Source organism: Abramis brama, assembly GCF_963993115.1.
Source record: "Abramis brama genome assembly, chromosome: 4".
NCBI lineage: Eukaryota > Metazoa > Chordata > Actinopteri > Cypriniformes > Leuciscidae > Abramis > Abramis brama.
The window spans coordinates 33,757,626-33,829,714 of record NC_139966.1 but is presented as its reverse complement, the minus strand read 5'-3'; the positions used below and the strand labels follow the sequence as shown (position 1 = coordinate 33,829,714).

The 72,089-nt window shown below is 39.1% G+C and overlaps 2 protein-coding genes and 1 long non-coding RNA gene across 3 annotated transcripts; 2 read left to right on the top strand and 1 right to left on the bottom strand.

Annotated features, from left to right (window-relative positions):
- Window positions 1-31,222: 31,222 nt before the first annotated feature.
- Window positions 31,223-42,462, bottom strand: LOC311081285 (uncharacterized protein). Its single transcript, XM_084111754.1, has 3 exons — window positions 42,398-42,462; window positions 40,819-40,955; window positions 31,223-34,651 (listed from the first exon to the last, which is right to left on the bottom strand). The coding sequence occupies exons 2-3, from the start codon at window positions 40,901-40,903 to the stop codon at window positions 32,979-32,981; spliced, it is 1,758 nt and encodes a 585-aa protein (XP_083967880.1). The 5' UTR covers window positions 40,904-40,955; window positions 42,398-42,462; the 3' UTR covers window positions 31,223-32,978.
- A 949-nt stretch (window positions 42,463-43,411) lies between these two features.
- LOC311081265 (uncharacterized protein) lies at window positions 43,412-52,352 on the top strand. Its single transcript, XM_084111723.1, has 3 exons — window positions 43,412-43,482; window positions 43,891-44,037; window positions 49,517-52,352. The coding sequence occupies exons 2-3, from the start codon at window positions 43,953-43,955 to the stop codon at window positions 51,202-51,204; spliced, it is 1,773 nt and encodes a 590-aa protein (XP_083967849.1). The 5' UTR covers window positions 43,412-43,482; window positions 43,891-43,952; the 3' UTR covers window positions 51,205-52,352.
- A 7,440-nt stretch (window positions 52,353-59,792) lies between these two features.
- LOC311080688 lies at window positions 59,793-61,312 on the top strand. Its single transcript, XR_014605677.1, has 3 exons — window positions 59,793-59,974; window positions 60,046-60,108; window positions 60,208-61,312. It is a non-coding gene; the product is annotated as an uncharacterized lncRNA (long non-coding RNA).
- The last annotated feature ends 10,777 nt before the right edge of the window (window positions 61,313-72,089 follow it).

The window sequence follows — 72,089 nt, the reverse complement described above, 5'->3', positions numbered from 1 at the left end:
TTGGCGCACCTGTCACTTATATCATTTTGTTATTGCAGAAATTATAATTACATACAAGATCAGGGAAAGATACCATGGTTGTATCTGTAACAATAAACAATCATAATGACAACAGAAAAAAACAGAAAACAGAAATATCAGGGGTTTGCATACATCATAATATGAGATTATATACACAGGAAAAAAGCACAATGAAGGGGTTAAATATCTTTGAATAATTCATCATAATACATCAAGAAATGCTTTTCTTGTTATTTATTAATGAGGGATGAAACGATAAAGAAAAATAAATAAGATTTAAACCACTTTTACTTGTGGGTGAAACATTTTGCATATAAAATAAAGAAATTAACAACATATTCAAGAGATGACGATTTTGGGTTTTTGTAATAAAAAATAATATTTTTAAGGATAAAACTGTGGGTCACATTAGTAGGGTTAAAAATATTAAATCAACCCTATATTTATTGGTTATACTACACTTACAAAATAATTGGGCACTTAATGGACACTCTTCAACAAGACCGCAAAATGAGCAGGTTTCAATTTTAAGATATTTACAGATACAGTACCAGTCAAAAGTTTGGAAACAGTACTATTTTTAATGTTTTTGAAAGAAGTCTCTTATGCTCATCAAGCCTGCAGTTAAAAAAAAACAAAAATAAAAAAAACAGTAATATTATGAAATATTATTACAATTTAAAATAATGGTTCTCTTTTTTAATATACTTTAAAATGCAATTTATTTTTGTGATGCAAAGCTGAATTTTCATCAGCAAGTACTCCAGTCTTTGGTGTCTTATGATCCTTCAGAAATCATTCTAATATGCTGATTTATGATCAGTGTTGGAAACAGTTGTGCTGCTTAATATTTTTTTTATAACCTGAAATACTTTTTTCAGGATTATTTGATGAATAAAAAGTTAAAAAGAACTGTATTTATTTAGAATAGAAATCTTTTGTAACAATATACACTACCGTTCAAAAGTTTGGGAACAATAACTATTTTTTTTTTAAGAAATTAGTACTTTAATTCAACAAGGATGCGTTAAATTGATAAAAGGTGATGGTAACGATTTATATTGTTAGAAATGTTTTTATTTTGAATAAATGCTGTTTTTATGAATAAATGCTGTTAACGTTTTACTCATCAATGAATCCTGAAAAAAGTATTCCAAAAAAATATATTAAACAGCACAACTGTTTCCATCATTGATAATAACTGAGTATCAAATCATCATATTAGAATGAGATATATTAGAGTACTTGCTGATGAAAATTCAGCTTTGCATCACAAAAATGAATTACATTTTAAAGTATATTAAAAAAGAGAACCATTATTTTAAATTGTAATAATATTTCATAATATTACTGTTTTTTTTAGTTTTTTGTTTTTTTAACTGCAGGCTTGATGAGCATAAGAGACTTCTTTCAAAAACATTAAAAATAGTACTGTTTCCAAACTTTTGACTGGTACTGTATATTAATTAAACCTGCTGCTGTCACGGGTGGTTGCTGGCAGACAGATGAGGAAGACAGATACGATTAAGTACAAAGGTTTATTTACAATAGTTCCAACAGAATGGCACACACACTTAACATAGACGATACCGGACACTGAACTGAAAGAGAACTGAACATATATACAGTTGTTAATGAAGGTGACTGATAAGTGCACATTAGTGTCCATGATAACAGATGAGTGACGAAGGCAGGTGAATACAAAACATAACGAGTCCAAACTAACGTGAATGTGACAGTTGCTCATATCTTTTAAGTTGTTGCGCTTGTGATAATTTTGTAGGTCACATGATAACGGCAACATGGCGGTTCTCTTACGAGAGTCCTCTCGTACTGCGTTTTTTGTAAAAACGCTACGGGAAAAACTATTTTTTCACGAAATACTGAAGCAAAAAATTATCCTTAATTTTCCATATATGTAAAGCGCGTTGCAGCAGTACACAGCTATGGCGAGACAGCTTGCTCGCTCATTGGCTGTTCTGCGGCAACTGCATAAGCCTATCAAGCGAGGCCTGAAGTGACGTCAGGCCAATGAGGGCGCTTCGCGCCCTCCTTGCCACTTCCCGCCGAGACGGGTGTGGCTAACCTCTATAAAAGGAGCTCGAAAAGGCTGATTCACTTGATTTTCATCTCTTCAGCGAAGCTCACGCATCGCTGGATCACGAGGAAGCACGCGTCGTCTGATGCAAGCACTTCAGCGGGACGAGCCCTCGAAGCCGCTGGCCAACGCCGCCTTCTACCGCCGTACCTGCTGCGCTTTCCGACGCCATATCCTTTCCATTCTATTGTTCTTGTGTGTGTGTGTGTGTGTGTGTGTTCGCTTTGCAACACTCACCCCTAAAAGAGCTGCGTCTTTTTCAAGATGCCTTCTCATGCAGCGCTCGCGCTCGCTGACGGCGAAACGCCTTCACTCCGAGCCAATTGCCTACGGTGACTCTGAGGACTCGCCGGGCATCCTTTCCGAGGCTGCCCTTCCTGGAAGCGGATGGCGGGATTAGTTTTTCTTTACGTTACAAGAAAAGCTACCCTGCCTCTGCACGCGTCATTCACCGGCGAAGGAGAAAAGAGTGTTCTTAGTCCCGCCGTTGGTCGGTCTGACCTCTTTTCTCTCACATTTCTCAGTTCCCTGTTCGGCGACTGGAAATATTATTGCAGCAAGTGAGTCTGTTATACACGCTTGCCTGCCAGCAAACGGCGAAGAATACATGTTGACGCCGCTTTCAAAAGCCTGTATCCCCCTGTGGCTCAGTGGTGGAATTATAGGTTTTCCGCATGGGAGACCGGAGTTCGAATCCCGGTCTAGCGGCATATATATTTATGCCGCCAATGCTTCGCTCTGTCAGTCCCCTGAAGGCGACTGCAGAGATGCATTTTGCAGCCAGCGAGCGCGTAGTACCCGCTTGCCTGCAACCGAACACCGTTTCTACGGTTCCCGTGCGTCACTGGCGAAAGGAGAATGGAGTGTTTTCAGCCCCGCTGAAACTGGGCGATATCCACTCTTCTCACATTCTGGCATTTTTCAGGCGTCTATTTGGACGACTGGCTGATCCTAGCTCAATCACGATCACAGCTCGTGGAGCACAGAACCATTTTACTCGATCACCTCAAGAATCTTGGTATCACGGTCAATTGGACAAAGAGTTCGCTGAACCCCAGTCAAGCGATTTCGTTTCTGGGTACCATTCTGGACTCACAGTCTATGACAGCGCGGCTGTCGCCACAGCGCGTGCTGCACATTCAGCGCGCGGCGAGATCCTTCCGCTGCGGCGCGACTACCCCGCTCAGGAAGTTGCAAAGGATGCTGGGTCTCATGGCCTCAGCATCGCCAATTCTTCAGCTGGGCTTGCTCCGCATGCGCCCTCTGCAGTTCTGGTTGAGAGCGCGAGTACCCGGCCGGTTACGTCCCAAGGTGGCAGCCCTGATACCTTGGATGGCGGACGACTGGTACCGATCAGGTGTAAGCCTGGGGACTTCCTCGGGAGTGAGGATGGTGTCGACAGACGCATCCACCTCGGGATGGGGAGCGCTGCTCGAGGGCAGACCGTTCTTCGGCCTGTGGTCAGAACGAGAAAAGCTCCAACATATCAACTGCCTGGAAATGCTGGCAGTGCACAACGCGCTGACGCATTTTTGTCCCCAAATCAAGGACCAACACGTCGTAGTCCGTTCGGACAACACGGCCGTGGTGTCCTACATAAATCGCCAGGGCGGTCTCAGATCCAGATCCCTGTACAGGCTGGCGAAACGCCTCCTAACATGGGCTCAGCACAATTTGCGCTCGCTGAGAGCAGTGCATGTGCCCGGGCTCCAGAATTTGGGCCCAGACAGACTGTCCAGGAACAACATTCCCCTGGGCGAATGATCTCTACACCCACAAACAGTCCGGCTGTTGTGGGAGAGATTCGGCAGAGCGGAGGTGGACCTATTCGCGTCCCGCGAAAACGCTCATTGCCCCGTGTTCTTTTCCAAGAACGACAGCGCGCTGTCCGCGCTGCCCGCTATACGCTTTTCCCCCCGTCTCCCTCCTGCCTCAGGTGTTAGAGCGGGTCAGGGAAACAAAATGCTCAGTACTGCTTGTAGCACCGTTCTGGAAGAACCAAGCATGGTTTCTAGTCCTGATGCAGTTAGCAGACATCGCTCCATGGCCAGTGCCATTGAGGAAAGATCTCCTCTCGCAGGCCGGGGGCTCGATTTGGCACCCACACCCGGAGTTGTGGTCCCTTCATGTGTGGGCGCTCAACGGATATCCGTTGATCTCGCAGAGGGAGTGATGAATACCATCACTCAGGCTAGAGCACCGTCGACTAGGCGGCTTTATGCCTCGAAGTGGTCGGTTTTCTCCGGCTGGTGTACAGCTCGGGGCCTATCGCCCCTCGATTGTGAGGTGACGGAGGTTCTCTCCTTCCTACAGGAGCTGTTGGATAAGGGCAGATCCCCTTCCACGCTCAAAGTTTATGTGGCGGCTATTGCAGCGTTCTCTGGAACAACGCTAGGTCAGTCACTAGGAAGGAACGATTTAGTCATCCGCTTCCTCAGGGGAGCTAGGAGGCTGAATCCTCCCAGACCTCCTTCAGTCCCTATGTGGGACCTTTCTACGGTTTTGGCGGCCATGAAAGGTGCCCCTTTCGAGCCTATCCAATCTATTAGCCTCAAACATTTGTCTTTTAAAACAGTGTTTTTGATGGCTCTCGCTTCGGTGAAGCGCATAGGCGACCTGCACGCGCTCTCCGTGAGCCCAGCATGCTTAGAGTTTGGACCTAATGACTCTAAAGTCATACTCAAACCTAGGCATGGTTATGTGCCAAAATCCCTCAACACGCCGTTTCGGGCTCAGGTTATCTCCCTGTCTGCCCTGCCGGGATCAAGTGAGGAAGGGGACTCAAGTTTTCTTTGCCCCATTAGGGCTTTAAGAGCTTACGTGTCCCGCTCTGCTGTCTTCAGACAGACTGAGCAGCTCTTTGTCTCGTTCAGTGGACGTTCCAAGGGAATGGCTGTTTCGAAACAGAGCCTATCCAGATGGATAGTTGACGCCATAGCACTGGCTTACACTGTCAAGGGCCTCCAGTGCCCGTTGGGCGTTAGAGCGCACTCCACGAGAGGCGTCGCCTCTTTGTGGGCTTGGTCTAGCGGGATTTCCTTACAGGACATATGTATGGCGGCAGGCTGGGCCTCGCCGTCTACATTTATTAGGTTTTACAACCTAGAGGTTCCCGCCTTGCAGGCTAAGCTACTATCGGTGTAGTCAAATCAGCTGTCTAACTAGAACACTGAAATCGCATGCGCAGCGCGCTACCGACTGTTTTATGGGCAGAATTGTGTAAGACCCACATTTCCCACATTAGTTCAGGTTCCCCACCCTGTCTATGTGATGTCATATTCGCGTCTGCGGACGCGGCCATATAAGGACGGAGGGATTCCCCTTTTGTCTCTAGACTCTCTCTGTGAGGTCATGTTTTGCGTCTGCGGACGCTACAATATAGGGAATTAAGGTCCCCCCCCCCCTTATTCCCAGACTCTCTGTGAGTCTATCTGGTGATTATGCACTGTATACCTGGGTTAGCTTCCAGTGATCGGTGTTTTATCCCAGCAAGCACGGCGTTTTACAAGGGGTTCCCGTAGCGTTTTTACAAAAAACGCAGTATGAGAGGACTCTCGTAAGAGAACGTACTCGGTTACTAACGTAACCTCGGTTCTCTCTAGAAGAGGGAACGAGTACTGCGTTCTCTGCCGTGCGTACGGTTCACTCTGGTTCGCTTCGGCGATGAAAATCAAGTGAATCAGCCTTTTCGAGCTCCTTTTATAGAGGTTAGCCACACCCGTCTCGGCGGGAAGTGGCAAGGAGGGCGCGAAGTGCCCTCATTGGCCTGACGTCACTTCAGGCCTCGCTCGATAGGCTTATGCAGTTGCCGCAGAACAGCCAATGAGCGAGCAAGCTGTCTCGCCATAGCTGTGTACTGCTGCAACGCGCTTTACATATATGGAAAATTAAGGATAATTTTTTGCTTCAGTATTTCGTGAAAAAAGAGTTTTTCCCGTAGCGTTTTTACAAAAAACGTAGTACTCGTTCCCTCTTCTAGAGAGAACCGAGGTTACGTTAGTAACCGAGTACGATATCCGGATCGCATTCCTATTTAATGTGATCAGGCTTTATAGTACCTACTCTTTTAGCACTCGCTAAGTAAGTACTTACTGAAATTAAAGTCCCTGTAAAGGCAATTCTAAAAAAAATTCTAAACACATTATAAATGTTAGAAATGTATTGCTAAAACACATTACAAAGACTGTGAACTGTGAAGTACTGAATTGTGGAGTTAGACCGTTAAACAGTTTTTCACCAATGCTGTGTTCAGGATTTTTTGGGCGTGGCTAAAACGGTGGCTCGATGATGAGCTCCTGGCCCCGCCCCTACTGTTGATGACGCACTGGAGCCAATGAGGCTGGCCCCTCCCCTAACAATATAACTAGAGCACATTATTCGCATCAGTTTGCTGCTTAATCGCGAGTTACTGTCAGTACTATTAGTTACTACAGCCTACAGTTTGCTAGCTAGCTATGCCTTCATCACGGAAATGCGTATTACCTGGATGCGATCAGGTACAAAACAGATTTACAACTTATTTACACCCGGGTGTGTAGCCGGCACTTCAAAACGGAAGACATCCATGAACCAGCATCAGAAACAGGTCGACGGCTGTTAAAAAAGGGTGCTGTTCCTGTGTTATTTGAGTGGAACAACTTTTACATGAACAACTCTCCTACAAGACAGGGGTTTTGGGAGAGAAGGGAAAGACCGCCGCCAGAGGATGACAGGGAGGATACATCAAACCAATCGCCGGGTCAAAAAGCACACGTTTTTTGATTCTGTGATTCCCCTACGGGTTTTTAGGAGCATCAATCAACTGTACACGGTAGCTTGTCTCCTTGCAAACTATGAAAATGGGCCACTGAAAAAGGCCTGGGCAAAGAAGCCTGAGGTCTGAGGATTTCCAACATGTAAAGGGCAACCACACTGTATATTGATACACTTTCATAAAGGCACTGCATATCAGGCTTTCAGCCAGACGACCCTCAACAAGGCATTGCACATAACATACATACAAACTATGTAATGATATGTGCAGTCCCCTGATGAGGGACGTCTGAGTGAAAGCTTGATATGCAGTGCCTTTATGAAAGCTTAGTGATATTAAAAATAATTGCATGGATCCAAGCGTGCCTAAAACCAGTTTTTGTTTGTAAATTCAAAAAAATCTTAATTTTGTTCTAGAATTATTTTTTTAAACCCCTTTCAATTCCTTAATCTTATCAGAGTTTATATTTGTTTGAAATCTGTTTGTATACAGTTTAGGCCTTTAAATGCTACCTTGTTAAAATACTTTTTTTGGTCAATTCAATTAGTAATCTGCTTTTGTTTGGTCTCTCATTTTTAATTCCTGTCTCTTATCTTTTAAAACTAAACTTAAGCCGTACAAAACACCTAAATGCTTAGATCTAAGTCATTTATTACTTATTTACCCTAAACATTACATCACAATCAAAAACACAATGCAGCAACATTTCACTGATGAGATTGAAATTGATTTCCTACACAGTAACTTCAAATACATTTACACTGCAATCAAGTCATTAATTGGCCATGAAGGTATTGAGGTAGAAATAAAAAAAGAAATAGTCAACTTTTTCTTTAATGGTTTGTATGACTTCCATGTCACGGGGAATTCTCTGAATGAACATGTCATCTTCTGTGTAAATGACAAAGTCACACCAGTCACACCCAGAAATCAACATTTGTCCCTGGACCTGCCAGTAATAAGGATGGGATCACCTCAGTGTATATGTATGGAGGCAGATTAGTCTCAAATATAATTCACGCAAAAAACATGATTCACAAATGCGTAGACAATTTCACATGCATGAAACCTAATTCACGTACACAAAAAAAATCCACGTGCGTGAAAAAAAAAATATATTCACAAAATAAAATTATATACTCATAAAATACATTTCACAAATGCAAAACACAATTCGTAGATTGTGCATAACTGTGCACAAAAACCTTTGAATGTTTAAAATGTACGAGTGTATCCTTGCATTTGAATGTGCAAATCATCATTCACGTACGAATCGCCTTAGATATGTGTGTGTGTGTGTGTGTGTTTTTGAGACTTTCCTGGCAGCATAACACTCATAACACAGAGCAGTCGTACTCTTTAGCCAATCAGATTTAAGCTTATCAATCGACCAATCAGTATCACGTGAGGGCGGGCCTACCTACATGTTACGTCATCAGCTTTCGACCAGTTCATGGCTGAGCAGAGGTAAGTGCAGTTAATCGTTCATTTCTGTGTTTAGAAGTTAGAGATCAGTTGAAGCAATAGTTTATTAACTGCTGTTTAGTCCACATGTGAATATAAACATTTATTTTTAGTATTGATGGATTTTCATGTCCTGTCCACCACACATTCAACTGATGATAATGTATGTAATGACGTGCATATATAGGAGACATGTTTTGATCTGCATATATTATGTAGTTTTATTGTTTCAGATTTCCAAGACAGATGATGTATGAAGTTGCAGACAACCAGTACTGTGATCTTACCATTTCTACTGTAATTCTTTGAAAACAGTCATGTTGCAAGCCATCCATTTTGACAGTTGTTTCAACAAGTGGTTGAAAGTGATGCATTGTTACTGTATTAATTTGTCTCCTGCGGACTATATGTACACGCTTTAGGAATAAAGCCTTGCTATGCATGCATTATTAAATGTCCTTGTAAGAATTAAAGGTGCCATAGAATGGATTATTTTATTATTTTATAATGTTTCCTGGGGTGCCCTTATAATGTTAGTATGCTTTTTAGATCAAAATATGTTATAATTTAGAAATAAAAGGCATATTTCCTAGCCTGATTTCATCCATTGATTTGAACACTCTGTTTGAAGGGGCGTGTCTGCTGTGAGACTTCAGTGTTGTTGCCCACTGCTGTGATTGGCTGACATGCTTGCATATGAAATATCTGGCATTACATGTAGAGCTATCTGGAAAACTTTTACTATTACAGCTTTTATATGTTTTTACTATTACAGCTATCGGGATTAACGAATCATGAGAAGTTTTTTTTTAAGTATTTAGATCTATTCCCATCACATAAAAGGTTTCAGTGATGAGCACTGAGCAGATGACAGCCTGTTGATCGCGTGAATGAAGATCTTATCACTGCAACGCGATATACTGATGCATAAACAGTGTTGAACGACTTTGAAAGAAAGATTATCTGTTTGAATTTGAACAATTACACATCAGAAATTCACATAACCCACTGGTTCTCCAGAGGCTCGGATGAAGGAGCAAAAAAATATTTTTGTGTTCATTTGTACAACCAAACACTGAGCAACTGCCATGCTTCGTTCGCTCGTTTGCAAGCCATGATGTCTCTCGAGGAAAAAACAATATCGCGCTGGATCTAGATAACACAATGTAAATTATCGTTAATAAAATCCCTACTTGCCGCTTGCGGGAATATAACGTTAGTTGAAATTGCCCCCTTCGTCCGTTTGAGACGCCGAGAGAAGCCTGGCTGCTTGATATTGTTGTAACAGTCCGTGGTGAAATGGGCAGAGCAACTAAACAACTTCGAATTAAACTGTAGCGGTATCCGATTATAGATAGATAGATTATAGATAGATCTGCCATTTTCCCTATGATCCTCCTCCTGCTTGTTTCTTCACCTGCAGAACTTCTGATGATTCGGCTGTGCAGTTTCGCCTGGCACTGAGCATGGGCTGGCATATGCAAATTTTTAGAGGCCTACATATTAATGATCCCATCGGTTTCGTCACAGTTGGTGTTATGTGGAGATTCGCCCGTTTTTCAGGGGTGTTTTTCAAAAACGAGATTTAAATAAGAAAGAGAAAACTATGGTGTTTGAGACTCACTGTATGTCATGTCCATGTACTGAACTCTTGTTATTTAACTATGCCAAGATAAATTCAATTTCACATTCTATGGCACCTTTAAAAGATTCAGACATAGTTCAATTTGATGTACACGTTTTATTAATTTGAAAGTTTCCGAATCCTTTGGGAATAAAATATATAAAATGACTTGATCATGATTAATGTTCCTGTTACATATGAAGATCATGAACTGACAGTCTAAACTGTGAAGCACAATATTCAGTACAGAGAAATATACGTCTCTTCAGGAGTTGTGAGATCCAGTCAGAGTCTACTTTGCTTTTAAAGTATATAAATATAAGTGCAATACATCAAGTGAAAAGTTAAAAAATGAATTGTGTTCAGTCCGGTCATCAGTAGACCTCTCTGTTAGGACATATCAGATTTTGTCCTGATATTTAAAGTACTAAAACCCTATAGTACAAGAGGTGCAGACAGAGGATGTGGGAAATTAAGTGATGGTATTTGAATAGAGTTTACTGAGTAATCTTAGTCGCATAATCTTAATTGCCTCTCTATGATAAGTACCTTTGTCTTATCAGCATAAAATCAGATTTGCCTATTTTACTAGGCAAAGTAAAATTAATGCTTCACAATATTGTCCTGTGAGACCTTAAGATGACAATAAAAAACCTTATTTAAAAACCTTGACATTACAATACAGCATAAGGAAATGCATGTTGAATATATTGGTAACACTCTACAATAAGGTACAATAACTAAGTTAACATTAGTTCATGTATTAAATAACCATGAGCAATACATTTGTTGCTGTGTTTGTTAATCTTTGTTAACGTTAGTTAAAAATACAGCTGTTCATTGTTAGTTTACAGTGCATTTACTAATGTTAACAAGATTTTAATGAAGTATTAGTAAATGTTAACATTAACAAAAAATAATAAAGGCTGTTCACGTGCAGTTCATTATTAGTTCATGTTAACTAATGAAACGTTTTAATAAAGTGTTACCAATTAAGACATAAATACAAAAAAAAAAAGTATAAAAGAGAATAAAGAAACAACATGAATTAAGATGTTCGTGACTGCTATCCAGATGTCACACATCCTGAAAAATGCAGGGAAACAAGTGTTAATAATAATTTAACATCATACACAAATGGCAAAAAACACTGGCTGCTCATTAAAATAGGTCTATTCACTATTTAAAGAACAATCTCGATGGGTATTGACCACAGATGATTGTTTTGCAATCATTAGCGTGATTGTTGAAGCTGTGAGAGCTGTCTGTACCTTCAGCTAAAATACAACAAAACAAGCATCATTTTTGACACGATATGGGACATCTGATTACAACAACACTTGCTTACATCAGTTAATAGTTCATAAACTATTGCTTCAACTGATCTCAAACTTCTTTAACTTCAGTTAACACAGAAATGAACGATTAACTGCACTTACCTCTGCTCAGCCATGAACCGGTCGAAAGCTGATGACGTAACATGTAGGTAGGCCCGCCCTCACGTGATACTGATTGGTCAATTGATAAGCTTAAATCTGATTGGCTAAAGAGTACGACTGCTCTGTGTTACGAGTGTTATGCTGCCAGGAAAGTCTCAAAAACACACACACACATATCTAAGGCGATTCGTACGTGAATGACGATTTGCACATTCAAATGCAAGGATACACTCGTACATTTTAAACATTCAAAGGTTTTTGTGCACAGTTATGCACAATCTACGAATTGTGTTTTGCATTTGTGAAATGTATTTTATGATTATATAATTTTATTTTGCGCATGTGAATTGCTTTTTGTGAATATATTTTTTTTTTTCACGCACGTGGATTTTTTTTGTGTGTACGTGAATTAGGTTTCATGCATGTGAAATTGTCTACGCATTTGTGAATCATGTTTTTTGCGTGAATTATATTTGAGACTAATCTGCCTCCATATATATGTACCCTCCTTTATCATAACGTAAGGGCAGTCCACATAGCTATAGTTACAGTTGGGCATTTCATTTCTAACAGGCCAAACACTGGCTGCCCCTCAGGATCGTACACAATCCCATCAGGTGTTGACCCCATCCATGGTGCCTCAGGGTGGATCAGGAACCCACATGGGTAGTGGTTGACTTCCCTCACCTTGCAGTACTCCTCTACTTCTATAGGCTCCAAGGCAAGACCTCGCCACATGTCAGCAGTCTGATGGCAAGATCCCAGAAGCCTTTTTGCAAGGTTTTCAGCAGAGTTTTACCCCCTGGTGTGGCAAACTTCTCTGAATTTGGTAGAGGTGATTCGGCACTAGTACACAAGTATGTGTTATAGTTTAACAAATAATATTTAAAACTCACTCTGGGATCTGTGGTCCCATCCCCCCAACAAGGGCAAGAAGGTCTTAGTTATCATGACCACGATCAGATAAGTTGGTTTTATTGCTGTTAAAAATGTGGTCACTGGTCAAGACAGAGACAATGGAGAAGACAGAAATAGACTTTAAAACAGACTTTGCTGCATTAATCTGATCTATAAATGAACATGTATCCCAGAAAATTGTGTGAATGATTTACTGTCTTGTGTAGTGTTTTTAATTCTTTTTTTTTTTTCTTTTTTTTGATATTGTGTATTTTATGATAGAACCAACGGTCAATGTAACCTCACCTATACCATGTTTGGTCTCTATAAATTGGTACTTTGAAGATCGAAATGATTGTGTACATGATATGATATGCAACATATTAGTATTACAAGAATCTTTCTTAGTTTCGTCATCAGAAACCAATCCAGCTACACATGCAAATGAGCACGCTTAAAACAAAGATTTATAAATCAACCCCAGAGGAATTTTCCCGCTTGGAAATTCCACCCTTCTCATTGGTCAAGCAAACCCGGAGAGGTGGGGCCTTTCTCAGGCTTTATTAGAGACAAATTCACAGTGAGCCTCCTCTCTCTTCTTCTGGCTCTCTACTGCTGCTTCTTCGGGTTGATGTCTGTGGGGACCCTGCCATGACCACCGCCTGCTATGCTTTCACTCTCCCAAAGGAGTCAGACTGTCTTTTCTTCAATCCAACTCAGAAGAAAACTGCAACCTTACCATCACTGAATGGGCAACGATCAACTCCTGGCCTTCTCGGTACGTTCAGGGTGCCGTACTGTCCAGCGTGGCCTCAGCAGGCCCCAGGGCAGCAGGCCTCGACTTACAACCAGCCATGTGCTCATTCAGGAGAGAGAGGACTCTCTCAACCACAACAGAATCAAGGACAACCTCAGGAGTTCCACGTCTTCATTCAATGCAGAAGAAGTCCATCGCAACTCCCATCATTTGCTCTGCGTGTCCTCTCCGGCCCAGGGCCGGCAGGCCACGATCTGCACTCCAGCAACGAGAACAGAGTCGAACTAACCATGCTTCATCATATCTTGATGAAGATCATCATATCTTCTTCATCAAGCGGAGAAGAAAACGATTGCAACTTCAACAACTTCAATTTTCAACCACTTCAAGAATTGTGTCCACTGCACAGACCATGCAAATATCAATTTAATGAGGCGCTCTGAAAATGATAAGCTGATGGTTCTTTTCATAGTTAAATGGATATTTTCCATAGTTCCATATCACTCACCATTTTACCTATGCATGTACAGGGTTGCCAACTCTCACGCATCTGGCGTGACACTCACGCTTTCAGCATCAATCTCATGCTCTCACGCACACGCAAGAAATGTCACGCCAAAATCCATTTTTCTCCCCTCTCCCAATCCGTTAATTTTCTATTGATGACTAGACCACAGCGTGAATGACAGGAGAGGAGTTTAAGGCCCACAGCTGTTACATCTCCCTACAATGTTCTCACTGCAGTATTCCCTGATCGTTGATTGGCTGAAAACCTTGCACCTGATACGTCAGTTGCGTGTGAAAAGTTCAGAGAGAGTTCAGAGCATAGGTTCGGAGTCGGAGCCCACTGATGCGCGTTTGAAAGTTTGGAAGACAATCAAGGTAAGCAAATAATAAAATGGTGTGCCTTGTCACTACAGACGTAACCTTGCCTAATCAGTCTGTGTGCCGAGGGTACAGACGTGCGTTATGTGGGCTAGCTAATTGCTCAATAAAAATAGTCTCATGGTACAAATTACATTTTGTTAGATGAGCTTGCTGAAATATTTCAAAAGAAAGAAGAAAGATGGACATGATGGAGAGGAGAAGAATCAAGAAGAGCTTCAGCAGGTAAGCTAGTCACATAATTAATAATGTTCAGTTGTTTGTTAGCAAAAAGAAAAAATGTTACACTAGGCTACCTATTCATTAAAAGATGGACAGTGTGCCCTCCACCTGATACCCCACCACAACTCAAAATATGAACCTGTCTTACCAATGTTAGCACAGTAAAATCTAGGCATGTAATTTTAATGGAGATATGTTATGATTAGGCTACCATGTCATTATAAGGCTGCAGGTTTTTAACCTAGCCTACCTTTTAGATAGAGGAAAGAGTGGAGAAAGACAATGAAGAAGTGGTGGTGTTGAATGATGAGGTGCTGGAGAAGGAAGATACAAGCACAGAGCCAACAGTCAAGCAGAAAAAAGGGCAAAATCAGGGGCCGATGCTTACAATTCCAAATTTATCAGTGCCTGGACTAAAGAGTGGCCTTTCATTAAACCAGGCACAACTGAATTTCATTTTTGGTGTGAAGTCTGCCGGCATGAGTTGGAATGCAAGCATCAGGGCAGGGCAGATGTTCAGCGGCATATCACCAGAAAGAGTCACATCAAAAAACAAAAAATCCTTGACAGTACCAAAAAAATAGATAGATTTGTTTGTTCGAAGACTGAAGTGATGAATCTGGACACTCAGGTGATAATTTGAATGCAATCTCTTCATACATGTGCTTTGGCTATGCATTTGCACATATTCTACCTCAGCCTAGCCTTTTTACATGCTGGAAGGGCAGAGGTCAAAGTGGCAGTGACTCTGGTCAGCCACAATATCCCATTAGCCTTTGCACATCACCTCAGCCCGCTATTCAAAGAATGCTTTCCTGACTCTAAAATTGCCAAGAAATATTGTTCTGCAAGAACAAAAACATCAGCCATCATCAACAAGGCAATTAGTCCTTATTTGCTGAACAAGCTGGTGAGCAACATGAGGAGTAAACCATTCAGTCTGTCGACAGATGGGTCCAATGATACAGGTGACCTTTTTATTATTTCCCTCTCCCATTAGGCTTTTACATGGTGCTTGAATCCAACATCTAATCAATCCAACATAGAATAGGTATAGAGAATGACAAGTTGTGCATTGCTTGAACTGCTGCTTTACTGTTACTGTTTACTGACAATGACGATGGCAGATTCAATTATTGTCTGATTGTGTAAAACTTATGGCTTGTTCTTAAGGAAAGGAAAAGATGAACCCTTTGACTGTCAAAATTTGGGAGACCAATGGGGTTGCCCATAGATTTTTGGATATGGGAATAACAACTGGAGAAGGCTGTGGCACTGCGGTAACCATATTCAGCAAGATGGACTCTGTGTTGAAAGGGCACAGTATACCATGGCAGAATTGCATTGCTCTTTCTGTGGACAATGCCAGCGTCAACATGGGAGACAGGAACTCTATCAAGTCGAGGGTGATGAAAGAAAACCCTTCAGTGTTCATCCTAGGTTGCCCATGCCACATAGTGCACAACAATGCCTCTGCTGCTGGTGCCATGTACAGTGAGGTAAATTGCTCAGTTAGTCTAGTCATAGCATTATAAAGATGATGTAGTTCAAGCTCAAATAAGAAACCACATAATGTCACAGTCTATTACATGAAAGAAAATGTTAATCTGGTGTTCCTTAGGAAACCTGTCCCATTTGCGTTACCATTCCTTCTTTAAAAAGAAAATAAATCCTTCCAGTTCGATGTTGAGGACCTGGCAGTAGATGTGGGCTTTTGGTTCAAGGGTAGCACCAAACGCAAGAACATATTGGATGGTAATTCACCCATTTCAATTCTCAAGATACTGTATAGTTTGCATACAGATATAGTAATACATAGTTTTTTTCTCTTAAATCATTGCACTGCTCGATTGCTGTAATCTATATTTTTCATCATCACAGAGTTCTGTACGTTTTGTGACACAAGCTGGCTTAGTTTGGAGATGGTGGTCAGTCGGATTCTACGTCTCTATAATGCACTCAGGAGTTATTTTGGAAGCATCCGTAAGTAGAAGCCTAGTTTAGATGATTTTGAAACCTATTTGATGAATGATATTTCCATCTAATGTTACAATGTATCATTTTCTTTGAAAAAATGTTTTTGGTTTGTCACAAGTTGACACAGTTGCAAGGAATATGAGAATGTTTCAAATCATTATTCATTTGTTTGGATGTGCCTGTTCTTTAACTCCACAGATAAGAAGCAAGCCAGGTGTGTCAGGCTGCGTGAAGTGTTTCAGGACCCAATGTCAGAGATCCATCTCCTATTCTACCAGTCGACACTGATAATATTTACACATTTCAACCTGCTCTTCCAGCGTCAAGACCCTTGTGTCTATCTCCTTCATGAACAAGTGCTTAACACTTATTGTTGCATTTAGTTTGTTATTTGTAGTTGCACTCTCAAATATATTCAAAGTTATTTGTCTACTATACTATTCACTTAACTATTTTAGAGTTATTTTAGCCCTGTGCCTTAAGTAATTGTGCAAATAGGGATAATTTTCAAGGGGGTATATTTTTTAGGGTAATGTGTGAGAGTCCGTATTTTCGATAACCTAAGACTTTTACTTTTATTTGTGCATTCAAGATCAGGTTTTTCATCAAGAAACTCCTGTCCAAGTTTTTGAAACCAGGAGCTTTTAGAGGGGTCAATGTGGACACAGCGGACCTCAGGGATGAGGAGAGCCAATTGCAAGGTGAATATTAGGAGCAACAAAAACAAAGGTTTTATATAAAGTTTGCATTGTATGCAGGTCTTCTGTTACTCTAAGCACTAAATTATCCATACATACTGTCACGTTTCCGTTCATGTTTGGACTGTGTTGTCTTTGTCTTCAATTCACCTGTCTCACCTGTGCCTTGTTAATCACCTCGTTTAGTTATCTCGTTTGTTTTGCCCCAGCTGTGTCTATTTTCCCTGATCTGTTTCCTTGTGTATTTAAGCCCTGTGTGTTCCTTCAGTCTTTGTCGGTCGTTGTAGTGTCAAGGTTTGTGTTGAGTGTGCATGTAATCTGTGTTTGGGAATAAACCAGATGTATTGAAATCCTGTCTCCACGTCTTCAACCTGCAAAACCCTGACAGAACGACCGACCACATCATGAGCTGGGAGCTCACTGGACAGATCGCGGCTTTGGCTCGGGATAGCCGCGATCTGTTGCTTCACGCCAGTCCAGCCGAGCCTGCAATTCACGCCAGTCTAGCCGAGCCTGCACTTCACGCCAGTCCAGCCGAGCCTGCACTTCACGCCAGTCCAGCCGAGCCTGCACTTCACGCCAGTCCAGCCGAGCCTGCACTTCACGCCAGTCCAGCCGAGCCTGCACTTGATGCCAGTCCAGCCGAGCCCGCACTTCACGCCAGATCTGCCAAAGCTAAGGGAGTTCGCGTCATGCTCGCCGCGCCTGAGATTGAGAGCGTCATACCCGCCGAGCCTGAGCCAATTGTTGGCCTAGAGAGGCCAGATCCAGTTTCGAGTCCAGTTCCGAGTCCAGCCGAGCCCGCACTTCACGCCAGATCTGCCGAAGCCAAGGCAGTTCGCGTCATGCCCGCCGAGCCTGAGACAGTTGTTGGCCTAGAGAGGCCAGATCCAGTTCCGAGTCCAGTTCCGAGTCCAGCCCGCACTTCACGTCAGATCTGCCGAAGCCAAGGCAGTTTGCGTCATGCCCGCCGAGCCTGAGACAGTTGTTGGTCCAGAGAGGCCAGATCCAGTTCCGAGTCCAGCCGAGCCCGCACTTCACGCCAGATCTGCCGAAGCCAAGGCAGTTTGCGTCATGCCCGCCGAGCCTGAGACAGTTGTTGGCCCAGAGAGGCCAGATCCAGTTCCAAGTCCGGTTGTTAATCACCTCGTTTAGTTATCTCGTTTGTTTTGCCCCAGCTGTGTCTATTTTCCCTGATCTGTTTCCTTGTGTATTTAAGCCCTGTGTGTTCCTTCAGTCTTTGTCGGTCGTTGTAGTGTCAAGGTTTGTGTTGAGTTGTGCATAAATCAGGGTTTATACTAAGTAAACAAGGACTGACATTGATTTTTAAAATTAGGGTTACCAAACATTTTCTCCGCGCACACGCGCAAACTGAAATTTTACAGAGTCTCACTCCAGCCAAAGTCCCAAAGTTGGCAACCCTGCATGTATGTTTGTTTAGTTTAGTTATGTTTGTGATTTAGTTAATAAAACTTATGCACAATATGTATTTGGTTCTGATTCTCTGCTTGCAACAAAGTCTATTTTACGATCTTGATCTTGTTACATGCTCTAAGCGCTGTACATGCTAAGAAATAATTATTTTTCGGTGGCCATGAAAGATACGCTTTTCTTAGAATAAATGAATAATCAAAAGAGTTTGTTAGACGAACTGATTAATTGATTGTAATATTAATTTAGCTACATCATGTTAATCCAATTAACTGACCCAAATATTAATAATTAATAACAACAAGTTATGAGTTATTATTAATATTAATATCGTGCTGTTTTCAATGGATGCTGGTAGAGGGTCCCAGTCTGTAATACGAGAGTGGCAGCTGTGGGGGAGAAGGGGCATCTGTGTGTGGATGTGTACTGGGGACTTTTCTTACTGGTAGCTGATAGGAAAGCACACTTCCCTCCTGCACCGGACCGAACATGGACTCAACCAGAGGTACATCACTGGAGATAGCCATTGCTGTGATCATGGGAGCTTCGTCTGCACTAAGTCCATGGTACGCCTTCTGAACTTTCAGAGTGGAGATGTCTAGCAGAGGGCAGCTAACTCCTTTATACAAGTTGCTTCTGTGGAAAAAAGACAAACAAATGTGTTATAATTAAGAAGTACATGTGCAAAGGCATGTGTATAGTGTATGTACTGAATGTAACTAAATTAGTTTTGTGCGTGTGATAGTGTGTGCACGCACTCGTGGGTTGCTTGTATGAAGTCAAGTCAAGTCAAGTCATCTTCATTTATATAGCACTTTTAACAATGTAGATTGTTTCAAAGCAGCTTTACAGAGATAAACATATAATTTAAGGTAACAGAGATTGTTTTGGCTTTATAGCGATTCTTTAATAAAGTTATTTTCCAGCTAAAGTTAGTTTTGATTGATTCGCTTCCGTCGCAATGAACATTTGTTATTAAATTAGGGGCCGCTAAGACGACACCATTCTCTCTACACAGACTTTAAAGGAAGTGAAGGAGGGAGTGTGTGTGTGCATACATCCACGGAAGTACGGTAAGTGAGTGAGTGTGGGGGGTACATATGCATGTGTAGTTATGTGTGCATTTAAAGTGATACTCCAGTGTACTTCTAAACATAGCCCTGTTGGTGGAGCTCTCTGAGTGCTGTTGGTAGGAAGAAGAATGAAAAGATTTGGAACAACAAAGACGGAATAACGTACCGCACACTAACTCAGTTGTTATGTAAAACACAACTCTGTCTATGCTGTACCGAATTCTCTCTTTCTTCTACCTACCGCCAGCACTCAGTGAGCTCCACCAACAGGGCTATGGTCGTAAGTACACTGGATTATCTCTTTAACCCTTGTGCATCATTATGGACGTTTTTGTCTTTTTCAGTTTTTTTTTTTCAGTTTTTTTTTTATAATTTTGCCTGTGTTAATGCCAACTGCATACATTTTGGCACAGGTGTGTATTTCTATTGGAATTTTACTATTTACTATGTCCCCATTGAAACCCATTACAATTTTTAATCCCTGTGCCATTTAACTATAAAATGATGCAGTCTTTGTTAATAGGCTTTTATTCTGTTGGCAAGGGTTCAAAATTAAAATTTATATTTTTTACCAGATGGTACCATTTTTTCAGGTTTGGCCTATAAAGCAAATACTCGCTTTATTCTTGTTTTCTGCTTATGTGTATTATGGAGCCAATTGGATAAATTATGAAGCTATCTGTGGGTTGGTTGGTATGGATGTATAAAATATATATTTTACATAAAATAATGTTCATAAATCAATTTCCTAAACTTAAACCTCTATAACTTTTTTTTGGTTCAACAACAATCTGCCAAGGGTCTTCTTTAAAATGAGACCACATTTAAGTCTGCGCTCTCAAGCTTCAAATTCTTATGACAATTTTTTTGACACAGACATTTTTGTCCACTATTACGGTGACCGGGAGGGGACACGTTCAGTTCACTTAGTTTTGTTGTGGCCACAACATATAAACTCATGGGAACGTGATAATATGTTGTTGCCACGAGATATTAATTCGTGGGGACGTCATATTAAGTCGTGGGAACGTGATAATAAATCGTGCCCACAAGATAATTTATAGTGCGGTCTCTGGCATTAAGACATGGGTACGTAAGTGAAAGACACCTGAAGCGCATTCTTAAGTTGAAAGGGCTTTTTCGTCGAAAATTTGCTGGCTTGAATGAAATACTCTGGTCACGAATAAAGTTCCTTTTAAGGCATAAAACAAAAACAAATTATGAGAAACTTAAATTAACAAATAACAAAGTAAATTATGACTGGGGTAAAAGGAGGAGCCCGTATCGTGTGTGAAGATTTAGTACCCACGTTATAAAACTGGTAGCCACGAGAAACGGATGTCGTTCCCTCAATATATTAAGTCGTGGCCGCGAGAAACGGATGTCGTTCGCTCAACATAGGCACGAGATATTATGACATTCCCACGAGTTTGGCTACGACAAAACTAAGTGAACCGAACATGTCCCCTCCCGGTTACCGTAAACTATAGACCTATGTGTAACTTTTTTTAACTGATGCACAAGGGTTAAGCAAGTAAGCAGGTAAGTACTTCTGAGTGTGCGTAAATGTATGTGTGCAAATGGATTTGTTGTGTGTGTGTGAGTAGTATAGACCAGTGATTCTCAACCGGTGGGCCGCGGCCCTCTGGTGGGCCTCGGAGCGTCATCTGGTGGGCCGTGTAGGCAGTGGTAGACTACCCCCAAAATAATTTTTATTTATTTTTTAATTTACAAATCTTGTTATTTTCTAATTATCTAATTGTTCTTATGAATTTATATGATCAAAAACACTCAAGTCAAGTCAAAATGCATTATCTAAAAGCAAATTTAGGTTTAAATATCACAAAACCAATCATGTCAGATTGAACGTTTGTTTGATCAGACGCAGTAACATTACGTTACTGTTATATTGTTAATCGTTTTCTGAAAAGAAAAGCAGATGTGGGAGACAGACCTGTGCAGGGAAAAGCTTCGAAGTGTGTTGTGAGAAAATACGACGCTGAATACATTAAATTTGGTTTTATAAGGGCAGGTACTGAGGGAGTCGCACACGGACGAGAAGCGCAGCGCGCGCTGCGTCTACAACTCGAGGTATCGAACACGCGCACTTTCTCAGTTTATGGCCAGCAATATTGTTATGTTTAAGGACATTACGAAATGAGTCTGCAGTCTGAACACTTTACCTCAGGACGTACATTAACTGAATTAATTGAGAATCTCACCTGAAAATCTGGTCATTTTCATCCACACAGCTGATTTCTGTAAATTTGAATATAAAACTAAATGTATCTTGCAGCACAGGGTGAAGTCAGTATATAGGCTACATTAATGACGCTTTGATTCAAATGTAATGTAGTAAATTTAATATAAAACTATGTAAATGGCGCTCTGTGGCGCGACAGGTTTTTGAACCGAATCTTGAGCCATAGCTGGCGCTGCGGACAGACGCCGCCGGTGTGTGTACACTCATAGAAGATAATGTGTTCGAATTTTAAAGATGTGGCGCTGCGCTTCTCGTCCAGTGTGCGACCCCCTTAAACTGAAGGCGCATGTGGAGAAATGTTGTTGAATGTGGATTCAGGTGTTGAATGTGGAGAAATGTTGTCATATGAGGAGCTAAAACCATCAAAGCTGCAGAGACATTTGTAAAAAACTGGGCTGTTTAATATTGTTTTAAACAGTAAAGTTCATATCACTAACTGTATTTGATAAATTACACTTACAGTATAGGCTATGCAAATTGGGGTGAATGAACTTTGTTGAACATTTCGTATCTATACCACGAATGTTATTTCTCCTGCCATTCATACGGCAAACATTTTTTGGCGTGCATATGATACGCAGTTTTCGCGTGCATATGATACGCACTGTATAGCGTGTAATACGCACGCACTCCCCACCCCTAATCCTACGCATATGCACGCAAAAAAACATTTTTGGCCTATAAATGGCACGAGAAATAACATTCGTGTTATAGAGATCGTGTTGCAGCGAATAGAGAGAATCCCCTCTTGTGTGTCTGACCTGTTGTTAAAGGTATGTTAGCCTGTTATTGTTACTGGAATGGTTACTGAGTAAACTTGCAAAGTCTTTTTGATACAAGGACAGTTTTCATCTATATAGCTGACTCTGCTACAGTGGCATAACAGATTAACAGCAGAGTATATCATTGTACTTTTAGAATTTTCTGTTATTCTGTGTTCATACTATCATATGTGGAAAGGTGGTCCTCAGAATGTTTTTAAACACTCATTGGTGGGCCATGAGTTGCAAAAGGTTGAGAACCCCTGGTATAGACAACAACACATAACTGATTCCTTCTGCAAGTCTCCTCTCTCTTGGTCTGGCTGATATGATGACCATGTCATTAACTGGACAAGGTTTAATACCCTGCATCGAAATAAAAACATGTTTGAGAGACATTCAAGAGATATCCATACATAAAATGAAAGAGTCATTAAAAGGCTTGCTACCATGGTCCTTGGTTTGTGCCACTTTTGTTCAGTTTCTGTGCAGCTGAACACTGGGGGAACTGATGTAAGCCTCAGCTGGGAGTAGTGTGCCGTCTGGTACAGTAGAGCTGCCACAAGACTGCACAAGGCTGTACCTGCCACACAGGTACACTGGCATCTCTGTAACACCACCGGCTTTGAATCCCTTAGCACAATCTGTTACAACACCAAATGTTTGTTAGAGAAAATGTACCGGCTACAACTGCAATTAAAGAGAGACAGCCTTTCACACACTAAATTTTCACAAACTATCTTTAAAATGTGTAAATTCAATTCAACACTTTATTTTGTAAAGTGATACAGGGAGTGTTACAATTTATTTAGCCTATAGTTGACCATATCAAATGCAACAGATCATGATTAATCTCACTTTACTCATTTTAAAATAGCAGTGCAGAATAAGTAATGAGGAAATTATAAGAACTCTTAACAAAATCTTGCTTCTGTGGGAGCCATTAATTTTACATTCTTTCTGGCACACCCTGTATTCATATTTCACATGATATCTCAGGTACCATATGATTCATATATCTGTATCTAATTCACAGCAATGATATGACTCACAGAAACTTCATTTTGACAAACAGGAATCTGTTTCTTTTGAACCTGAACTAAACCTGCACTGAACCTGCAGGATGACTTTCCCTTACACTCAGACAGTGAGGCTTCTGGCTTTTCCTCATAGATATGAAGCACTCAGACCTAACTGTAACCTCTCTTGACTCCTTGTTTGAAACTGTGATTAACATAGAGGTTAGGGTATTGCATTTCAGAAACACAAAATATGCATGACGCTAATCTATCACTCTGCTAACGTTATTAATGTTGCTTCCTCACTGTGCTAACTTTGGCTAGTAAAGAGCCAAGGAGCTAGCATGTATCATCGTTTGTTAAACTCAAAACAGAGGCTTGTTAACTTACCTTCGTAGTTGTATATATAGCTGGACACATACAATTTAAAACCTTTGTCTTTTTTTGACATTGGTGTCTTCGATGTGGCCTGGATGATCCGATGCACATCGTTTGCCATTATAATCAGCAGGTCCTGCAGCGATAGCATAAAAAACAACATAGCTACAGCAAACGTTAACGTGAACCGGAAGTACTGAAGCTGGCTAAAGAGTCTGGAAGCATCAGAACGGAAGTCCGCGGCATTTAGGCAACTGGCCCCCCCGACTGAGAATGGAGAAAAAAACCTTGGGAGAAACCAGTCCGTCACCTGATGGAGTTTTGGTTCATTGCCACTGTTGCCTTTGGCTTTTGGCTTGCTTAGTTGGGGACATTTAATATTCAACAATATTATTGACCTACCTGCATTGACACCATTATATGAAAACTGAACTGAGCTTGACTATGACATTCACTGTTTTCTCCGGAGCGGCTATATATATAAATGAACTGAAATAATAACTTTTGTACAACAAAAATTAACCGTCACTGAACTTACTTAAGCTGGACTATGATGCTATTTTATTCTAGAAACACTCTTTGTTGCATTATTGTCCTATTATCACTGTAAAGCTGCTTTGAAACAATCTGTATTGTAAAAAGCGCTATATAAATAAAGGTGACTTGACTTAACTTGATCAAAAAGCTTTGTTAAAGGGGGAGATTTGAGGTGAGAAATATTACCATTTTTAAAATTTAATTTAGTGTCAGAAGCAGAGTCAGGACCCAGTTGTATCATGCAAGAGACTGATGCTCTCACTGTGGAAGACACAGGTAAGCTGTTGTACCATATAACAACTTTCAATGCCCAAGTGTTACTAGTGACCCATTATGTTTTTGATCAAAATATAGTAATTATACAAAGCCCACGATTGAAAGGGAATAGGAAAAAAGTCATATGAAATAAGCCTGCATATTTTGCCATTTGGAAATTTTAATTTGCTTTGCTTTGATTTAATTTAATTTGAACGTGCTTTCTATGTCCAGTATGTTAAAGCTTACAGAATGCTTTTTATTGTGATTAAATACAGTTGCACTTGAGTCTAGGGATACAGAAGGAAGTGTGAAAGGGAGAGCAGAGTCTACTCAGGGACAGATAACAGTGGCAACAACTCATCAGCAGAACCAAAAACCACAAGCTAGGAACAAGGCAGATGAAGATGATTCTGTTGATAGTTTTGATTACTTTGCTTGATCTCAGTCACAGGATATACATCAATTTTTTTCGTATCATCCTCAACAAACCCCAAATTTTCCTATACCAAAGGTTTTCAATAGCAAAGATGGAACAAACCGCAAGTGGCTGACTTACTGTGAAAAAAACAATCTCTCTACTGTTCTGTCTGTTTGGCATTTACACCTTTGGTAAGTGATGGCCCTTTCATAAAGAGAGGGATGAAAGACTGGAAACACATTAACCAAAGGAGAGTGCAACACGAAAAAAAGTACGACACAGAGATAGTGTGTGTCGTACTTTTACTTTTTGAAAATTTTACTTTTTACTTTTTACTTTTACTTTTACTCTTACTTTTTGAAAATACAAAATGCAGATGTGAAAAGCTTGTTGACTGGCAACCAAATGTCATTACGTGCTAAGCAAGTGAAAATGAAACATCAGGTGATGGAGCGTATAGTGGACGTTGTTAAAGTCATAGGCAATTGTGACCTTAGCTACAAGGGAGATAAAAAAAGGCAGGTTATAGCTTAGAAAACATTGCTATTAATCATGGTAACGCCCTGAAGTTGATTCTACTCTTGAGTAGATATGACATTGAAAACACTGACATTGATTAATACTTGCCGCAAAAAGCAGCATGAAACTGGTGTATAAAGCAAGTTACTCTGCTGTCAAAAGAAATATTTAAAAAAGTTGTGGATGTCACCAGCCAACTGATAAAGGTGATTATAGCAGAAGAAGTTAAACAAGCTGGCATGTTTTCAGTCCAAATTGACACAACCCAAGAAGGTTTTCTACATCCTCTCTGAGCATTCCCCCAATCAGGTTCATATTTGGTGTTATGCAAATCTTTTGAATCTTGTACTGGCAGACACAACAGGCAGTGTTGTGGAAAGTGCATCTCTGTTTTCACTGCTTAATGATATAGCAGTTTTTTTAAGAGAGTCAGACGACTGTGCCCAATAGGGCCAACTAGGTGGTGGGCTAAGGATCAGACACTAAGTAATGTGTTTGGGTGCTTCGGGAATCCTCAGGGAGGCTTGTTTTTTTGAAGTGCTTATGACTTTAGACACCACTGCAGGGTTCCAGACAAAATACAAAGTTCCAGACAAAAAAAGACATTTTTTGAGAATGTGCGAGTTAAAATTTTATGTGGTCGCATTTGTGCAAGTGCATGCATGGTCATGTAGCACGTACTACTCAGTTAAATTCACGCATTCATTTTCCTGCATTGAACTTGTTTTAGCGCCCGCCAAAGTGAATTTTTGTCCCGCCAAAGTCTTATTTGATCGTGAGTAATGTAGATGAACTGCTGCGCTTGTTACAGGGTGCATGTTTAACTGAAAGAACGAGCAGAGAGAGAGAGAGCCGGTGGCGCGCGCGCTCACGCATTCTCTCTCTTCGGAGCCAGGCGAAAGTGTAAACAAGACTTCACCGTCTCCAAACTAGGCGCTGTCTTGCTCTCTCTCCCTTGCACATATTAGTCAAAATAAATCGACACGGTGGTAAAAGGTCGGAAGACCAAAGTTTCATGTGGAGCATTCGGAGATTTTTTTTTTTCCTGAATTACCGCTGAGTGTGAATTGTGCTAAATAAGTTGCCTTATCTTCTCTGAAAAGCGTTCCGGACATTCAGCTGACATAAAATAACACTTTAATTAAACGAAAAAAAAAAATCCAGTGATGAAATGTTTTCTGTGTTGACACAAATCTTGGATGTCCATGTCCTAACTGCTGGGATAATCACACAACGCGCATGACACGTCCAATTCGCGAACTAATGAGTCATTTGAACCGATTCATTTTAATGAATGGTTAAAACAACTGATCTTTCCAACAGTGAACTCAGGAGACGTCTGAATCGGTGTATAACTAATCAGTAACACTTAGGTTCTATTTATTACATAAATTACATAAAAAGTACAGTTTGCTTACTCAAGCTTAAGCTTTAAAATAAATAAAACCACTTGTTTTTTTGAAAAGCATACATTTTTCCACACAGTGCTATCAAGAATCGATAAGAGAATCGTTAAAGAATCGGATCGATAAGCAGAATCGTCAGTGGCATTGATATTGATAAAATCTTATCAATTCCCATCCCTATGTGAAGACAGTAAAATTATAATCAAACATTAAAGAACATACATGTTTTTTTAATAGTTTTTTTGAGAGTTAAAAGATTAAAAAATTTTGCTAACATGAGGTCTTGTGTCACTGTCAGTCTTTTTACATCAGTGCAAAACTAGGGTATGCAGATTAAGACCACTATTCATCAGCATGCATTGATTAATCCCATGGCATGTAGCAAAAAAAAAAGAAAAAAAAAGGTGCGACCAAATCATATGCTGGTGCGACCAACTGAGAAAGTTGGTAGCACCAGTGCAACCAGTGGAAAAGTTAGTCTGGAGCCCTGCATTGTAGATGACAGTACACAAAAGCCAACTGTGAGGGCCAAGGCAAAGGGATTCATAGAAGGCCTTTTGAAGTATGAGACAGTGCTCACTGCTCAACTCTTCCTTCACAATTTTGAGCTTACATCGCCCCTTTCAAAATACTTACAGACAAGGGGAATGGATATCATCACAGCTACACGTCTGGTTGAGAGGACAGAGCAGAGTCTCAGGAAGTGTGCTAGGGACTTTGAAGGAGTTAAGTGTGCAGCTAATGAGTTTGAGAAGTGGGCTACTTTTCTCAGATTATGCCTGTTTAGACACTAGAAACTTTGCTCATGTGAGGGAAAATGGACTCTCCAGCTCAGCTCTGGAAGAAATAAGCAAATGTCTGCTTAAGTTTGACAACAGGGCTACAGTTGGCACATTATGCGGTGAACTGTACAGCCATGCACCTCAGTGGGACAGACTAAAGATGTCCCCTATGGAGGGTTACATTGTCAGGACAGCTAGTGAAGCCACGAGGACTAGAGAGCAAAACTTGTTCCTCCTGTAAATACTGTGTAATTTGTGTTCATCTCATCCTCTCTCAGTACAATCTTTTAACTGATGCCTACCATGTGATTGGACTCGCCTACAAGTTACTATTAACACTGTCCTTCATGCAAGTAGCCTGTGAGAGAAGTTCTGTCAGGACCATTATCGTCAAATACAATTGACAATTAGCATACAGTTTGCATTGGCGGTATGGTTCTGTTCTGGGTGAGAACTAGCATGGATAAGAGCAGGGAGAGCAGCAATAACCCCCCTTAGGGTAAACAGAACAGAACCAACATGAATGTATTGCAGATATCATTAATTCAAGATTTTAAAGTACAACATAATTTGAGAATTTATTCTGATTCAAGGGGAATCAGAATGCCAAATCCTGACTGGGCCGAGAGGAGGAGCTGGGGATGGAGGAGGGTATTTAGCTCCTGAGAAACACGATAGCAGCTGATAATACTGAAGGAGCTTATATATGTGATAGGCATCGTATTCCTATAGGTAGACGTGAATCAGTTGAGAGTCAGCTGATGCGAGCTTGACTAACGTGACCTGCCAGAACTGATGCTACGCTTGATCTTCTCAACAGTGAAATTCATGAAAAACAGGCTCAGGAGCACTTTAACCCAAAACCTTGAGGCGTTCATGCTCATGTGCACTGAGAAAGAAATTCTCATGTCTTTGGACAATGACACTGTGATAAACAAAGTTGCAGAGACCAGTGCACTGCTCAGGCGCTTATTAATGTTTTAGGGATGGCCATGTTTCCTTGAAGCTACACTTATGCAGAGGAAAAAGAGATGAAGCCGTCATTAGAAAGTTATACTATGAAAAAAAGTCTTGCAGATAACAGTGCAATACTTGTTTTATTCTTTATTTGTTTTTAAGGACTGGAAATCTGTGAACAATTTTGCACAGAATATATATTCAGATATTGCAGAAAATGACATTGTGATATTTTAAAGAATAGTGTTGGAGATTTACCCTTTAACTAATGTTCTAATTTTTCTGAAAAGTTGTAAAGCAGCTGTTTCCTTGACTTATGCAAAGGAAAAAGAGATGATACATTTTATTTTATTATTTTATTTAGTTTTTTTTCATTTTAAGGTTTGGATATTTATGAACACTTACAGAAAATAGATTCTGATACTGTTAAACATTAAACGTTAAACTTGATGTTAAGAATACTGTTATTAACTGTTCTAATAAATCTTCACTGTTAAGCAACACTTAGGCTACTATATTTGCACTGAATCGGAAATGATGATTTTTTTTAAAAAAATACAATGGATTTCAAGGCTGTAGAGAACAGTGCACTATTGCAGACTTAATTACATTATTTTAAAATAGTCAGCCGTGAACTAAAGTGTGCATAATTATGCTGTTCTTGATCTAACGTTTCAGACTAGCAATTTATTTAAAGGGAACTTGAATTTAAAAAAAAAAAAAATCCCATTACACCTACATTTTATACATATCTCCCCCTGGTCGTCCAATAGAAGCTAGCATTGGCCCATTAACATCTGATTTGATTTGGAATAGATATCTCGAAGATTATTTTTGTATTTTTAAGGGTTTTACAACTTAGCTGTTTTTACCAATATTTAAATAATTTATCTGACTTTTTGACTTTTATCATGGACTTTGATGCAAACAAATTAGTTTCTTAGATTTGTGGATAATTCAGGATGAAAATTATCTATATACGGATTTATGTAGCCTTTTTTTAGAAACCTACTGCTTGCAATACGCTTCTGAGAGCTGACTCTTACCATCCGTTACCCTTAAAGAACAGTCTTCCTTACAGCCAAATGTGTCTGTTCAAAAGAATTTGTAGATCAGATGATTTTAATAAGCATCTTGCTGATATAAAGAAATCTTCTTATTGTAGAGGATTTATTATGTGCGTTTGCTTTGATGTTCTTTTAAAATATTGTTTCGTCTCGTGTACCCAATATTGTGTATCGTCTTGTGAGCTAAGTGTATTGTCACAGCCCTATTAGTGAAGTTCACAACGTAATTTCAGGAGGAGTGAACCCATCTAATCTTTCAATTAACTGCCGGAGCATATAAGCAGCTGCTCACCTTAATCTGGCATCAGCTGTTTTGGCATCCCTCCACATCCCCAACTCCACCAACATAATTTAGGCATCTTGCTACCATACTCATCATCCAAGCATTAGTAGTCCCACTGGGGGGTATATCTAAGCTCAAGTTGAAGCTGCTTCCTCGAGCCCCTCCACTGTGGACAGCAAGTCAAATACGCTTAACCTTATTAGTTTAAAGATTATATGGGCAAAGGAATTCGTGAAACTATAATTAAAGCCTAAAGTTGATAATATCTTTGATACTCATAATACAAAGTAGCCAAAAAGATACTTAAGTACAGCAACTTATTACATTTACTCAAATACCTTGAATCAAACGCCTGAACAAGCTAATCAATGTCTTCAGGATTACTAGAAAGCTACAGCCAGGTGAGTGGCCCTCCAGGACCGAAGTTACCCATCCCTGATATAGATCAATGAAGATTTAAAGACTACTCAGTATTTACACCTTAATTTCAAAACATTATTTGGTTCCACTTTATTTTGATAATCCACTTTAGACATATAAGTAACTTTGCAACTACATGTCAACTAACTGTTATTAGAGTATTAGTAGACTGTCAGGTTATGGTTAGGTGTTAGGGCTCGGGTTAGTAGAATAAGTTGATTTGTAGTTGCCAAGTTACGTATAGTCAGTAGAATGTCTGTTGGGGAGCATCAAACTAAAGTGTTAGCAGATATTAAGAATACAGTCTACCAATACTCTAATGTGAGTTAGTTGACATGTAGTTGCAAAGTTACTTATAGTTAGTAGAATGTCTAAAGTGGACCATCCAAATAAAGTGTTACCCATTATTTTTCTGTAAAGGTGTTTTGAAACAGTGTGCACCGTTCAATGAATCAAAACTGAACTGACCTGAGCTGGACAATGACACTACTGTCTTTTTAGAGCTGCTTTACAGCAGAATCAAACTATGTTTGCATCATTGAATCATTATTTTCATGTTTATCCCTGTAAAGCTGCTTTGAAACAATTTGTATTGTATAAAAAGCTATATATAAAAAGGTGACTTGACTTCACTTGACTGTGTAAAAGAAATCAGCTGGACTAATTGAATAAGCTACAAACACGTAGGAACTGGAGCTGCTACACCCCCACAGCTGGAACCAGCTTCCAGATGTCATCAAATGAAACCCAAAAGTAGACATTTTCTCTAATTGAAGATGATTTGAATAATGCAGAGCAATGTTCATTGTCTCATTCAGTTTGTTATTTTATTGATAATCTTTCATTTACACAGTGGAATTTCACCACAAGTTTTTTTTTTTTTTTTAAATCTAGAATATTTGAAACTGAATAAAATATTTAAAGGATGCCTCTATATAATCACAATTACAGGGCATCTACCATAAGTACTTAGTATTTAAAAGTATAGCAAAGGCAATTATCAGGTGTGGCCATATGAGTTCATATGTACATGACAGAAGAAAATAAACAGCCTCAAGGCAAAGTAAAAAGTGAAGGATGCAAATAAGACATGGAAAAAAGTGTTGTAGAAGTGGCACCTTTTCACTTGAGTTACGTAATCAGATTACTTTTTCAAGTAACTAGTAAAGTAACACATTACTTTTAAAATTGACAACAAAATATCCAAGTTACTTTTTCAAATAAGTAACGCAAGTTGCTTTTTTCCCATTTATTGACTGACAGCTCTCTTATCCCCATGTTGAGACAAATGGAAGTGCAGAGGCGTTGTGTGTGTGTGTAAACATGATGGCTATTGTAGTTCTAGACTAAATGAGAGCATGCATTTACTCATCTCACTTGCACAAATAAAATATTCAATATTTCTCAAAATGAATAAAATAAGTGAAATGCAGAATCAGAATACTATGCAAACCTCCAATAACTAATTATGTTAAATAAAACATAAATTATTTTAAATTTTATCTCACTTCATTGACCAATGTTGCTTCTGACCTTCAATGATTCAGTTAAACCATAAGCAGAAATTACTATAGATTTTTTTCTTTTTATTGGTAAAGTGTTAAACTTTTCTCTCCTGCATCCTCTTCTTCTGTTATCCAGAATAACAGCAGCTGAAAGGTTTGTTTGAGCAGCGCCCTCTACTGTACTCTACTGTACAGGAATGAATCTGCATTTCCTTCAGCCTGAGGCTTATCATTTCACTTTTGGTCTGAATGTGTCTTTACATTTGCCCAAAAATATAACGTTATAAAAAAACAAGCCCAGTCCAGGTGGAAAAAAGTAACGCAAAAGTAACGTGACGTATTACTTTTCTAAAAAAAGAAACTAAGTAACGCAATTAGTTACTTTTTAAGGGAGTAACGCAATATTGTAATGCATTACTTTTCAAAGTAACTTTCCCCAACACTGAATACGAGTCACATTAAGGTCTGTGTGGGGATGAGCAAGATAGACACAGTGTGGCACAGATCTCAGAGAGGCATTTATTTATCCCTTGGGCTGCAGCATGTGAGGGGGAATGGCAGTCTGGCATCCTAGCCTGTTGGCGGAAAAATGTGTGCTTCCCATCCGGCGACTTAAACACTCAGAGGCACAGGAATCCTCCGCACTACCCTCCTATACCCACGAGGACACCAGCAGGGAAAGACAATGTTGCGAGTGCTTGAGTCGTCAGACCCGCATCTGGATTGGAAGCATGAGTGTTGCCACTGACGGGCTAGGATGCTGGGCCACCATTCCCCCTCACGTGCAGAGGTCACCGGGAAAAGCTGCTTGAAAGAAGCAGCCGCCCCTCACACCCTGGACCAGAGAGAGGGTAGCACGTGTGGCCATCGGACCCCGTCTTCTTACCTGGACCAATCCTGACTGAACACTGATCCTCCTTTACAATTCCCCAGCACAGTGAGGGCACCAGATTTCCTGTTTATTTGGTCAGTTTTCACTTTTATTATTTTAGTGCCACACCCACTGTGTGTGTCTTGCTCGTCCCACCAAGTCATATTTGAGCCAAAAATCAGATTTGGCCCACATTCAGCTGCGGTGTGAACGTAGCCTTAATTTTACACAAATACGTGTTTTCTGGTGCCATTTTAAATTGCTGAGCCATTTAAAACTCTTTCCACACATGGAACACAAATGGGGTCTAAAATCCGCATGTGTTTTCAAGTGTATCTGTAAGTGTGATGCCAAAATAAATGTTTTATTACACTGTTCACAATTAAATGGCCTTCCTCCAGAGTGAACGCACAAGTGATTTTCAAAATGGCTCCTTAATCTAAACATTTTGTCACACTCAGAACACTGTAATTTCTTTACAGAATGAGTTTGCAAATTACGTTTCAGGTCTCTTTGATATGGGAAAATCTCTCCAGTGTGAAGTCTCATGTGAGTTTTGAGGCTCACATGATGTCTGAAACTCTTTCCACAATGATTGCACATAAAAGGCCTTTCTCCAGTGTGAAGTCTCATATGAGTTTGGAGGCTTACATTATGTCTGAAACTCTTTCCACACTGCTGGCAAGTAAATGGCTTCTCTCCAGTGTGAACTCTCATGTGAGTCTTGAGGTTTCCTTTATGTGTGAAATTCTTTCCACAGTGATGACACATCAAAGGGTTTTCTCCAACATGAGTTATTACGTGGCTCCTAAGTTTGTTCATGTTTGGGTAACTCCTTCCACACTGATTACAAATGAAACAGTTATCTCTTGAGTGAATGCTCATGTGGTAATCAAGGGATTCTTTACGTGTGAAACATTTTCCACACTGACCACATATGAACGGCTTCTCTCCAGCGTGAATTCTCAAGTGAGCCTTTAGATTACCTTTGTGTGAAAAGCTCTTTTCACACAGTTTGCAAGTGTGAGGGCTATCTCCAGTGTGAATTCTCATATGGGAATCAAGGGTTGCTTTATATGTGAAACTCTTTCCACATTGATAGCATGTGTAAGGCTTCTCTCCAGTGTGAATTCTCATGTGAGTCTTAAGGCATTTACTCAACTGGAAACTTCTTTCACACTGATCGCATTTGAAAGGCTTCTCTCCGGCATGAATTATTTTCATGTGCCTGTTAAGGCATTGCTTATCTGGGAAACTCATTCTACACTGCTGACATATAAAACAGTCCTCTCTTGAGTGTACTCTCATGTGGCAATTAAGGGTTATTTTACATCTGAAACTCTTTCCACACTGATCACATGTGTAAGGCTTCTCTCCAGTATGAATTTTCATGTGATACCTAAGGTTTAGTTCTGCTTTGAAGTTATTTCCACACAGTTTGCAGGCGTAAGGCTTCTTTTTAGAGTGAATTATCATGTGCCTGTTAAGAGTTCCTTTTTGATTGAAACTTTTTCCACACAGCTGGCAGGTGTAAGGCTTCTCTCCAGTGTGTATTCTCATGTGCCTTTTCAGACTTCCTTTTTCAGTGAAACCTTTTCCACATTGTTGGCAGGTGAAAGGGCTCTCTCCATTGTGAACTCCCATGTGGACTTTAAGGTCACCGTGTTGATTGAAACTCTTCCCACACTCAAAGCAGGAGAAATAACTGTTAGTTGCTTTCTTCTGAGGTCTGTTTTGTGAGGAATTCTTTACAGTCTTTGAGCAACTAGAAGAGTTTTCTCCACTTATGAAAATATGTTTCTTCTCAATTTGAACTTTATCTTCAATTTCATTCAGTACTTCACTCTCCTCTTTTAGCGGCATCAAGTCTAAGGCAAAAAGAGACAAAGACAAGTTATCCTCAGTGTAATGACCCACAGCAACAGACATCAAAACATTTAGACATGTAAAGCATCAAAACCAACAACATGCTACATCTTATACAGACAAAGCTACTGACAAGAGGTGTTCCCTTTCAGTCGGTCACGTTCAACATTATGTCGACGTCACTGACGTATTGGGATCTTTTTAAAGAAAAAAGATGAAAAGAAAGCCCAATCACCTTTGAGTGTAAAATAACCGAGCCAATGGAGATTGGCGTGCAAGATTTGTATCTCCGCCCCGCAGGTATAAATACGGAATCAGATGCAATGCACATTTGCCTGTGAACATGAACATCTTGGTATTACGGTTGAGACTCCAATACCTCAAGAGAGGTGGGGTCCCCTCACCTATACAGCCTTTCTAATTCCTCTTCTGGGCCAGCTCATAATAGGGCTACTTCGGCGAATAGCCAGGGTGACTTAAGGATCACAGTGAGGGCTTTCCCGCCAAGAAAATCTGTGTGCTCCTCACTCCTCTGACACACTGCAACCTGTGGAGCTTCCGGATGAGCACGCTGGTCCTTCTAACTGGGTGGCCGGCCGTTTCATTCTGGGCTCCCCCCAATGACCGGATGCCGATTGCTGCATCAGAGGGTGAGCTTATGTCCTCCTTGGAGGGAAGTGTTTCCTGAGCCTGACCCAGAGCTGATGACTATGCTTTACCGGGCCGCCGAGAGTGTCGGGCTCGAGTGGAGGTCTCCGCCATGTCCCGAACCCTCAAGGTTGGAAAACTGGTTTCTTGGGGCAGCCCATGCTTGTTCTCAGCACCCTGCCCTGGTGCCATTCTCCCTGGAGGTGCATGGTGAGGTTACCAGATCGTGGACGAGACCATTCTCTGCCCAAAACCGGTCTGGTACCTCCTCCACCCTCACTACCCTTGATGGCAGAGCGGCCAAAGGGTACGTGGGTATTCCGCCAGTGGAGTGTGCTGTAGAGATGCAGTTGTGTCCTAAAAGCGCCTGGAGAGGTATTCCGCATCATCAATCCAGGGGCTAAAAAGGTTCTTACAAAGCCGCTGGACAGGCTGCCTAAGCCCTGCACGCCATGGCTCTCCTGCCGGTCTACCAGGCCAAGGCACTAAAGGAGTTGCACAAGGGTAGTGCTGACCTAGAGCTAATGCAGGAAGTGAGCACTGGACAAAAGTCCCTATGTCGGTGACGTCAGCATAATGTCGAACGTGACCGATTGAAAGGGCATGTCTTGGTTACGTATGTAACCCTCATTCCCTGAAGTAGGGAACGGAGACGCTACGTCCCGTCGCCACAATTGCTGTACCCCGCTGGCTGACCAGGTCATTGGCTCGGCTCCTCAGCGAAAACCAAATGTGCGTTGCATCCACTTCTGTATTTATACCCATGCTGCGGGGCAGAGCACGCCAATCTCCATTAGCTCGTTTAGTTTACACTCAAAGGTGATTGAGCTCTAGGGCGAGATCCCAATACATCAGTGATGTTGACGTAACATATCTGTTCCCTTCTTCAGGGAACGAGGGTTATATACGTAAAAGAGACGTTGTCTGTAATATCACAATCTCTTATCAATATTGTTAACTCTTTGTTTTCTTTAGGACACGTCCCAAAACTTTCAAGCTGGCAGAAGTTAAACCCTTTATCAGAAAAAAAAACAAAAAAAAACACAGCTTGACCCAGGATAAGCACAAGACAAGTCAGTTCAGTATGTTTATATTAGAGCAGCATCAACTAATTGATAATATTGCCAAAAAACAATAATAATTGATATATATTTCTAAAATGTAATTTTTTCCTGTGATCAAAGCTGAATTTCATCATCATTACTCCAGTCTTCAGTGTCACATGATCCTTCAGAAATCATTCTAATATGCGGATTTGATGTTTTTAAAAAAAAAAAAAAATTATTATTAACAATGTTGAAAACGGTTGTGTACAATTTTTATAGTATTCATTAATGAATAGAAAGTAAAAAAAAACAGTATTAATTTGAAATAGAATATTTCGTAAAATTATAAATGTCTTTATAACTTTTGATCAATTTAATTCATCCTTGATGAATAACAGTATTGATTTCTTTTATTTATCCCAAAAAATAAAATAACAATTCTTACTGACCCCAAACTTTTGAACGGTAGTGTTTAATGTTAACAAAGCTTTCCATTTCAGATAATGTTCTTTTGAACTTTCTATTCATCAAAGAATCCTGAAATAAAAAAAAATAATTAACTGTTTTCAATATTGGTAATGATGAGAAATGTTTCTTTAGCATCAAATCATCATATTAGAATGATTTCTGAAGAAGTAATGATGCTGAAAATTCAGCTTTGATCACAGGAATACATTACACTTATATTCACATAGAAAACAGCTGTTTAAATTGAAATAATATTTCACAATATTACTGTTTTTTTGTATTTTTAATCAAATAAATGCAGCCATGGTGAGAAGAAGAGACTTCTTTTAAAAATCCTTCCGATCCAAAACTTTTGACTGGTAGTGTACAGTTGCGGTTTACACCTTGTAGAATATGCAAAAACTTAATTTTAACAAAATAGGAGAGATCATAATAGTGCCATGAACCAGCCATTTCACATAAAAGATGTTTACATATAGTCCTGAAAACAAAATAACTGAATTTATAAAAATGTGTCATTACCTGAAAGATCAATGACTCTTTTTATGTTTTGAGATATTTGTTCATGAGTACCTTGTTTGTCATGAGCAGCTACAACATCATCTCCATATACAACATCAGGGGGTATTAACTTTGTGAACAGAATGATCAGGGTAAACTGTACTTATTTTGCCTTCTGGGAAACATGTTGAAATGTTTTGTGGTCTACACAGGCACCAATAATTTAGCAGTTTCCCACAACATTTATCAGAATTTAGTGGGTCTAATAGGTGGCACTAAATATTGTGAGTTTGGTCACGTCACCTAAGGTGTGAGAGTGTCAGATGACTCTTTCCTTCTTTAATTGCAGGGCACCAGACAGAAACTTGACCTTAACAGTAAAGAACAATCAAATATTGTTGAATAGATAAGAATTAATTATAAAAATAAAAGGGTTATTGAGCTGTCTACACTGTCGTACAATAAAAGAGCCTGCACAGCGACAGGAAGTTCGCAATTAATTCTTATCTATTTAATTATATTTATATTAGATATAAGTAGGGCAAGAGCACGTCTGCAAACAGCAGCAAGTTTGACAAGAGTGACGAAAGGCTGTAAGGAAAGCTTGTGTGGAAAGCTCTTATATGGAGATGGTTTGGGTTTTATGCACATGACTAACCTTGTGCACGTGGCTGTTCATTCAGAATACTCCAAATTCACTAACATCAGAACAATGTTAAAGGTACAATCTGTTATTTTTTCGCCGCCAGAGGTCGCATTTTCAAAACAATAACAAAGACGAAGCTTGATGTAAAGGAGAGTGGAACGATGGGAGATGTCGTTTTCACCATCCAGAGATGTATAGAATTCACAAATCATATAAATTATATATCAGCTGATAAATTTGTTTTTGTATTACCTGTACGTTTGATCACACTATGTTATGTCATTGTAATGAATTAGCTGCCAGGAACGTGAAATGTAATGCTATATTAACCCGTTACTAATATGTGACTATTTGTCAAATGATTTGGTGGGTTAATGCTGCGCAGTTTTACTCATTTAAACCAATCGTACTAAAAGTACATCCGAAAAAACCCACAGTATTTGCAAGTAATGGCTAAATATTATTGTGCAACACATACTGTATTTAATTTCACTGCCATTAGGGGTTGCATGACTACTGATTTCTGCTAGTCGATTTCTTATCAAAACAATACTCGAGTTACTCGACTACTCGTGGTTCATGCTACTGTAAATGAAAAGACATGAAATAGTTCTTATCAATAAATGTTTATTAATTCATAGCCTAATGCAACAATTACAGAAGTAATTATACTCAAAATATTATAATTATGACATTACATATTTTAATTTTCATGTAACAGAGTAAAGACAAATAAATAGCCGTTCTTGCCTTTTATTTCAGACGCAATGTCCGCTTTTAGAGAGTCGTATTTGTGGCCAATTATTTTCCAGAGTGTAGGATTCGATGGAACGGTGTAACTGGGTTCAAAGAAGTTGATAATTCCCCTGAATCACTCTCCTGAAACTGCAGAGAGGGGTCTTATATTCTTCACTGTAAAATCCACAAGTAAATCTGTTATTACCTGTCTTCTCTCTGTAATCGGGCGTTTACAAGAATTCACCAATGCTCGTTTGCTTCGCGGTGTGAAGAACATTTGCCTTTGTTGTTGAATGTTTCAATCGTAGGTGGCTGTGCATAGCTGTCATACTGCTGTTGTATTTTAAAGGCCCACTGAAGTGCCTTGAAACGCGCAGCTGTGTATGATGTGTTGACGTAATTTCCACTGAAACAGGAAGCTAAGGCGGACATATTGAATGGCTCCTCCGCCTTTTCAAATAGCCAATAGCGTTTAGTTTCCCTCACAGAATGCGAGTCGTACTTGACAGCACAATGGAAACGAATCCGAGCACTGATACGTTGGATTCAATAGTAACGTTAGAGGTGTGAATAAATTCTAGCCATTTCACTCTGAAAACGTAATAAAACTTAAGCGTTTGAGCAAACGAACACACATCTCCAGCCCATATTGCTCTGTGACGTGACAACGGTGGTGATGTTCTTTTTTTATGAACAGGTCGAACCAGTTCACCAAATAAAACTGAATCGTTCAAAACAGAGTCAGCGCTGATCCAGTTTTCTAAAGTTCCTCACTTTCGGACATGCCTGACAGTCACTCCGACTCGAAATAAACAATATCCCGGAGTATGTGTTACTCCAGTAACTCCGACAGTTAACTAATGGAACTGATGAGCACGAGCAGCTGACACTGAGCATGCGCTTACTGCCGAACATACAGTCAGGTACTGATTTTGCGGGCATCAGGGAGCCGCTATCAATATGCGGGAGACTCCCGGAACTTCTGGGAGACTTGGGATGTCTGCGACACGGTCGCGACACGCATCCTCGTTTTTTCCAGGCGCAGCTAGTGTTGCTTTCGTCAACGAAAATTATGACTAAATAATGTCGTCAACGAACCTTAATCACGTGATGAAAACGTGACGAGATGCAACGTAAATGCTGGTCATGTGACGATGACTATAATTAAATGTATAATGCAATATTATTGATGAATAAAAACGAGACTAAATGTGGTTTACAAAATAAAAACTATGCTAAAATGTCTCTTCATTTTCGTTGACCAAAACGAGACAAGACGAAATGTTATAACATTATTTCGTCTCGTTTAGTCACGTTATTATTATTATTTTGCAGTATTTCTGTTTCCTGTGTCTCACTTCAGGGGCTGCATCAGGTCGCACTGCACAGACGCAGGCGACGTCACTTCCTCAAGCCCCACTCGCGGCATTATTTAGAAGATGCAGCTGCGGTGAGTTAGCGTAAACGACAACAAACAAAGTTAAGTCTGACACAGAGAAAGGGACCGATGGACGGCCAGCCGGGGTTCGTCTTTGGGAGAAAAAGAAGAAACGACATTTGGAATTTTTTTTTTTTATAAATATGTTGTAAATTCAAATCAGAGCATCTTCCGTGTCTGGAATGGATGTATTCTTGAGTCTATAAGGTAACAATAATATAATTAGGGCTGTGTCGGTAAACTTGACAACCGCACCACCACGGTGGCCGAGTAGCACCGGCGATGGTCCGCCAAAACAAATTTTTTGTATGTGCATGCTGTTTTACATTAATATTATGACACGAGTGAAAATTCTTTGTTTACAAAAGAAATAACATGTTAGCAATTAACTGTTACATCGCAGCCATGGAAATATTGGGGGAGAATTGGGATTCACGACGAATGAGAACAATTTAACTATATTCCATTAGTTATTCCATATAGAAAGCTTGAATTGTCTACTTTTAAACAAAACAATTCAAAATGAAAAGAAAAGAAACCGACTAGCCTATACTCTCTGCTTATGTAGGCTATAAAACCACTTTAATTAAGACACTCATATGAAATCCTTCAAAATTATAATTTTCTGTAGGCAGACATAATAAGGATCAAATGACAGAGTTCAGTTTTGAGAATAAAACCCACCAATTTGTTCTTCAATATCTTCTTGTTTCATGCTGAATACTTCTTCAATCTTGAAGTCTTCACTCTCCTCTTTGATAAACGCCATCTTTATAATAGTCACGTGGATCTCAGTTGCTTCACCAGGAGTTGACTTCACTCTGTCATGTTTAAGATGAGAATAATTAACAGAGAGAAAAATAAATACAAACTAAATCTCTGAGTACATTTCAATCAGCTCCCTAGTTCTGTAGTCAGCGCACTGGCAAGGGATACGTCTATGTCTATGCTCGCAATAAGCACAGAAAGAATAAATTCAACATTTCTCCACCACCTGTTAGGATGCATTAAATCCGTCAAAGTGATTTAATAAAGGGTGTATTGATCTTGTCAAATAATTTTTTTAGCACATTTTACTGTACCAATATTGTTTAATTGACCAATTATATGGGACAATGTATACCAAGCCACCTATTGCGCCATCAGGTGGGATTTCTCGACTGTCCGAGAATGCGTTAAAGCGGACATAAGGACATTATAGTAGAGCTCTATATATTTATAGTTCTAATGAAATCCAAATATTCAGCATTTTTTATTGTACAATTAATTTTCTTTATGAACCATAACTTGGTTCATAATGTGTTCATATTGTGAATTAATTGAATAAACTTATTTACCTAGCGTTCGTAGCCATCAGTAAGTTAACTTGTGATGAGAAAATGATGAATAAAACAAATAGGCTTAGGCTAAATATCAGTTGACTGACCTATATGTTTCCTTTCTTCACTGACACAGATGAAAATGAAATGACAAAAATATTAAGTCAAAGAAGGGGAAGAGACAGGGCAAGATATGAAAACTGAGAGAAAAAGAAAGAGTGATGGAAATGATGAGAGAGCAGGTATTGACAAATAATCTACTACCCACGGACATGTTTTTAAAACTATGGTTATCCTATTGTTTTGCCTTCAAACATTAAAATGCACATATTTGTAGATCAGAAGAATATAAATTTTATCGGGGGAGCATGAACGCCCCTAACTACCTCAAATTTGGGACCTCTGTGATTATAAAACCCTGATTTGCACCATTTCATATTCAGAAAGATCTTTCATCCCCATATTCCGTGAGAACTGTAACTTGCTTAATAGTGGAACAACCTTTTTAAGGAAGGTTTTCCATTTACCTAAGAAGACCTACTATTTAACAAAAATGTCAGAGTTTTTTTCTTTTCTTTTCATATTTTAACAAATATGCCCCTTATTTTGCACACTTAAGGCGGACACCCTAGCGGAGAAATGCTTCAATGCCGGTTATTTCTAACAGCGTTTATTGCGAGCAGCGCCATAAACAATGGCTTAGGAAAGCGTTGAGTCATTTAAACGGAGCTTAAGTAACAAACGAATCACTGGATTCTGCCTCGTTTTTCAGTTACTTGTGTGGATGCACGCACTTTGCTCACAAACATAATGTTCATTCATGTTAGATAAAGCACTACACAATTACAATTAATAATAAATAATTAAAAAGCTCTTGTAAAATTGTATTTTTTTCTAAAAAGTATGCATCGGTTTAAACACTTTAAATGCTTAAAAACACAAACCTTTCTTCAGCCGAATCACTGACGCAGGGTCGCGGCTTAGTATTATGACGTCATGTCGCCAGACCAAAATAAGAGTCCTGTTCATGCGCTACAACCAGTGCATTAAACTTTAACAAACAATAATAAATTCCAAAACAAAAATAATAAAAATACATGTCAGTGTTCTACTATCATTTCAATCACTCCAATCGCAACCAATAAGATGCACACATTTTATCACATGCCCAAAGTTGCAGTGCTCTCTCTCTCTCTCTCTCTCTCTCTCTCTCTCTCTCTCTCTCTCTCTCTCTCTGTGTGTGTGTGTGTGTGTGTGTGTGTGTGTGTGTGTGTGTGTGTGTGTTTTAGTGGAACATTTGTAGTAATGAACACCTATTTAAAGGCAAATAACAAATATCAGTCAAATACTGATTACAAATTAAATAACTGAAATTACAAATAAAATACTGAGACCAACAAAAACAAGTGACAGATTATGAAATATTATATATTTTTATGTATAAAAAAAAATACCACTGATTCATATTTTTTTTCCTCTGTATGTGTTTATAATGTTATCTTTTTTGTTTGTTTGTGAAACTGTTCTTGCAGATATGATGTCATTAGACATCATTATTGTAGAGGTTCTATCTGTTCTGTCTTTTCTGTCTGTTTATTGTTTGAAGCATAATAATGATAATACATAAAAATGAGTCTGTGATTCGGCAGAAGAACGTTTTTTTAAAGCATTTAAAGTGTAAAAAATACATACAATAAAGTGTATTTTTACAATAATGTGAAATTAATAAGTGTTGCACACAATGCTATATTTCTGTAATCAAGAACAAGCAGATTAACAAGCAGATAGTGTTAAAGATTATTTTGTATGTATTTTTGTGTTGTCAGATTATTTGCATATTTTAAAATACATTTTGGATAAGCAAGTATTTGTAATTTGTAACAATATACTTTTTAATGTATCTGTGACTTTATTTGCACATTAATCGTTTTAGCATGTAAAAACTGAGCTTTTATTTTGGTTTTGGCGATATGACGTCATAAGGCTGCGCCGCTCATTCGTCTTGATTCCTTGATTCGGCAGAAGAAAGGTTTGTGTTTTAAAGTATACGGAGTGTTTAAGTCAATGCAAATCTTTAGAATTTTTTTTACAGTTTTTATATTAACTGCGAAGAATTTGTAACTATGAATGAATTGCATTTTACATGAATGCCTATCATAGTCATGCTTTATTTTATTAAATGCCAGTCACATTACTAATAAACATGACAAAAATCCAACGTATAGTATAAAATATTGAACAAATATAGACTACAACAAATAGGAAATGTAAATATACAGTGCAATTAGTGATGGGAGAAACTGAACTTTTAGGAACAGGTTGTTTATGACTATCATCACTCTCTAACTCACATCTCACTAACTAGGAAGCTGAATGAGATTTAGCTTGGAATTATTTTACTTTTTGTTCTTTTTTTGTCTCATTTTATACACAACAGTGTCCAAACATCGAAAACTCCTGGTGAAGCAACTGAGATTCACGTTACATACTGTTATAAAGATGGCATTTATTAAAGAGGAGAGTGAAGACTTCAAGATTGAAGAAACATTCACAGTGAAACAAGAAGATACTGAGGAACAAACAGGTTGGTTTCATTCTCAAAACTCTACAGAAATGAGTCATATTTTTGAAGAGTGTCATCAGTGTCCTAATTAAAGTGGTTGTATTTGACATGGAGCGAGTCGCCTTATGTAGAAAGACGTGAGATGATCAGACAAATACTTATGCTGCCTTCAAGTGCACCTGAGAAAATCAAACTTCCAAGTTGGTCATAATTATTATGACATGTCATTCAGAAAACAAGAATAATTATACTGAAGTAGCCAAAGAGCTAATCATTAATCCTTTAAGTTTCTCATTAAACACAATATCAACACAATAGACACAGTAGATGATTTTCAAATCTTAAAGGGAAAATAAAATCTATTATGCAAAAAATATTTTTAAAAGGTGTTTGAACAGATGTGTCTACAGTGTGTGTAAACAACCAGCCTGTAATTATAAAAATCCACCCAGTACCTTTTTTATAATCCACATAAATAATTAATAATCTCTCCAAACGCGTGGTTTCACATTTTCCCCTACTCTTACGTAAGTCCCGCCCATGACTGGTGACAATCTGCCTTATTAGCATAGATCCCGCCCTGAGTGAGCCTCAGCAGTCGCCATTTCTGTTTATTTGCTGTAGCAGCTGGAGATTTACAAAGTCTGTGCCAAAAAAACAATAAGTTCTGTTGTTGGATGTACCAACAAACATAAGAGTCTCCCTAGACTCCCGGCATCTGAGCCACTGAGGACACCGTGGTTGAAATTGTTACTCAATAGGAGTTCATAGGAGTTGTTTTACGGACATAAAATTTACCAGTTTACCAAGCACCCCCTGACCCCCCATTTGGACAGGGTCTGTTACAACAGGCTTGTACTAATAGTGGAAAAAACCAAGATGACAATAAGTTATAACTGTAATTTAACTAAACTATACCTGTTCTATCTCCAGCATATATGCAGCATTTATACCATGGTCTGGGTGAATACTCGATTCTGATTGGCTGCAGGGTGTCCATTAAAAAGTGATAGAGGACATCTAGTGAAACTCAAAAGTTCTGAAATCCAGTTCTGGTGAAACTGACTGTTTACCGTTCAAAATTAATAAATAAATACGCTGGCTACATCAGCTGTGAGTAACCATAGCAACAGGCAGTAAACTGAAGGGTTCTACGAGCTGAGCGGACTATAAATATCTCCGGTTGCTAAATAAACCTTCAGGCGTAACCAGGGAAACCAAGTTATTGTTTGTAAAAAACTTTAGATTTCGATTGTAAAACTAATTAAAATATAAACTAATGTTTTAAAAACGTGTTATTTGGCAAGTGACCATGGTATAAGCGGGTTAATGCCCTTCGAGGTGTCCATTGTCAGGTATTAATGGACTTCGGCGGAGGCAACCTCCGCTGCGCGTCGGACAGTTCACGCCTCGCCGTCGTCCATTAATACCTGACAATGGACACCTCGTTGGGCATTAACCCTTACATATTCTCTGGCTCTGTAGGCATCATTGTCCGTCTCCAGTTCGAATTGAACACTGCTGACAGTTTCTGACATTTTCAGTGTGTGAGATTGTCCTGTTTTGTTGCCATAGAGCTCTTGAAGAAAGGGGACTGGGAGCAGCAGCTCATTTGCATTTAAAGGGACACACAAAAACAACTTAATAATGACAGAATCCTTTAGCACATCAAATAAAAATATTTACAGTCATTTATTTGAGTAGTATTTTCAAGGGGCTTTGAAGTGCTTAAAAAAGGTGAATTATGATAAATCACATGACTTTTAAACCAATGAAAAAAATAAGTGCAGTGAGATTTTATTAATAGTTAGTTAATAGTTTTTAATAGTATGTTTTATACAAGTAATTGTGGAAATGGCCGAGATTTGGAAACATATTTGTTTTATATATTTTTAGGGGTGTAACGGTATTCAAACCGAACCGAAAAAAAACGAGATACACCACCAACGGCTCGTATCGCAATAGTCTCATGGCGTACCGAACGTGCCCAGCCATAGCCCATTGTTGAGGTTGTTAAATATATGCACTATATTAGCCTATATACAGTGGGGAAAATAATTATTTGATCCCCTGCTGATTTTGTAAGTTTGCCAACTTACAAAGAAATGAAGGGTCTATAATTTCTATGGTAGTTTTATTTTAACGGACATAGACAGAATATCAACCAAAAAAGCCAGAAAAACACATTATATAATGGTTGTAATTGATTAGCATTTGAGTGAAATAAGTATTTGATCCCCTACCAACCAGCACCAATTCTGCCTCCCACAGATTGGTTATGTGTCCATGTGGAACACAGATTAGCCCTGTCACTTTAAGAAAGTACTCCTAATGTCCTAATGCCAGTGGACACCTGTCCACAGAATCTGTATCTTCCATTCCAACCTCTCCACCACCACGGGCAATACCAAAGAGCTGTCAAATGTCAGGGGAGTTTAGAGGGAGAGAAATGCTGACTATGACCCCATGAACACCATCCCTGCGGTCAAGCATGGAGGTGTAAACATCATGCTTTTGGGCTGTATCTCTGGTAAGGGTACAGGATGACTTCACCGCAATGAGGGGATGATGGACGGGGCCATGTACCGTAAAATCTTGGACGAGAACCTCAGCCAGAACACTGAAGATGGGTCGTGGATGGGTCTTCCAGCATGACAATGACCCAAAACATACCGCCAAGGCAACAAAGGAGTGGCTCAAGAAGAAGCACATTAAGGTCATGGAGTGGCCTAGCCAGTCTCCAGACCTTAATCCTATAGAAAATCTGTGGAGGGAGCTGAAACTTCGAGTTGCAAAGCGACAGCCAAGAAACCTTAAGGATTTTGAGAGTATCTGTGAAGAGGAGTGGACCAAAATCCCTCGAGATGTGTGCAAACCTGGTGACCAACTACAAGAAATGTCTTACCTCTGTGCTTGCCAACAAGGGTTTCTCCACCAAGTACTAAGGCATGTTTTGCTTGGGGATCAAATACTTATTTCACTTACTGAAATGCAAATCAATTTATAACCTTTATAAAATGATTTTTTCTGGGTTTTTTGGTTGATAGACTGTCTCTATCCATTAAAATAAACCTACCATAAAAATTACAGGCCTTTCATTTCTTTGTAAGTGGGCAAACTTACAAAATCAGCAGGTGATCAAATAATTATTTCCCCCACTGTATTCATTATATTTTACTTAACCTGTTAGTGGATGTCTTTATTATTTAATGTATGTTTAAAATATCTGTCATGATATTGTGTGTAATATCTGGCATGACAGCCAGTGTGTAAATTATTATATTTCAACAACGAATTAGAGTAAAAACATATAATTAAATTTAGAAGTTAATGCAAAAACTGCCTTATGTGCAGTTTACATGTTTGCATACAATTTGTTATTTGAGTGTTTATATCTCAATATTATTATATCTAAAAATAAATAGAAACTGAATTTAGGCTAATAGTTTGGACTCTGTTAACCTAATATTATAGTAATGTGCAAGTAAGGGCTCCCTATATAGTGAACAGTATTAGCAGAGATACGGTTTTTTTTTTTTATCCTTAAGAAACTTTTAATTATTAACTGAATTCATTTAAAGACAGAGACACAATTTGTTCAGTAAACCACTATTTAATAATAAAAAAAGTAAGTTCACCCCAAATATTTATATTTATATATTTAGTGTTCTTTGTTGTCATTTTCTTTTCATTAATCAGTAACTGGTAGTGGATTTGTTTATTAGTTTACGTTTTTGGTTATTTAGTCAGCATAGTGAGGGAAGCAGAGGCCCGGAAGACTCACCTGATTTAGTTTATTGAGAGCCAGGTAAGAACTGCTTGTGAGAACAGGTGTAGGCAAGCATTCTCTGAGTGAGTTGATCTTGTTGCTCCGCCTCCAGCCTCTGATCACCTCGCTCCGTCTCGGCCCGTCGACCTGTCGGCTTCACCAGACACCCTCTGCCTTTCGACTCTCCCGGGTTCCCTCGTCCCACCAGCTCCCCCTTGGTCAGTCATCACACCACCTTTGTCCCACCTTTGTGAATCTTCCGCAACGCTCCGTTCCTCCACCCCTATGGCTGCAGCAGCCTCCTCCTTCCCTTCGGGTACGCCTCAGTCCTCCATCACACCGGCATCGCCTCAGTCCTCAGGCAGTTTGGCTCCGCCTTCGATGTTCATTGCCGCGGCATCGCCTGGGTCTCCAGTGCCAGCAATATTGCTAGATTCCATCAGCTCGTCTTCGCCAGTTGTCATCAACCTCCATACCATCATGACTCCTCCCTCCTTTGTCTCCACCGTAGGCTGACGCCACTGGCAAGCTCTGGGTCTGTGCCACCTGGGACATTTCATCATTGCGGCTGGGGTCTTGTCGTCATCCTCCCATCATCATCCCTTCGCCTCATCCTGCCATCATCCTTCCTCTTCTGCCTCTCACCTTCCTTTCACCATCACCTCGTCCACCTCTAGAGCCCCCTCCAGCACTCCCTCAGTTATTCCATTACGGTGTGAGGTAGCGCCTTGCCGGAAGGGGAAGTACTGTCACAGTCATGCTCATTTTGTTTTGTTTTCATTCAGTCACATGTTTCCGCCACTTATTATATGTCATGGTTAGTCCCCTTAGTTTAGCTGTGTCTCCTTTTTAACCTTTTTTGTACCACTACTTAAGTTCATTTGGTCCCTCAGTTCATTGTCGGTTGTTGTCTGTGCACTAGCACACTGTTTCGTTTGTTGGCTTGTTATTCTGAGTTCATAATAAATCTTATGTTCTTTTATAAGCATATTTGTCTTATGTGGATCAAAGTGTTACAAGGACAGCATGCAATTAAATGGAAATTACAACTTGCGGCTTTTAATGTGACTAATACTGGAATGATTAATTTGTATACTCTGTATTGCTCACAGACACATGAGCTCAAAGTTTATGTTAAACCAGTTATTAATAAAAAATAATATCAACAAAAAAAAAATCGACTCTTGCCATGGTTTCGTTTGCTTTTAATCTCGACTTTTCAACGAGAGAACCGCCATTTTTTCAAACTGATTTGGTCGTCAAATGCGGACCACATTGATTCAATTACTTCAAGTTCCCCTATCTAAAATTAACACTAAACAGGAGTTCGGAAGTGCAACACTAGAAAATTACACCGCTTGGGCCACAGTTAAACACAAGCCGGTGTTACAGTAAATGTACACAAGGATTTAAACACTGTAACACTATAAGGACTTACAGCAAAAATTCAACACCACAGAAATTCCTGTGTGCAAGTCATGGTCTATGTTGTCTAAAGGTCTAATAGCAAGAGAAGAATGTTGTCGATGTGACAATTGCCAAAAGCAGGTCATTTTTAACTTCAATAAGCAAATAGTCTGTGCTGTGATGAGGCTTACATTCTGACTGAAATTCTTGACAAATTGAGAGGACACTTCTAATATTTTAGGCATAAATGGCAGATTTGAAAGGTGTTTTAATATATGTTGCTTTGTGCCATTAAACTAAGGTTTTTGTCTCTTTTCACCTTAGGCCTGATTCCACTGAAAGAGGAGAGTGAAGTACTGAATGAAATTAAAGAGAAAGATCAGTATGAGAAACATGATTTCACGACTGCCAGAAATTCCAAGCAGACCGAAAATACTTCTACACAAAAAAGAGAGCCAAAGACTGACCCTAACAGTTGTTTCACATGCTTTAGGTGTGATAAGAGTTTCAATCAACAGGAAGACCTTAAAGTCCACATTAGAATTCACAAAGGAGAGAAGCCTTATACCTGCAAATATTGTGGAAAAGATTTCCCTAAAAACGCACCCCTTAAAAGCCACATGAGAGTTCATACTGGAGAGAAGCCTTTTACCTGCCAACAGTGTGGAAAAAGTTTTGCACAAAAATCAACCCTTACCAGGCACATGAGAATTCATACTGAAGAAAAGCCTTACATCTGCAAACTGTGTGGAAAGAGCTTTAAGTGGAGCGTAAGCCTTACCTATCATATAAACAGTCACACTGGAGTAAAGCCGTTCACATGTGATCAGTGTGGAAAAAGTTTCAGACGCAAGAAAAACCTTAGTTCCCACATGAGAGTTCACTCAAGAGAGAACTGTTTTATATGTCATGAGTGTGGAAGGAGTTTCTCAGACATAACACATCTTAACAAGCATGTAAAAATTCACTCTGAAGAGAAGACTTTTGAATGCCAACATTGTGAAAAGAGATTTAGATTAAAAGTAGGCCTTAAGGTTCACATGAGAATTCACACTGGAGAGACGCCTTACACATGTCAATACTGTGAAAAGACTTTCAGATTTAAAGAAAGTTTTAAGACTCACATGAGAATTCACACTGGAGAGAAGCCTTACAATTGCTCTCAGTGCGGAAAGAGTTTCAAATATAAAGCAACATTTAAAGCCCATATGAGAAGTCACACTGGAGAGAACCCATACACCTGCAAACTGTGTGGGAAGAGCTTCTCACTAAAAGGAAATCTTAAGACTCACATGAGAATTCACACTGGAGAGAAACCATTTAAATGCATTCAGTGTGGAAAATCTTTCACACGCAAAGAATCCCTTGATTACCACCTAAAGATTCATTCAAAAGAGAACTGTTTTAAATGTCATCAGTGTGGAAAGAGTTTCCCAGACAGAAAAAACCTTAAAAGGCATGCAATAATTCACACAGGAGAACAGCCTTTCACTTGCCAGCATTGTGGAAAGAGTTGCAGATTTAAAGGCAACCTTAAGAGTCACATGAGAATTCACACGGGAGAGAAGCCTTTCATCTGCCCTCAGTGTGGAAAGAGTTTCACATTTAAAGGAAACCTTGAAGTTCACATGAGAGTTCACACTGGAGAGAAGCCTTTTAGATGTCTTCAGTGCAAGAAGAGTTTCACATATCAAAAAGACCTGAAACGTCATTCACTAATTCATTCTGGAAAGAAACTGATGTGTTCTGAGTGTGGCAAGTGGTTTAGAAAAAGGAGCAATTTGAAAAATCACCTGTGTATTCACTCTGAAGGAAGGTCATTTAATTGTGAACAGTGTAATAAAAGGTTTCTTTTGCCATCACACTTACAGATACACCTCAAAAGTCATGCAGATGTGAGACCCTATTTGTGTTCCTTGTGTGGAAAGAGTTTTAAATGGCTCTGCAATTTAAAATGTCACCAGAAAATGCGTATCTGTGTGAGATCAAAGCTACGGTCACGCCACAGATAAATGTGCGGCAGATATGATTTTCTGAGGCTTTTAAAAAAATAGTTGTTTACATATGAATGCCTGACCATCTCCTATGCTATAGCTTCCAATATTGAGTGATTGTGGAAGACTGACTCTAAATTCAATTGTTTGGATGCATCTCTCATGTATTTGACTCAGCTTAATACCTTGGTATCAAAATATTAGATACAATTCTGTCTTGCTGATGAAGGGTGTGGATTTTGGAATAAACTGCTGCTTCAATGTATATGTTGTAAGTGATTATAATTAAGGTATTAATCAATATTTTTCCTTCTAAATATCACATGAGTTGAATGACTTCTGTAGGCTTGTGAGATTTTACTTTGTTATAGAAGTTACCAGTTTGATTACTTAAATGTTCTTTTCATGTATTCTCTAATGTCTGTATTTGATATCTGAATGCAGTAACAGTGCTTGCTCATTTAGCCCGGTTTCCAGAAATAAAATATAGACTTGTTTTGTGTTTGAGAAATGTCTTTAACATGTGTCAATACATTCATCTGTTTTTCTAGGGTACTCTGACAGCAATGGTCACAGGGGTCATTGAAGTCTATAGTTTAAGGGACTATTTCTTTGTTAAAGCTTTACTATACTGCGTTATATTAAAGTGTCCTCTCCTTGAAAGAAAGAACGCATTATCTTGATGTTTTGAGAGGACTCTCCTGTTTATAGTTAGAGCCTGGCCAAATCTAACCTTGGAAAAGCTGTGTGTCAGTGTGTGTGTTAGTCTTTTTGATTGCAGTTTAAGGAACCACTGGCATTATTGGAGATTGACCGAGTTGTTGTTCGGGACATGTTGGCGCCCTGCAAACCCAAATCTGCGACCAGGAAGGTCACGACATGCCTAACTTCAGGGTCTGAGTGTCAGCTGCATAATCGATGGAGATATGCTTCAGTCTATCTGTATATGTGTGGAAAATTACTATGTTTATCTATTTCTTAGCCGATCAGAAACTGCAACTTGAAGCAAGGATGTAGCTTAGACCTTGATGAAGGGTATAACTGCTGTGATCTTTGTAACTGTGAGCGGGGCGTTCTACGAACTCCTGTGCGAATCTTAAAGCTGACTTCTGCTGATGAAACTGCAAACTTATCTTCAGTAAAAAAAAATCTTTAATTTATTATAATTCTGACTCCGGGTCTTCATTTATCATATCTGGTTCTGGGTCATTTCCCTTATTCTGGGAAATGCCACAATGTAAATGAAAATGAAACCAGTAGGATAAACTTGGTGGAATTATGAATATAATTCTGGATTTATTACTGTATTTATTTATTTATTTTTAAAGAATGCACAGGTAAAGGTATATTGTCAATTTGGTCTTGAATATGGCTGCTGTTTGGGGTACATCTGATTAAATCTGAGAGCTTATTCCAGCCCGGGTGTATTACTACTGATACTGTTACACTAGATTCAAGATTTCTTTATTGTCATTCCACAGTGCCCTGTAGTACGAAATCACGTGCAAAGTTCACAGCTTAAAAATATAGCACAAGAAACAATCAAAAACACCGTAAAAAACGAAATATTAACTACATAATATAAATAAATATGCTTATATGGGTGTGCAAGCATGTAAAGTAATAAATATAAATTATATACAATGATATAAATACACTAATGATTCTAGGTATTTCTAGTTTATTCAGTTTGTCAAGTCAGTGTATTTACACAATACACTTTTTCGACGTACGTTTTGGTGTCCTTTGAAAAAAAGTCTAAAGATATAATTCAGAACTACTATGCACACCAAAGCTCACATGAAAAAACATACCAGAAAATGCTTTAAATATATAACCGTAAAAAGTGCTTTTGTACCTTTTTTTTGTGTAATTTTTGTAATTTACCATCTATGTACACAGTGCAGCATCATGAATGTTTAGGATAAATATTTACAGTCGTTTAGAGGTTTTTTTGTACAAATACTCTAAATCTGGGTTTTTCAAATCTAGCCCTGCAGAGTTTGGCTGTGGCCCTCCACAACTTGATTTGAGGAATTTTCATGTAAATAAAAAGAGCTTTTTTGTACAAAAATATTTGACTTGTATTGTTGTTTGATTCTAATCAAGACGATGGGGCATGTCTGCTGTGAGACTTCAATGTAAACGCCCACTGCTATGATTGGCTAAATTATGTACATTATGGGTGTAACTTCCGTTAAGCTGTTAACAATCAGTTAAGGCTCGCTCTATGAACGCAATAAGTTTTTTTAAAAACTGGGTACAATGAGATGACGTTCTACTCACCCTTCAACCATCGAACATTAAAATGACATTTAAAAATGTAAAAGCATCAACAAGATACTTTCAACAGACCATGAATAACCCAAAAAGTGTGTTTCTTTCCACAGCAATAACGGAGGGGTTAATTATCACTTCACTGTAGTAATATATATCTGTATTATATAACATAACATACATTACATTAACTTTAGCATTGCGTGATACTAGTTCAAAGTGATTTCCGTAATTTTGACAGATAATAAATTGTATGTAACTGTGAAAACAAAATCTGGTAAGAGACGTGAAGATTTGAGGAGAAAAACGAGAGATAGATTGAGAAATTGCCATATGTATTATATCTTGCCTGAAAATATCTCTTGCTTGTCATAGACATTATTGATATAACATGTCACGTTAATATACAAAGTGTTACATTATCCTCATGAAGTCAGAAAATAAAACATGGAGGAAAATTGAGTAGTCAGATAGTGCAAGTGTCCAGGAACAATCGCTCTTGGTAGCGCAGGGACATCCCCCTAGGAGCGCCTCCTAGCATTCCCAGAGGAACTTACCTGTTGATTGTAATCATCAATAAGGGAGTGATCCAGAATGTCTCTAGAAGGAACCCAACTTCTCTCCTCCGGACCGTAACCTTCCCAGTCCACCAAGTACTGAAATCCGTGTCCCCTCCGTCTCGAGTCCAGAATACGTTTGACCAAATACGTTGGTTCCCTGTCTACGAGTCGCGGCAGTGGGGGAACTGGGGCCGGCGGATTAAGGTGAGAATGAAACACGGGTTTTAATTTAGAGACATGAAAGACGGGATGAATTCTCCTGTACGCCGGAGGAACGGGAGGATGAATTTGGGAACTCTTAGACACCAAACATCGCAACACTCTATCCAAATCTTGGTTGGTTCTCTCGGTTTGGCCATTGCTTTGGGGATGATAACCCGAAGACAGACTGACCGTCGCTCCCAGTAATCTACAAAACTCCTGCCAGAATCTGGACACAAATTGGGGCCCCCTGTCGGAAACCACGTCCATCGGGAGGCCATGTAAGCGAAAGACGTGATCTATGACAGACACCGCTGTCTCCTTGGCAGAGGGTAATTTGGGCAAGGGAATAAAATGAGCCGCCTTCGAGAACCGGTCCACTACGGATTCAATAGCAAGTAAAAGCAGTTCATTGAAGATGAAGTCAGCAGAAAAGTAGTGAGTAGTCAGATAGTTAGTCAGTAGTCAGTGGTCAGTGACACAGTAGTCAGTGCATGTGTCCAGGAACAATCGCTCTTGGTAGCGCAGGGACGCTGATGAACAACCCGGCCTCTCGAGATGGTGAAGGGATGAAGGATGTCCAATGCGATCGCCGCAAAGACTCAGGGACCAGAAGATGAGATCCTCCGTGGAAGAAGGCAGAGTGAAGAGAACTGGATTACCGGAAACAGGTGCAAACACGGGAAACTCGATGACAGGCAGGAGACAAGAACACACCGGGAAACATCCACAACGATCTGACAACACAAGACGAAAACTGTGAGCATAAATAGGAGCCGCTGATCAGATGCAGCTAGCACCGCTGATCAGATGCAGGTGGCGCCGTAAATCAGTATTGATCAGAGACCACGCCCACATGCACATGTAACAGGTACATAAAGTGTACTATTAAATGTATGTATAGTTTATAAGAATTCCCACAAAATTGTTTTTCACATGCACCTGATATGATTGTCTAAGTGAGTTGAGTACGTTTCCCCTTTAATTGATGTGATGTCACCATGAACCTACATAATTTCCTGTTTTGCCGCCTCCTCTTCCTCTTGGCATTGTTAATGCACTGAAGAGGTGAGGTTAATTTGGGCTCCTGTTAATCTGAATTCATTATTTTAATCATTGCTTTTATGTTTATATCTTCACTAGAACTTATGTATATTATATTATTTCACTTATCTGTGTGGTTATTTTGATCATTTTACTCAATTTAATATATATTTTTGACTTGTCTATATGTGTGGAGATGAAAGCACTTGGTGATCTAAATGTACATCACATTTGTTTTATAGACCGTACTAAAGGGTGATTTTCTCAGAGGGTATATTTTCTGTTTATATATCAGGTATGTTTATTCTGTATTTCTTGCTCTTGGCATTGTTAATGCACTGAAGAGACCGTACTAAAGGGTGATTTTCTCAGAGGGTATATTTTCTGTTTATATATCAGATTTCAGAGAGTAAAACCCAGTGAAACCGCCGCCTGTTGTCCCGTGTCTGTCTTCACAACGCAGAAAAGTGATTTTATAACTGTTACACACACTCAACAACACAAGGTGAGAAAGAGTCAGTCACTTCATGAACCGTGACATTGTGCTTTCTACAATGGCATCAGTAACTTTTTCTCTTATATGATTCTGAATCTCATCTCATCTCATTGTATGATTATGATTCTCATAGGTTTTATCATAACAAACAAAATATTATTAAATTCACCTTTTAACTGTTATTGTGTCATCATTGTTTGATCACTTTAGAATTGCCACAAACACGGCTATGGGTGCCGAACAGTTTGGCCACATGAAATGGACAGATCCAAAAAAGCAACAAAAGACCTCCTGGTGGCTGTCTTTGGAAGAGCAACATTGGCAACACACTGCTACACAGACAAAAGGTCCAATGCCTTCAAAGAAAGCCACAACTGGAGGCTCAGAAAGTGTCTGACATAATTAGTGAGCAATTTATTTTCCTGAAAAGTTTTGGCAGGATTGCCATATTTTAAAGGGGTCATACACAGCAAATTCTGGTCTTTGGAATAAACTTCCTGGTAACACTTTAGAATACTGTTCCTTCATTAATGAATAACTACACAGGAACAAATGAGTAATGTACTATTAACATTGTAGTAACTACTATTAACTAACAAGAAACTCTGATTAACGAATTAGTAAGTCATAGCGTTCAGTCGGATGTGGTAGTGCACTATTAGCTAATCAGTAACTACTATTTTTCATACCTCACTGAAGACTACTAAGAACTACTATATACAGGTTCATAATTAATATTAATAATGCATAATATATAATAAGGTAATGGTTACTCATTAGTAATTAATCAAGTGTTACTACATCCTTCTAAAGGAACTACTAATAATTTGGATCAGTATTCTAAAGTGAAAAACATGATAAATACCTAATATTGACTAAAGTCATTGTAAGTTTTAAGGCTTTTGTAAGGTTTTTGATAGTAATGACTCAAGTGTTACTACATCTTTCTAAAGGAACTACTAATTATTTGGATCAGTATTCTAAAGTGAAGATCATGGGAACACACTAGTAATGACTAAAGTGTTACCAAATCCATTGGAAGGAATTGCTATTCAAAATCTTACAAAAATCTCAAAAGCTTACAATGACTTCAGTCAATATTAGGTAGTTATCATGTTTTTCACTTTAGAATACTGATCCAAATAATTAGTAGTTCCTTTAGAATGATGTAGTAATACTTGAGTCATTACTAGTGGGTTACCATTACCTTTTATTATAAATTATGCATTATTCATGTTAATTATGAACCTGTAGATAGTATTTCTCTGGGAGGTATGAAAAAAATAGTAGTTATTGATTAGCTAATAATGAACTACTACATTCATCTGAGCGCTATTACTTACTAATTTGTTAATAAGAGTTTCTTGTTAGTTAATAGTAGTTGCTAGAATGTTAATAATGCGTTACTCTATTGTTCCTGTGTAATTATTCATTAATGAAGGAACAGTATTCTAAAGTGTTACCAACTTCCTGAGAGTTAAAATCAACTCAATCTGAGTGTATATGTGTGACCATCAAATAGACTCCAGCGCATAGTTAAAATAACTCTTGGAGTTGAATTAACACCTTTTCAGAGTTCAAATTGAACTCTTTCTGGAGTTAAAATACTGATCCTACGGCGAGTAATTGATTTTTACATTGTTTTTTTAACTCCTTAAAAAATATATTGAATTTAACACTTCTTAGAGTTAACATTTATTTAACACAAAATGATTCATGTGAAAATTATACACTGAACACCATAGTCTCAAATCATTGCTTTTATTTGAGCAAATTCATACATTAGGTTTAGAAATTCCATGTATGGACACACTTTAAAATAATTGCTGTCATAAAATACTGTAAAATTTAACAGCAAAAAATTACATTTATGCAGCTAACAGAGTGGCAACTCAATTTTTTTAAATTGTATAAAACATTGTGAACACATCACTGCATTATATAAAATCAAGCCTGCAGGATTATTAAAAAAAAACCTTAGTGCAGTAGGATTGTGTAACCTGAGGTAGAGACTTATACATCAAATGAAGTAACAAGGAACAACTTCACAGTGAACTAATTTAAATAAGAAATCAGATTATACAACTCTCTGATACAACATAAAATTGTGAATCAAACCCGTATGATTTGGGCATCAAAAGATTTGAAATGCCTTAATCTTTCCGTTCCTATAACCCACATCTTCCGTGGTATGGTTTCACTCACTTAAAAAGCATGGAAGTGATCATGGAAACACGTTTCATGCTCAATAAAATAAAAAATAAAAAAACGCTTTACCATTGTGTAAAATGATTGAGGTTATTTTGCTGAAAAGTTGCAGGTTTTCATCAGAACCTGTGCAAACTAAGAGTCCAACACGATACTCAACACCATAACATTTTACCCACTTTGTGAGATTGACAGTGGCCTGTGAATCAACATGGAGATATGCAATTAAATCTTCTGAAAATTCAAGTTTCTCAAGTGAACAAATTTTGACTGGACCAGACTCAACTGCTAGGAAAGCATTCCCAATGATAAGCTACTGCAAACTGGTGTTTATTTGCAAGCGATACAGTCAAATTCTTGAAATTCTTCACAGAATCTTTAAAAATTTGTGCTTCTCTTCAAATCTCATGGTCCAGATTTGAATGAGTGGTCCAATCTTTCTAATGCACCTAGGGTAGTGGACCATGACATTATGTTTTGGAAGCAAGTTTTTTAATGGGTACAGTTCTTTGAAGAGTTTATGATGTTCAACAATAAGGTGCTTTAAATACACTGTCATCCCCTCAGTGATTGAGTAAGAGAACACAATGTTTATGATGTTCAACAGCAAGAGTAACAAGCGCCATTGCAAATCATCCTCTGGTACCAGGGGTGTATTCCAGAAAGCAAGGTTAACTTACCGTCAGATAAACCTTGAACTCTTGGTTGGTTAACCCCAAACTTGCTTACTCTGGGTATGTCGGTTCCAAAACACCTGTGAGGAGTTAGTTTAATCAACCTCCTATTGGTAACCCAGAGTTAATGCGCGCACACGGCGAGTACATTTTCAATGGATCGCCGATTTCAGGAGTCACCATGGAAACCCAGGGACAAAAAAAAAAGCGAGCTACATACTTCAGTGAAACTGAGTTGGAGGTTTTAATGCTTGCTTATGAACACTATAAGCCCATTATAACTAAAAAAAAGCAATACTGCTGCATCAGCAAAAGAAAGAGAGTTGGCTTGGCAAAAAATAACGGACAGAGTATGCGTGAGTTTATAAAATTATAAATGGGCTATTTTCCCCTTTCATTGTGACGCAAAAATTCTTTGGGGCATGTAGTAAAAATAGACAAGTATTTACTTGTTGGCCTCCATACATTTCTTAATATTACAGTAGTAATGCACATAATTGGCTAGTAATATGTTGGCTTCTTGTTTTATCAGGTGTAATCCTTCTGGAGCCAGAAGAAGTGTGAGCCAAGTCAAAATGAAACACAAAAACATTCTCCAGCAAGGTAATATTTTCTAACTTGTTACTGACGCCATGTAATTTAGTATTTCATGTAATTTAGTTTTCTATGTAGCCAATAGAAAGAAGGCTGAGGCCCGTAAAACAGGTGGGGGTCCACCTCCACCTTCCCTCACCCCAGCTGAGGAGCTGGCACTGTCCCTTAATAAAGGGCGACCTGTGGTCGATGGGATTCCAGGGGGCAGTTCGTCAGACTCCGCTACCAAGACAAGTGCTTAGTAAAATGTAGGTGTACCATATTAATACTTATGATTTATTGATGTTTTCACTGTTTTTGTCAGTGTTTTAATAAAGAAAATCATCAACACTGTCACCATTTTAAAAAAGCATTTTGAATGCATTTTACAGTCATTGATTCACTTGTGCAGTATGCATGCTGCTTTGACTGCATATGCTGTATACTGTAATCTTATTACTAGTACTTTTAGATGTTCCTAATGTCCTTCTTTATTAGTTGTATTTGTTTAAGAATATACATTGAGTATTGAATATGCATGATTATCTTAATTTAATTATCTTGCAGTTGCTGATGGCCACATTGTATTATTGGATCCTCCTGCAACACCACACTCTGTCACAGTTGTAAGTGATTATTGTCTTTAGGTTTCTGTTTGCTAGACCAAGCATCCTTCCTTATTTTCACTGTAGGATGACGATGAAGAGACCACTTCTGCTGTGACAGAAACAGAAACTGTGGGGAGGCCCATAGAGGTATGATACATAGAATGCATTCCCCCTTTTTTACATAAGAGAATAAATAAATTGTCATTGTCATTTTACAGAATATGGCAGGAGATTTTAATACAGATGAGGGTCCATCTACCTCCACACAGAATCTTAGCAGTGTAAGAAATGTTCTGCAGTTCTCCTTCCTCATTTAAATATTTGGTCTGTGTTTGTATTACAGACTTTATCAGTCATGTTTAATTATTCTGTCTTTCTAGTTGCCTGCCAAAGAGCTGTATAAGGTCCACCTTCAAAAGCAAATCAGAAAAAGTGACATGGAGATGGATCTTATACAGCTTCAAATGGAGGAGAAAAGGCTTAACCTAAAAAAGGCCAGACTTGAAATTTAATTGCTGGAGCACCAGCTTAAGGTGGGAAACAGTATGTGAACATTAATCTGTCATTTGTTTGTGAAGAACAACACAAGCAGCTGTGATGTCACATGCCCTTTCTGGGCTGACCCTGAGCCCACGTAGGCACTGAAACCTTGCCTTCAGGATGCCTATGGTCATTTCCACCTTGACCCGTGTTCTGCTGTGGGCCAGGTTGAATTGTGCCTGTGGTCCAGGCTCAGGTTCAGGGTACGGTGTCATCATATAGGGCAGACAAGGGTACCCTCTGTCCCCCAGCAAGTAACCATTGAAGTGTCCTATAAAGGTAGTTAAAGTGTATAATTGCATTAAAAAAAACATAAAAAAAAAAAAAAAACATTGTGTAAGGCAAAACATACCCTGTTGAAATTTGTGGCACAATGATGACTCCCTAAACATTCTGGCATCATGTACAGACCCTGGCCATTTGGCTTCAACATTAGTGATGAGGTGGGTTACATCACATATTACATAGTTAGTGGGGACCAGTAATGAGGGTGATTTAATGGTTTAAACACCCAAACATTTAGCACCCAAAAAATCTATTGTCACCTGCACATTGATGCTATGGATTGACTTCCTATTAACATAGTCTCCTTCATTGACTGAAGGAGCTTTAATGGGAATGTGGGTTCCATCAATGCACCCAATCACATTTGGGAACCCTGAAATTGAAAGTTATATAATTAGAAACATTTAAAATTATTGTGACTGTATACAGTATGGATAGATTAAGTAGTGCTATGTAACTAAAATGGTCTGTCATAGAATATCATAGAACGGACAAACCCGCCACTCTGTGGAATTCCTCTTTAATGACCCTCAGTGGTTTATGGCCAGGGAACTGCACAAAAGTGTGTAGGAACCGTTTGAGTGCAATGCATACTGTACGAACAGCCCTACACACAGTTGCCTTTCCCACATGCTCTGCATCGCCTATTGTATACAAAAAACTCCCCGTCGCAAAAAAGCGAAGGGCAATGCACAAAATGTGCTCCGTGTTAAGCGCTAATCCGTTTGCTGTGTATGGGTTCAAAATCTTCGTTAAATAAATTAACGATTCTTTTGAAAAACCGTAACGCTCCCGCAAATATTCATTTGAATACGAAAACACATCGATACGTGGTCGTATCACCCTCTCACGGCGGAAAAGATTTCGTATTATCTGTGCTTCCACATCCACTGGATCATCTTCAAAAGGGCACGCCATGCTCCATCACCTCTCTGAAACAAACTAACCCTGGAACATAACCTGCTCCGGAGCAGGTTAAGTTCAGAGAGTGAGTTGCTATGACTACTAACATACCCTGAAAGTTACCTCCGTTTTTGGAACCGAAAGTTGAGGTTATCCGCTTACTTACTTTTAAACATACCCGGATATGTCACATAACCTGCTTTCTGGAATACCCCCCAGGTCACCAAATATCAAAGGTATGCTTGTGACTAAACACGGTGTTGTTGCGATGCATTTAAGCCTATTCCTCCACAGTCAAGTTAATATTTGTTGGCTTGTTTTTAGTTTCCAAATAGCCATAATTAAAAGCATACGTCCTGTTTAACATGCTTTCTTTAGAGATTAAATGTTTAATTAGATATTCAAAAAGTAGTGTAGGGACGCAGATGGTTTTTATTAGTCTGTTTCTGACGCGTGCTTTGCCTTGAAAAATAAAATGAATTCATTGTCAAGTCAAGTCAAGTCATCTTCATTTATATAGCGCTTTTAACAATGTAGATTGTTTCAAAGCAGCTTTACAGAGATAAATGTATAATTTAAGGTAAGATTGTTTTGGCTTTATAGCGGTTCTTAAAGTTATTTTCCAGCTAAAGTTAGTTTTGATTGATTCGCTTCCGTCGCAACGATCATTTGTTATTAAATTAGGGGCCGCTAAGACGACACCATTCTCTCTACACAAACTTTAAACACGAACCTGTGAGAAACGCTGATGGCGTTCACATGCGCATTAAGAACTGGTTCTATAGTTATGTGCGTTTGAATATATGTGCGCAGGTTTGTAATTCCCTACAGACCAAGCCTAAACAAAGTACTGGTGTTTCCTTATAATTTTTGATACAGAATTTTATTTTATTTTATCAATTTGGGGTAGGTACGCAAATTGAGTTTTCCCGACGACGCTTTATCTGTAGAGTGGTAAAGGGATCCTCCATAGGGAGAGACTAGTTGGCACTTCAGCACTGCGTTGACATCAGGTTCAGGCGAAGGTCCTTCGTCAGATCTGGATATGGCCTGGATGCGGCAGGCTGCGGGAAAACCTCGGGATAAACAAAGACACTAAAATTAGCGTAGATGCCATTCTTCCTATGATGTAACGAGTACATCAGGATTTATGGGAAGTGTTCCCGGTTCCAGCTGACCTAATCTATGCAGCCTAACATTGAATTATAGAAGTCTATAATGTATTATGTGAATGCTAGGTCAAAGAGATGTGTCTTTAATCTAGCTTTGAACTGATAGAGTGTGTCTGCTTCCCGGACAATGGTAGGAAGTCTGTTCCAAAGTTTTGGTGGTAAATAGGAAAAGGATCTACCGCCAGCAGTCGATTTTGATATTCTAGGTATTATCAACTGGCCAGAATTTTGAGATTGCAATAGACGTGAAGGACTATAATGTGTTAAGAGCTCACTCAAGTACTGTGGAGCTAAACCATTTAGTGCTTTGTAAGTAATCAGCAATATTTTAAAATTGATGCGATGTTTAATAGGGAGCCAATGCAGTTTTGACAGAACTGGGCTAATATGGTCATACTTCCTGGTTCTGGTAAGAACTCGAGCTGCTGCGTTTTGAACTAGCTGTAGTTTGTTTATTAAGTGTGCAGGGCAACCACCCAGTAGAGCATTACAATAATCTAGCCTTGATGTCATGAATGCATGAACTAATTGTTCCGCATTTGTCAATGAGAGCATATGGCGTAATTTAGATATATTTTTAAGATGGAAAAATGCGGTTTTACAGATACTAGACACGTGACTTTCAAATGAAAGATTGGTATCAAAGAGCACACCCAGGTTCCTAACCGACGACGAAGACTTAACAGAGCAGCCATCAAGTGTTAGACAGTATTCTAGATTATTACGTGAGGAAGTTTTTTGTCCAATAATTAGAATCTCAGTTTTTTCAGAATTTAGAAGTAGGAAATTACGAGTCATCCAATTTTTTATATCAGCTATGCATTCCGTTAATTTTGTGAATTGGTAAGTTTCATTAGGTTTTGAAGAAATATAGAGCTGAGTATCGTCGGCATAATAGTGAAAGTTAATTCCATGTTTCCTAATGATATCTCCTAATGGTAGCATGTACAGAGTGAACAGCAGCGGTCCTAGTACTGAGCCTTGAGGGTACGCCATACTGAACTTGTGATCGATAAGACATCTCTTCATTTACTGCTACAAACTGATAACGGTCAGATAAGTATGATTTAAACCATGCTAGTGCAATTCCACTAATGCCAACATAGTTTTCTAGTCTATTTAAAAGAATGTTGTGGTCAATGGTGTCAAATGCAGCACTAAGATCGAGTAACACTAATAGAGAGATACAACCACGATCGGATGATAAGAGCAAATCATTTGTGACTCTAATGAGGGCAGTCTCAGTACTATGGTACGGTCTAAACCCGGACTGGAAATCCTCGCAGATATCATTTCTTTCAATAAAGGAACACAGTTGTGAAGATACTGCTTTTTCTAATATCTTTGACAGAAAAGGTAGATTTGAGATCGGCCTGTAATTGACTAATTCTGTAGGATCAAGTTGCGTTTTTTTAACAAGCGGTTTAATCATAGCCAACTTAACGTTTTTTGGTACGTATCCTAGAGACAAAGACGAATTAATGATATTAAGAAGAGGATCTATGACCTCTGGAAGCATCTCTTTTCAGTAGCTTAGTCGGTATAGGGTCTAACATACATGTTGTAGATTTAGATGATTTAACGAGTTTAGTAAATTCTTCATCTTCTATAGCAACGAATGAATCAAATTTTTCCTCAGGGAGACTACAATGCACTGCCTGATGCGATACTGTAGTAGACGGTTGCATAGTTATAATTTTGTCCCTGATATTATCAATCTTATAAGTGAAGAAGTTCATAAAGTCATTACTGCTGTGTTGCTTGGAAACTTCGTTGCTTGAAGCTTTCTTTTTCGTTAGTTTAGCCACTGTTTCAAATAAATACCTAGGATTATGTTTATTTTCTTCTAATAGGGTTGTAAAATAAGCAGATCTAGCAGCTTTTAAAGCCTCTCTGTACGTAATCGAGCTCTCTTTCCATGAAATGCGAAATACCTCTAGCTTTGTTTTCTTCCAGTTGCGCTCCATTTTTCTGGCTGCTCTCTTAAGGGCCTGAGTGTGCTCGTTGTACCACGGCGTTGGACTATTTTCTTTAATCTTCTTTAAGCGCAATGGAGCAACTGTGTCTAAAGTGCTGGAAAAGAGAGAGTTAAAAGTTTCTGTTGCAATATCTAGTTCTTCTAAGGCCTTGTCCACACGGACACGGGAATTTTTATAACCGACTTCTGACTTTTTTTACGCGGTTCGGCCGTTCGTCCACACGGAAACGCAGTATCAGGTCACTGAAACCGAACATTTTTGAAAACCCCTGCCAGGGTGAGGATTTTCAGAAACGCCGGTTGCAATGTTGTCGTGTAGACCAGTGATTCTCAACTGGTGGGTCGCAGACCTGTTTTGGGTGGGTCTCGGTAAGCTGGTCAAAAAAAATAAAATAATATTTAATGTGCGTCTCATGTTTGATTGGTCTTTTATTTTGAAAAAAGGTTTATTTTGACAGGCATTCGTCAGAGACGTGCGGTAGTTTACTATGGTAGCCATGGTAACCATCGCCATGGTAACCATCCTGTGATTTACGTTGTTTTTACATTCATATTCGAGATGGCGAAGCGCAAATATGACCCAGACTATTTAAAAAATGGATTTTCGTACATTGAGGATAAAAAGGGACAGAAACCCCAGTGTGTGCTTTGTAGTGAAGTGCTTGCCAATGAGAGCATGAAACCGTCCAAATTGAAGCGCCATTTAGAAACCAAACATCCCGCATCGAAAGACAAGCCGGTGGAGTTTTTTCAAAGACGTCTCCAGGAGCTGAGGGCATCACAAAAGTGTCTGACAGCGTCTTGCTCCAAACAAGAACAAGCTCTTCGGGCATCTTACCTAGTAGCTCACCGCATTGCAAAGGCCAAGAAGCCCCACACAGTAGCCGAAGAGCTCATTTTACCTGCTGTAATGGATATGGTAAGAGAGGTGCTGGATCAGTCAGCGGCGGATAAACTGAAAACCATACCACTTTCCAATGATACCATAGCTCGGCGGATTGAAGACATGTCTGGTAACATAAAACAACAGACCACAGCCCGCATCCAGGCAAGCCCTTACTACGCCTTACAGATGGACGAATCGACAGATATCGCTAACCATGCCATTTTATTGGTTTATGTGAGGCATGTGTGGGACGGTGATTTGCAAGAACAATTTCCCTGCAGCAGAGACCTCCCTACCACTACAAAAGCAGAGGACATTTTTAACACCCTGGACTTGTATTTGAGCTCACTGGGCCTCAGTTGGGAATATTGTGTGGGAATCACCACTGATGGAGCTGCCTCTATGACCGGAAACATTCCGGTGTGGTGAAGCGAATTCTGGAGAGGGCACCTAACGCGACGTGGAACCACTGCTTTTTGCACCGAGAAGCGCTGGCGGCTAAGAATATGGTACCTTTACTTGATGAAGCTTTAACAAATGTCATCAAAGTGGTGAACCACATAAGACGGAGTGCAAAAAGTAGCCATTGCTTTTCACATCTGTGTAAAGACCTGGGCTCTGAGCACATGCAGGTGCTGTATCACTGTATGTTGTCACGTTTTTACGAACTTAAAACAGAAATCGCCACATTCCTCTCAGAGACTAACTCCCCGTATGCAGAACTTGCATATCTTGCTGATATTTTTGAGCACCTCAACACATTAAATGTATCGATGCAAGGGAGAGGACACAATATATTTGAACAGTCAGACAAAATTGCTGCGTTCAAGAAAAAGATCTCACTGTGGCTAAATCATTTATCCAAAGACAGACTGGACATGTTTCCCAACTCTTACCATGAAGCACAGCAGCTGGACAGTGCGGCCAAAAATAACTTGAAACAAACTTTAAGGGCGCATCTCACTAAACTTCAAGCTCGGTTTGACGACTACTTCCCAGAGAAACAAACAACCATGGACTGGATACGCGACCCCTTCGGTATCAATGTGGAAAACATCACGTTGCCAAGCAACGAAGAGCATCAGCTGGTGGACCTGTCATGTGACCTGACGCTGAAAAAGAGATTTGGTGAGGTAAGCCTTTCCCACTTCTGGTGCAGCGATGTGATGACTGAGTATCCATCCCTCGCCACTTTAGCAGTCAAAACGATCTTACCATTCAGCACAACCTATTTGTGTGAAAGTGGCTTCTCTACCTTGGTCCAGCTCAAGTCAAAGCAGAGAAACAGGTTGGACACTGAGCATGATCTGAGAGTAGCTCTGTCTACTGTCACCCCAGACTTTGAAACTCTTATCAAGAGTAAAGCACATCCCCAATTGTCTCATTAACTTCCACAAATGACCTGGTTAGGTGAAAACTTTATTTTGAGTGATTTTGACATTGATTTTATTCACTTTTGTACATGCAGTTGTCATGGTCCTCCTTAGTTTCTTATTAATTTGCTCATAATGCAGTGAAAATATCTTGTTTTGTGGCCTTGTTTATTTTAAGTGATTTTGACATTGATTTTATTCACTTTTGTACATGCGGTTGTCATGGTCCTCCTTAGTTTCTTATTAATTTGCTCATAATGCAGTGAAAATATCTTGTTTTGTGGCCTTGTTTATTTTGAGTGATTTTGACATTGATTTTATTCACTTTTGTACATGCAGTTGTCATGGTCCTCCTTAGTTTCTTATTAATTTGCTCATAATGCAGTGAAAATATCTTGTTTTGTGGCCTTATTTATTTTGAGTGATTTTGACATTGATTTTATTCACTTTTGTACATGCAGTTGTCATGGTCCTCCTTAGTTTCTTATTAATTTGCTCTGAATAGAGTAAAAATATCTTGTTATGTGGCCTTATTTATTTAATTAACTTTTGTACATGCGGTTGTCAGGGTCCAGTTACTTATTAATATGCTCTGAAATGCACGTTGCACGGGATAATATATGCATGTATGTAGGGTTATGTTTTTAAAAAGATGATATATGAGTGTTTTCAACAGTTATTTTTGAAAAATAAATTTTGTTGGTTGAATTCTAAAAAAGTGGGTCGCGACTTAATGACCATGGGAAAATGTGGGTCCCAGGGTGGGACCAGTTGAGAACCCCTGGTGTAGACAGTAAAACCAGGGTTTTTGCTTCTGATTCAGGCTTCTGATTGGCCAACGTGGCTTTACGATCACTGCCTGCTGGTGTGGCATGCTCTTGACAACGCTTGATAGCGTGTTTTTGCGTTTTCATATAGGCGGAGATTTCTTTTAAACCGAGCATGTGTGGACGGGATTTTTTTTTAAACGCAGGAGGAAAAACTCCGGTTATAAAAATACCCGTGTCCGTGTGGACTAGGCCTAAGCTATCTGGGATGCTGAGATGATGAAACTGATCAGGAAGATTATTGATAAAGCAATCTTTAGTGGCAGAAGTGATAGGTCTAACATATTTGAAACATGGAGTCGGCTTTGCAGCCTTGGCTAAATGTAATTTACACGAGACTAGATAATGATCTGAGATGTCATCGCTCTGCTGCAGAATTTCAACGGCATCAACATCTATTCCATGTGATAATATTAGATCTAGAGTATGATTACGACAATGAGTAGGTCCTGACACGTGTTGTCTAACTCCAACTGAGTTTACAATGTCTTTAAATGCCAATCCCAATGCATCTTTTTCATTATCGATGTGTATATTAAAATCACCAACAATTAGTATTTTATCTGCAGTCAATATTAATTCTGATAGAAAGTCCGCAAATTCTTTAATAAAATCTTTATGGTGCCCTGGTGGCCTGTATACAGTAGCCAACACAAATCTCAAACGTGATTTATCATTTATACTAGATATTTTTACATTAAGCACCAACACTTCAAAAGAAGTATATTTAAAACTTGATTTCTTAGTGGTTTTGAAAATATTTCTATAAATTACAGCAACACCACCCCCTTTGCGTTTCAGACGAGGCTCATGTTTATAACAGTAATCTTGCGGGGTGGACTCATTTAAAGTAATGTAATCGTTTTGTTTTAGCCAGGTTTCTGTCAAACACTGCACATCTAGATTATAGTCTGTAATCATATCATTAACAATGAGTGTTTTTGAAGTAAGCGATCGAATATTCAGCAACCCAAGCTTTAGCATTTGCTCATCTGTATTATAGCTGTTTTTTATTTGTTGAACATCAATTAAATTTTTAACCTTAGATGGGTTTAAACGTTTTTTGGATTTCCAAATTCAGAGAACAGACACAGTCTCTATATGATGATAGCTAGGTGAAAGAGGCTCTATGTGATGGGATGTATCTGACCTTGGTGACGCGAGGCCGCTAGCAGACAGTCGGTTAAGCCAGTCTGTCTGCTTCCTGACCTGAGCCCCAGATTGTCATGTTTGAGCTCTAAGACTATGTGCCATATTACTAGAGAGAAGAGCAGCACCATCCCAGGAGGGATGAATACCATCTCTTTTCAACAGGTCAGGTTTGCCCCAAAAACTTTTCCAATTGTCTATGAATTCTATATTATTAATTGTTAACTATATACGGCATTGTCCATACCTTCTCAATAAATTTGGATATGCCAAATCCATTTATTGTCCATTTAGCATTGCAAACAACAAATAAAACAAACAAAAATAAATACTCAACACTTTACTTTGACTTATTACTAACAAAATATTTGACTCAAACAAACTGTTGGTGTCACAGTTGTTTTCTCTTTTGTTTTGGACTTGTCTGCCTGTCGTCTTGTCACGTGTCTCTTCATTATCAGTTCAGTTAATTCACCTGTGTCTAGTTAATTATCTGTTCCACCTGTGTTTCTGTAATCAGTGTTCTTCAGTGTCTGTATTTAGTTCCCTCAGTTCAGTTAGTCCTTGTCCGTTCTTGTCTATGGATAGTCATAGTTATGTTGTGTTTGGTGTGTTTAAACCTTCTGCCTGTATGTGCCTACCTGAGTGATTTAGTCAAATTTATGTATTGGCGCCATTGGCCTCTTTGTCTTCTTCAACCTACACCACACCCTGACAGTTGGGCATGAGCACAGTCTTGTACAAAAACGACGCTCAACACGGCATGGTCAAAAAGTTTGTTTGACCTTCCATATGCGCACCTGTAACTCATCATCACCTTATTTAAATATACTCAAATACTCATATGCCCTCTAGTGTCACAAACAAAAAATACAATTCAATATAATGGCTCCAACACACCGGCCCCTAATTGTTAATGACGTTGGGCATAAACAATTCAAAATCATATATGTGGCTCAAGTGTATATAAAGTGTTTATGGTCCGGTAGGCAAACTTACATATCCTTTTTTAGAGTATGGGTCTTTCAAAGATGGGAACAGTGACACAATTCCAAGGGCATTGTAACAAATTAGCTCAAAGGGGAAATATTAATAATAACTCATAATTACCAATTATGATTAATTATTAATATTTGGGTCAGTTAATTAGATTAACTTGAGGTAGCTAAATTAATATTACAATCAATTAATCAGTTCCAACGAACTCTTTTGATTATTCATTTATTCTAAGAAAAGTGTATCTTTCATGGCCACCAAAAAATAATTATTTCTTAGCATGTACAGCGCTTAGAGCATGTAACAAGATCAAGATCGTAAAATGGACTTTGTTGCAAGCAGAGAATCAGAAACCAAATACATATTGTGCACAAGTTTTATTAACTAACTCACAAACATAACTAAAACTAAACAAACATACATACATACATACATGCATAGGTAAAATGGTGAGTGAAATGGAACCGGAAACAGGAAATGGAACTACGGAAAAGGTCTATTTAACTATGAAAAGAACCATCAGCTTATCATTTTCAGAGCACCTCATTAAATTGATGGTCTGTGCAGGGGACAATTCTTGAAGTGGTTGAAAATTGAGTTTGTTGATGGGTCCGTGAGTGTCAAATGTCACTGTACAATTTGCAATCGTTTTCTTCTCTGCTGGGTGGAGAAGATATAATGAACTTGCATGGTGGTTTCGACGCTGTTGTGGTTGAGAGAGAGTCCTCTCTCTCTTGAGGGAGCACATGGCTGTTGTGAGTCGAAGCCTGCTGCCCTGGCCTGCTGAGGCCACGCTGGACAGCACAGCATCCTGAAGTGCCGAGAAGGCCAAGAGTTGATCGTTGCCCATTTAGGGATGGTAAGGTTGCAGTTTTCTGGATTGAATAAAAGGTAGTCTGACTCCCTTTGGGAGCATGAAGGCATAGCAGGCGGTGCCGGTACATATACCAAATAATTGCGTCTGATTTGTCTCCGTCGTTACAGCATTGAACTTATTTGTTGCTTTACTAACAGCCTGCAAAGATGAAAACATTTGTCTTAAGATTCTTGTCTGATTTATTATTATTATTTTTTTTAAGGATAAATTAATGTCTTCTTGAAGCTTTTTACCCTTATTTTTCATGTCAAGTCAAGTCAAGTCATCTTCATTTATATAGCGCTTTTAACAATGTAGATTGTTTCAAAGCAGCTTTACAGAGATAAGCGTATAATTTAAGGTAACAGAGATTGTTTTGTCTTTATAGCGGTTCTTTAATAAAGTTATTTTCCAGCTAAAGTTAGTTTTGATTTGCTTCCGTCGCAACGATCATTTGTTATTAAATTAGGGGGCGCTAAGACGACACCATTCTCTCTACACAGACTTTAAACGCGAACCTGTGAGAAACGCTGATGGCGTTCACATGCGCATTTAGAATTGGTTCTATAGTTATGTGTGTTTGAATATATGTACGCAGGTTTGGAATTCCCTACAAGCCAAGCCAAAACAAAGTACTTGTCTTTCCTTATAAATTTTGTAAAATATTTGTATTTGTAGTGATTCGTCAATTTAGCTCAAAGGAATTATTAATTAATTTATAGGGAATTCGAAAGAGTCACTTATTACAACCGAGCAAATGACTCGTTCGCGGTTCATTTGAACTGGCTGTAACTATCAACTCTGCAACGGATATAAATATCCGAACTATAGTGAAACACTATGGTTAGCAAGGTAACTTAGATCGAAGTTCAAGACAATAAATTTGTAAGCACATAACACAAGTAATCTCTTTTCAAATACAAACAATACTTTATTGATTATATACTAACACATAAAGCTAATATCTAACACAAACACACGCACACGCATACACACGCATTCATACAAGTTGCCGAAAGAAAGAAAATTAGAAAGAGTTTGGAAAGAATGAGTTTAAGAGTGAGATGATGAAATCTCAAGATTCTATGCACTTATAAGACATAACCTGGAACGAACCATCAATCATTAATTAACCCTTCTATCGTTTCTTAGACAGGTTATTAAATTTATATCAATACACCAGTTCAGCTTTTAGTCTGGAGGTTACTTGCTTGTCTTTGGCGTTCTTTTTTTCTCTTGGGATTCCCTTTCGGCGTAAAAGGGGTTTCCCGAGTTCGTTCGTTGGCTGGTCTCCTCG

Excerpts from the sequence above, each read along its gene's own strand:
- LOC311081285 (XM_084111754.1), bottom strand. The coding sequence starts at position 40,903 with ATGGCGTTTATCAAAGAGGAGAGTGAAGACTTCAAGATTGAAGAAGTA. Across the intron at positions 34,652-40,818 it reads AGATATTGAAGAACAAATTG|ACTTGATGCCGCTAAAAGAG; the intron begins GTGGGTTTTATT and ends TTTTTGCCTTAG.
- LOC311081265 (XM_084111723.1), top strand. The coding sequence starts at position 43,953 with ATGGCATTTATTAAAGAGGAGAGTGAAGACTTCAAGATTGAAGAAACA. Across the intron at positions 44,038-49,516 it reads AGATACTGAGGAACAAACAG|GCCTGATTCCACTGAAAGAG; the intron begins GTTGGTTTCATT and ends TTTTCACCTTAG.